Raw genomic sequence first — 57,500 nt, 5'->3', positions numbered from 1 at the left:
ACAAAATTAAGCAAATTGTCGTAGTACTTGGTTACTATTATATAAAATTGTCGTAGTGCTTGGTAACTATTATATGTATAAAAGGAACTTTGTGTGTGTGTGTTTGTGTGGTAGTACGTTCTCTATGGACTCCTAAACGGCTAGACAGATTACAAAAAAATTCAAATGTACTTTGTGCCTGGCAGTGTTCTTAGATAGGTTTTGTATCGAAATTTCAATAAGTATCGGTAATCGATAATCGAAAAAATCCGATGAAAGAAGGAACAGGTGATTTTGATCAAAGTTAACACCTTACACAGTATAACACCACAAGTGCACTTGAAAAGTTTTATTACCGCACAAACAGAAAGGCCTGTCATATAAAATTAACAGTAGGTTCTTTGATATGACAAGGGCGCGTTCGAAATTAATGTTTCTGTTTAGAGCACAACTGAACCATGATACGTGACTTTTGCATTTTAAACTTTAATTTGTTGATCATCTTTCAATCTAAGGCAACGTCGGGTCTCCGTGCTAGTTTATTACTAACGGAGATTTGGTATATGTCTGTCTGAATCCGAAAGTATCTGATTGTTTCTATTAATGTGCTATTGTACTATCGTTCACTGCTCAATTTACGAGAGTTAAGCATCTGCTCTGTTGAGACCTTCCCAGGTATTATCTTCTCCTTTAAGAATGGAGTAATATAGCATATGTTTTGTTGTTGTTGTTGTTGTTATGAGACGGTCACCGCATATATTACTGTCTCTTTTAGGGGTAGTGTAGTATATTTTTGTTAGTGATAATACCATTTTCCCAGGCATAACCTGCTTATTTTGTGGGGAGATATATTATCTGCTCAGTTATGAAATCATTCTCCTAGGCTTTAAGTTCTCTTTGGGAGTACTATAATATGTTTTGTAGTCGCGAAACCATCCTTCCAAGCATTATCTTCAAGTTTAAGACGAAATTGAGTACTATGGTTCGTTTCTACCCTTGCACCCTCCCACCTAAAATAGTTTTTTTCGATAAGGCCATTGTAAATAAGAACCCTAAACATATATATTATTTAATTGGAATTCATTATTGAGATGAGTATTATTTATTAATTTTTATTTATTGCGGACTATTATTCTCATCTTTTCTTAGTTGTTTCATGACGTTTCGGCTAACTATTCCTCTGGCCTTCGTCAGGTGGTAATCACGACGGATAGGAATTTACACACACGCACACACACTATAAGAGAGAGAGAGAGAGAGAGAGAGAGAGAGAGGGAGAGAGAGAGTGTGTGAGAGAGAGAGAGAGAGAGAGAGAGAGAGAGAGGGGGAAATTCTTATCCGTCGCGGTTACTACCTAACGAAGGCCAGAGGAATAGTTGGCCGAAACGTCGTGAAACAACCAAGAAAAGATGAGAATAATAGTCCGCAATAAATAAAACAAAAATTATGCTTACAAGTTTAAAAGTTCTGAAATGGCGTCTCTTCAAGCTAAAATTACGAATCATCATCGATGTATATAAAAACAAATGATGCGTTTGTATTACTGTACACACAGATTCGAAAAAGTGGTAAAAAAAAAAATATATATATATATATATATATATAACAAAACAATGTTATCAAATATAAGTTACTCTTCTATCTATTTGGAAAAGTTTTCAGTGTTTTTACTCACTTTAAAACGTGTAATCAGTTCGAAAATCATGCAGTGTTTAACAGTGAGCATGCCATTTTTCTTTTCAACTATATCGATAAACACTGCATGATTTTCAAACTGATTACATGTTTTAAAGTGAGTGAAACCACTAAAAACTTTTCCAAATAGGTAGAAGAGTAACTTATCTTGCCTTTGATAACATTTATTTGTTATATATTCGTTTTTTGCCCACTTTTTCGAATCTATGTGTACAGTAATACAAACCCAAAATGATTCCTGATTCCAGACTCGTCTCGAAATAAAGCGCAACAATGTCGCCGACACCCACCTATCGAAGAAAACGTGATAAAGCATGTAATAATATCTGGGAAAATTATGCGGAACAATGAGACGATAAAGAGAAGCGGAACTTCTGAGGATAGTCCTTCCCTCCCGTTAAAGAGAGCCACCCACGCCTTCCAGGCCGAATGTAATGTCACTGACCATTGCTCCTACTGTTGTAGCTGCTTGGGTAGAGCAGTTGGTGGGTGGTGGTGACTAGCGAACAATGCTACGATTTATAGGGCGATCTGTGATTATAAAATACCCAAAAATTCTTTCTTTTATTGAGCAATTAGATCGCAACAACGTATTTTATTGCCCACGTGAGCAAATCTACGACAAGTTTACAGAGACGAATGATGGTGAGTAATATGCCGGACGCAGTAGATTTCCATCCGAATCATTTTTTTTTATCTATCTACTATATATATATATATATATATATATATATATATATATATATATATATATATACAGGGTACCCACAAAGTCTGGCTACATAATGATATATATATATACACATAGATATATATATACACACATATATCCACACACACATATATACATATATATATACATACATATATATATATATCTACACACATATATATATCTACACACATATATATATCTACACATATATATATCTACACATATATATATATCTACACACATATATATACACACATATATATATACACATATATATATATACATACACACACACATATATATACACACACACATATATATATACACACACATATATATATATACACACATATGTATGTGTGTGTGCCTGCGTGCGTGTGCATGTGTACATGTATGTATATGTATGCGTGTGTGATTGTGTGTGAGTGTGTGCTATACATGGGGAAAGAAAGTTTTTAAAAAGAACCCTAAAAAACCATAAAAACCTTCACCAAATGGACCAAAAGCCCCTCTTTGAATCTAACTTTGATCGGACACTTTGAACACTTACAGTTGGAGACAGAATGTCTGAGACCACACATCACTCTGAAAAACACATTTAGTATAAGCGGAGGTAAAAATAACTCTACAAACTCCCATTTTAAAGAAAAACTTTTTACGAAAACATCTGAAGAGAGCACACCCTAAGCTCGAAACGCGTTATAAAAATATTCTAAAATAAAAATATGATGAAAACCTTTTAAAAAAACCCACAATTGTTGATGGCTACACTCTTTTAAATATATATATATATATATATATATATATATATATATATATATATATATATATATATATATATATAAAGGAGTCACCCCTTATCAAGGCATGTAAGCTACTCGAAGAAAGCGTTAATGGGTGTTAGTGATCAATGGGACAATATCGTAGTAATCGTTAATAGTAGAAATTTGATAAATTGGATTACGGCTCATTGAGAATTTATTTACGTTGGACTTGAAAACGACTGGAAAGCAGGGAAACGAAAGAGGATTCCACAGGCATACAGTTAAAAAAAAAAAAACTTTGCTCAGGGAATTTACGTTTTGGTTTAAGCACAGATAAATAGTGGGAGAAATTAATAATGATTGTTTCAGCTAAACGAGTACTTTTTTTTGCGAAAGTTTGGCAACGGGAGGCATAGATTAGAGCTCAGACGAGCACTTGTTATGAAAATAATGATAGCGCAGAGAGAGAGAGAGAGACTAGCAACATCTCTTTTATGGGAAAGCAGTTCCAGGGAAGAGAAAAGGGCATCTCTTTCTACGAAACATGTTTCCTTGTAAATATTCTAATTTATAGACTTCCGGTTCATTGACTGTCATGGCTCTTGTTAGCTGCGACGTTGTTTGGCTGTGGAATTTATTATATATACAATCTCTCACATTCTGAAAATCATTATATATATATATATATATATATATATATATATATAAGTATGTATGTATGTATGTATGTGTAAATTTTATCATACAACATGGAAAGGCATGTGCGATACCTTGCCCTCATCAGCTGCCAACCAGGGTGATAACAGTTTCGCTAGCTCAAGGCGGTACTGCTACTCCTGATGTTACCAAGTAGCTTTTGCAACCGGGTATGGTATTAGTAGTAGTAGTAGTAACAAAAAAAATGTTAACGTCTGTTCATATTAAAGTTTTTTCGTTCTCGTTAAAATCCAGCTTGATCCATATTGGGCTGTGTTTTTAAGACGATCAGTCGCAACTTTTAGATTACGGCCCATGATTCCTATTTTTGTAAGAAACAAGATGACTGAGTGTCCTAGAAACCTCAATAAGAATCACACGACATCTCCAACCTTTTTCCACACAGTCGGCACGCAGTGTCTCATATTTTTTCTTCAGTTCGTGCGCCTCCTCCTGGTTTTACTCCTAGGGGATTGCCAATTCTAGGAAGAGGACACTTTTCATTGAATCGGACAATGCTACAATGTCTCGCCGCTTTTCTGTTTGGTTTATATGGACTAGAAATTGTAGCGATGTCTTGAGATTCAAAGAAATTTTCCAGTCATTGGCTTCATCTCGCAGTTTCACATAAGAAGTTTTCTCGCTACTTACAGTGCATTCAGCTTCTTTGCGTGATTGAATTATGGGTTCCTTGACTGTAACAGATTGCTGGTTTGCTGTCTTACACTGTCTTTTCAACAATTCCATACTTATTTCCAACATCTTGTTATGTCGCCATGTGTACGTTTGAAATGATTATGGGCATGTAGATAGCAAAATACCCGGATCATGTTTACACGAAAAAATACAAATCTGAATCAGTATATCTGCATAGTTTTAGGTTAGTCGCATTTGGAAGAAGATCTTATATAGAGCGAAGAAGAAATGATATTGCCAGTGGTTTTATTGCTGTCAAGGTTTTCCACAATATCTTAATTAGTTTGATGTCATTCCAATTTGTCCAAGCATATTGTTTGGCCTGAATGTGACAAATGGCTGTTCTTCCTCAAACATCTATATATATATATATATATATATATATATATATATATATATATATATATATATATATATATATATATATATATATATACTTCAGAATAGTTTTTATTTAACAATCTGTTGTTATGGAAACGTGAGATTGTAAGGTTTACAAAATATTACTGGCAGTAATATTCTATAAGTTATCCCATCTAAACAAGAATTGCTCGATATGCAAGATAGAGCAAATAAATTAAACTGTAATTCAATGAATTTCCAAAATCTCTCATTGAAATGAATTTCATATCAAAGAATTTTTATTATTCTAAGCAAGACATAGAATGATTTAGAAAGTTAATCTCCTTAACCTATAGGGTTTCGATGTCTACTATCTCATCAGAGGAGAGAAAATATTAGCAAATATTTATAAGGGATGCACCCTATTTGCTAAAGTCAGTGAGACATGGAAAGTTAAAGTCAAAATAATAAATTTATCAAAAGTCCTGATCTAAAAAAAACTTTCATATTCTTTATCTGCAAATCCTCCTACTACAGGACTATCTGTATATATCTGTATATATGTATATATACTTATCTGTATATATATGCATATATATGTGTATATATATGTGTGTATATATATATGTGTATGTATATTTAGATGTGTGTATATATATGTGTAAATATATGTGTATACGTGTATACATGTATGTGTAAATATACGTTTGTGTATATATATGTGCATAGATATGTGTGTGGTGATATATTTATGTGTGAATATATACATATGTGTGTATATATATATGTATATATATATGTACACATATATATATACGTATATATACATATATATACGTATATACATATATACATAATATATAGATACACACATATATATATATATAAGACACAGTTAAAATCCGATGAAAATCCTGATAGATATTATTAGAGGTAACACTTTCAGGGTGATCCTAGCCAAAAAGGAAAAGCTCAATATGTAAGAATAGAGCAATATATAAATTTAGTTGTTAAAATTAAATTTTGAAAATCAAAATATAGACACATATCTTCGAGTTAAGAATTTATTGTTTGACAAGAGGAATATATAGAAAGGGTTATATTAATTTCCTTAATCCATGGATTTTCAATAATGGTTCATTTCTTCTGATGATAAATTTAACAACTAAATTTATATACATATATATGTGCATATACATATATACATATATATATATATACATATATATATATATATATATACATATACATATAAATTTAAATTTAACAACTAAATTTATATATATATATATATAAATTTATATATATATATATATATATATATATATATATATATATATATATATATATATATATATATATATCCTTAGCCGTGGTAAAGGCAGTTTATCTAAGAAAAGGAAAACTGACAAAAAAAGCGAGGTCTCTCTTATGATAAGATAACCGAATAATTACTATGATCAGTTTAGAACTAATGGGACAGCTAGGTCTTCTGGTCAGTGTGGAGGTAACTTACCAAAAAGAACGTAAACTTTGACTAAAAAACTTAAGAGTCTTCTGTAGACCAATCCTCTCATTTTATATGCCTTTATAGGTTTTGTACCCCATTAAATATCCATGGATTGCATTTAGTACAATTATAATTCAACTGTAAATATAAAGAAAGTCACGCAATGTTTCTTTTTTTTTTTCTGTGTATTCTTTGATACATGAGAGTAGAATATCTGAATATTTTTTGGAGAGTAGTTACACTCAAAACCAAGTAGACAACAACCGTAAGTTTGTATGAATCCATTGACACCCGCTTCATTAATATTTTTTATTATAACTTTTTTTCTAACCGAAAAGATAAAGAAAAACTTTCACAGATCTGTAACTTTACGGTGTCAGCAACCTTTTCGACTTTTTCCTAACAATCAAACTTTTCAAACAACGAAGGAAAAATTGTTTCATCTTTTTCTGATGTGTTCGTGACACAAAACGTCATCCATCGTAAAAGTTTGTTCTCTTTTTTTTCCCCACATACAACACCGATTGCTTTGTGGAAGCATCCATCCTAATAGTGTATCGCCTATTTCTGGTACGCGCTTTCAACGACAATACTAATCACTTTGGAATTCCGATTAGGTTTACTAAAACAATACACATAAGAAAACGATTTCTACACGTAAATAGAACATACTAAACATTCCCATAGTTTTTTTTTATTAACTTCATTCAAAAATAAAATCAAAGTTTCCTACCGGATAACGTAAATGTATGAAGTGTTCAATGTTTGGCGCCATTTCCCCGGAAATTGTCTGCGGATAGAAACTATTTTCATTATAGGCAATAAACAAACATGGCTATTTTAAAGTTGATTGTTTCAAATTAAGGCCAATAAACTTTTATATAAGTCATGTATTATACACTAGTACACAGTTGGTCACGTAATTGTTTAACTTTTGACAGGTTATACGAAGAGCGTCTCAAAAGTAATGCCTCCTATTTTTTAATCCGCCCGAATGAATCAGAGAGGATTGCAAATTATATTATCATTATGATGATTGCACTTATGAATTCATGACCTGAAAATTTAATCTCTCTGTTGCAGATATTGACGGTGTGAGATTCTAAGAAAGCAATCCCTGTCAGGGACGTGCATCAAAAGCAGGGATGTGTCACTGGATTCCGCCATTCAGAAAAAATTGAGTCCATCAAAATTCACCGGTGCCTGTTGAACGTTTATGAAGCTGATGCAGGCAGTTGATGTCAGTACAGAAGGAGATAGGTTCGTTGGTTTCAGAGCGGCGACAAAAATGGGAATGATAAAGTGCGCTCCCGGCATTTACCACCGAGGCATCGTTTGCAAAAGGGAATTGAGAATGGCGCACAAAATATCTCTTATTTTTAACGTACCACTCCCGCCTTCATAGCTCTTCAACTTTTCTGTTCTTGAGTTAAAAAATTGGAGACCTTTCTTTTGGAATGACCCTCATATAATACGTTAGCCTGTACTCCTTCGCCCCTTGAGGCCTAATGAGAATCATGTTTACTATTGCTCCTAGCCCTGAACCTCATATTATTATTTTAATCTTATTTTTTTTAATTTTAAAAATATAATAAGGCGTGCTTATGGAGCGGCGCGATAGGAGATTCTAAGACATTATTGTAAAACTTCTAGTACGAAATTGAATTTCTCGTATAAGATATACGTCAGAAGTTCTGTTTAATCTTGATATAGGTCTTTGTTTTCAATTGCATTACAGGTAAACGGTAATTGGAATTAATAATTAGATCATAATAAACCGAGATTGCACCGGAGTAAACTTTTAATTGTGGTAGAAAATTAAATTTCTTGAAAAATTTAACCTTTATTAAAACCAATTTGAATTTTCTGTTAACATTAATTTCGTTAACAATTGAATAAACAACCGCAAGCACTATTATAGCTTGGGTTCCGGGTGTTTGGAAGTGTGTGTTGAGCAAAAAAAAAAAAAAAAAAAAAAAAGTGGTAGTAGGAAGGCAGGCTCGAACCCGTACCGCAAACGAGGAAAAGAACGTGAAAAAACGTGACGTCTTTGCTGTTACGACCACCGTCAAACCGGAAGTGACGTAGGTTTAAATTAAGACTAGACAATCGAAAAGAGGGGATGACTTTCGAAAATATCGGCGAAAAAAGCAACCCCTCCTGGTAGAAAAGTATCCAGTTGAGGGTGAAGAAATTAATGTTTTTAGCAAATTTTTCGGTATTTGTCGTATGAAGGGTCAAGCTTCAAAACGATACTAATCTTGTGAAAATCTGTCGTCTCTGTCGAAAGTTTAGGCAGATATACATACATACATACATACATACATACATACATGCATTTATATATTGGTAGCTCACATTTTCGACCCAAACCGATTAAAAAGCTTGCTTTATATGTAAAATTTCAAATGTTTAGACCAGAAATTGTGTGAGTAATTTGGTAGAGACCGCAGAGGTCAAATTCTTTTTTAACGTTGACGTTTATTATGACCCCTTAACATTTATTCTTTTGAAATCAAATCAAGTTATTAAGTTAGATCCGTGTCCAAGGAACCTATATCTAAAATTTCAAGTGTTTAGATCCAAAATTGTCGGAGGAGTTTGGTAGAGTTCTCAAAGGTCAAATCTTAGAACTTTGACCCCTTAACAGCAAAATTTCTGGCCGAAGACGGATTACAAAGATTTTCCCAAATCTCAATGCCGTGTATATCAAATTTCGAGTATGTAGACTGAAAATTGAGTTATTTGATAGGAAAATGTAGACAGACAAACATACACTTTCGCTTTTATAGATATATAGATAATACTAGCAAGATGACCCGATTGAATGATGATCAGCAACTATTTCACACTCTCATATTTTTTATTGTCATCGAAATGCCGTCGTTCGACCTTTATCTAGAAAATTCCATTTTTTTTTTTAATTTTCACACTCTTGCACCGATGTTCCCCGGTTAAAACCCAAATATAAAGTTTTGCATGGGTTCGAATACCCTATATATTAAGTTTTATGTCTGTAGACCAAAATCTGACAGAGGAGTTTCATAGACAAACTTTTTAAACAACTATGTATACGCATACGTAAATATATATAAAAAGAGGTTTGTGTTTACTATGAGCTTTTTACGCAAATATTACGAAAGTATAAATCATGTAGAATATCTGCATGAATATAATTACACGTAATAGTTAACTAAAGATGATCATCCCATAAGAAAATCGAAAAAACTAATAGGAAATTAATTAAAATAAATGGTTAAAAGAATATGCAAATTAGCTAGATCTTTTGCAGATGAATGCAATTCCACGATCCACCTGTAATATAAATCTCACCTCTCTGTTTAAATGTATGTATGTATGTCTAAAACTTTCGACAGATTATCGTAGTAACGTATACTAATGATGAAAGATAGTCTTTTTGAGATACGTAGAAATTAATTAGTATTCAGAGTTTGAAGGAGACATATCGTGATGGCTCCTAGTAGAGGGGGTCAGAAAATGGCGATAGTAAGAATCAGCATTAAAACTTTCCAAAAAGGAAGGGGAAACACTCTGGAATAAAAAAAAAAATTACCGAAAATAAAACCAAAGGCTCCGTCGTGTCCTGAAAAGAATTACAGTTACAGCATTTCCGTCAAACAAGGCTCAGACATATTCACGACTGGCCGTATGTTGAAACCTCAAATAAGTTTTATTTGTCCGTTGTGTAGTTAAGGTATTTAAATTCCGTCACGAACTGCATTTAAATGTACATACACACACAACGAACTTTAGATTAGCAATCACAACGCTAGACGGTAATAGATACACGTATATACGTACGTATATACACCCGCATACAATCACACTAGTAGACGATCATAGAACTCATAAATATATACACGATTCACCTCTCCCCTCACCACACAACACTAGTATTTATAAAAATGTTGGTGCTTATAGATAGAAATAAACAGGTGAATATATAGCAATTTCAAAACAACAAGGAAAAGAAACACTTTTTTATATATTTATGTATCAAGTTAAATTATGTATCTGCACCAAACATCAGGGAAAATTATCGAGTAGGTTTTTACACTTTCCTCAAGCTCCTAAGCTTAACATTCACAAACAACATGAACTGGAACAAATATTTCTACAAAACCACTATTCGTCCATGGAGTATTGTTGTCACATCTGGGTCGGTGCATCGACCACTAGTTTATCGCTCCTAGATAGGGTTAAAAAAAGAGTCGCCAATCTAATAGGTGCCGCACTGTCGTCCAAACTCAAACCTCTGCCTCATCACCGAAATGTGTCATCCCTGTGCCTGTTTTACAAGTACTTTAATGGTAAGTGCTGGGACGAAATCAAAGGACTAATAGCTCCTCGACGTAAATACACCCGACAAACTCGACAAACAGCAAAATCCCACCCACTCACTGTTGAGATCCTTAAATACCGTAAAACCTTCTACTCAAATAGTTTCTTCTCTCGAATTGATAGATTTTGAAATTTCCCCCCCACCCCAGGATCCTGTTTCCCTGATTGTACTGACATGCAGAAGTTCAAATGTAATGTGACTAGACATCCCACTCCCCGACTCTCTGCATAGTATCCTTTTAAATATGGTCCCAAATAGTAGCTTCTTACGACTTAGTGCCACTGTGCATTGTTTTCGGGTGAAGAAACAGTTAAATAATAATAATAATAATAATAATAATAATAATAATAATAATAATAATAAAATATAAGTCAGTTTTATCGTACATTTCCGATTCAGCAATTAGCACAAACGCAAAAAGGATAAAAGGGAGATAAGTCAATAAAATGATGTCTTGCAAATCAATGGAGAATCGGAAATACATGATGAAACTTTCACGAAAAATACTCGTCTAGCCAAAAATACTATCAACAATTTCCCCCACTCTTTATTTGTGCCTAAACCTGGACGTAGATTCCATGAACAAAACTTCTTTCTTAGAACTACACACCTGTGGAATTCTCTTCTGTTTGTCTGCTTTCCAGCCGACTACAATCTGATTGTCTTCAAGTCCAACGTAAACAAGTTCTTGATGAACCGTCCCCCTAAGTAATCCAATTTACAAAATTTCCACTACTTATGTTTACTACGCTATAATCACATTGACTAATGTATACCCATTAACCCTTATCCTTGAGTGGCCTCCAGGCCTGGATAAGTGGTGATTCCTGTGTAAAAAAAAAAAAAAAATTTTTTTTAAACTGAATTATAATTCTACTTGATAATTTTCCCTAAATCTTTGGTGTAGATATCTACTTTTGCCTCATACTTAAAAATACTTAAATATATTAAAGAGTTTTCCTAATACGTTATTTTGAATGGTCATATTTTACTTGTGTATTTCGATGTACAATCAACATCTTATTTTACTAGATACAACCTAAGATAATGAATAAACGAAATTGGAGTCTCGCTGAAAAACGAGAACGCACGATTCATAAATCAAAATTACACACCTGGACGAACAATTACTCCATGCCTCAACGCATTAATATCAAATTTGGTTAAGAAATGAAAAGACAGACAACAATAATCACAGTCATAACAGTAAAATTAAGTGCAAACGTGAATTTTCCCGCCAAATGTTAATAATAAAAAATAACAAAAAACTGATTAATTCTCATAAACGAACATATAAATCGTCGGAATGCAAATGCTTAATAGCTGGAATATCAATTCCAAGAAAAGTTCATAAAATTGAGGCTCTGTGAGAATCTCTATAAAAATACGTTAGAGAAATATGTTACTATGCACGTTATCACCGTCCACCCCTTTTTTCCAAAAAATGGTATCGTCCGATCCCTGAAGTAATGTTTTCGATTTTATCTAATGTCGTTGTTGCGTTGAACATGGAGCAAACTAAAATACGTTTTCTTAGCTTTCGGTCTATCCACAAAGTGAAATATTATATTAATTAATATGCTGTTCAAACATGGTAAAATAATATTGCGGGGTCTGCGTTCGCACTGGATTTAAATAGAAAGAAACATGTCACAAAATCTTACAAGACTTTTGGAGATAGATCTCAGTAATCCCTTATAATCTTAACCATGGTGCTTAGATAAAATATGTTTCCGTTTGAACAAACGTGGTACAATAATATCGTGGCGTATGTATTTCTTCCCTTGAATAGCTAGACTTTGGAATTCTCTTCCTGTTACCTTCTTCCCTGACTGTACTGATATGCAGAAGTTTAAATGTAACATAAACAAACATCTTGTTCGTCTTTCCTAGGCATGATCCTAGATAATAGCCCGCCACCTTCAGGTGGCTATATGCCTTGTTAAGGGTTAATATGAGTCAAAGAAAAGGATGTATAATTTTTGATGAAAACGTTTTAGCTGACATGTTTTTATACAATTATATATCTCTCTTACTCTTTCTCTTTCTCATATATATATATATATATATATATATATATATATATATATATATATATATATATATATATATATATACATAAGTGACGTTGTATGCGTGTGTGCAAAACGTCTCTACAAATCTCCTCTCGGAATATTTGGTCTACAGACCTGAAACTTTATATATAGGATATTTAGATTCAGGAGCACTTACGGTTTGGATTTTAGCTTGTAAAAATACCTTCTAAGTTCACAGAATTGTAAAAATGTTGACTTTGACAAAATTAAATCGATTAACTTCTGAGCATGCGTATATATATATATATATATATATATATATATATATATATATATATATATATATATATATATTTAGCTTGAAGTAGCTTAATTTTGAGTCCTTTTTATCCATCTAGCGATAGCTCAGACGGTAAAAACAAAGGATGATGATCTAAATAACAACTATGGCTGGAATGCTAAATGGTTTGGTTTCTAGCTGATGGCACCAAATTCTTTTTTTTTTTTGTTAACTGTTGAAATCATTATTATATATATTGAGTACAATTGCCTCAATTTGTTCTAATTCATGTTTGTGAATATTAACTCTAGGAGTTTAATGGAAGTACTTTCAGGCAGTTTATCATTGGCCATGGCAATCAATGGTTAAGAAGGTTTATTTTAATTATTAAAGGAACTAAGCTTAGTCTTTGCAGTATTGAACGTGACCAAACAGTTACGGCACCATTCCACTACAGACTAACACAAAAGAAAGCTGAAATGGAATTGTTTATGGTGTGGCAATAATGGAGACAAAAGATTGATTACTATATTTTGGAGTTAGTTTTAGGAATGGTGATGACTTTTGCGACAGCTTTACGATAATTGGAAAAGGTTTGCGGAAGTCTCTGATTTGCGACAACTAACGACAGTGAAAGTTGCCGACAGTTGCCAGGTGGACACAGTCGAAGCCAGATCATAGCTTGAGTGAGTTCGGAAAAGCTTTAGTAAATCGAAATGAGAAAATGAATTGATCAACCGATCAACATAGCTTCGACAGAAAACTTAGCGTTTGAACCTTAGCGTGTAGAGGGTCGATAGTGTCACTCACACAGAGCAACTAATATTTACAGAAAGTGTCGGAGTCAGTCTTGTCTTTTATTTCTTTTTATTTGATTTGATTTTTATACTTGTGAACCCATACGCGTTCCCTCGACAGCCACCAATGTGGGAGACGACGACACGGCAGAAGAGAAGAACACAAAAAAACCCAACAAAAACGAAACAAAAAAAAAAACAAAACAATGCTGGGGTTGGCGATCCTTATCGCGCTGGAAGCGCACGTGGTAGCAGAGTGGAAATCTGGAGAGACTTGTCACTCAGATTCCAGGCAACAACGTTTCCTTTTTACGCGAATGTGATCACTTGTCGTAGGACGCCTAGTGAGTAAACAGTAACGCAATGCAAAGCTAAACAACGTATATCTTCCTTTCTACTCTGTTAGTGAAAAGCATTAGAGCAATCGGTAACACCCATCACTACACACACGCACACACGCACACACCTATAGTTGAGTCACAGGTGTTACAATATTGTGGGATTATATAGTTTATACTGATCAGGCCATAAATGCTAACCGCAAAGGCGTATTACTTAAAGACTTGAATACGGCTTTTTTGACTCTTAAACAAGACAAAATCAGTTTAGAAAAAAAAGAGTCCAAAACGATATACAAATAGTAGGACCTTCAAATTAAAATCAGTAGACATTTCAGTCGTAGATTGTCCTTGCAGTTATTGAGGTTTTCGCCATAATTAAAACGAATATGAAACGAGAAGGCCACTGTAATGCACACACTAGAAGGAGCATGTGAATCATTTTCGAGAAAACTAGAGAAGTTGGAATAAAAGGGAAGATTGGCACGGTGCAAAGTACGGCATTGAGTAAAACAGCTGAAATATTAAGAAAAATCCTTCAGCTCGTAAACCAACGCACATAAGCAGAAACAAAAAACGGCGACAGAAGCATACATTTTTGGCATAGGGAATACTCATAAAGACTCAAGGAAAATGAAAAGATCGAGGAAGAACACTATTCAGACCTCGACTAGAATGACAGTACTAAAAGATGAGGTTTATTATTACTCATGTTCTAAGAAAACCAAAGTTCCCATACGAAAAACGTCTGAAAACTTATTTAAGTCACCTCGTATATATATATTTGGCAACAACATCTATGAAAATCTTGTTAAATCCGGCAGAGTTTCGCTTCTTTATTTTTCTGTTTATTTTATGTTCTGCCGAGCATTTCTTTTAGTTTCAGTTGGTAAATTTTGTATTATGCAGCCGATTGATTGTATTGTCAGTCATTTCTCTCTTTCGATCGATGATCATCATCTGGAGGAATTTTTTACAATGATTTTTTTTCTGTTGTTTTATATAGATACTATATTAATTTGCTTTATATAGATACTATATTAATTTGTTTTATTTTATTTTGGTTTTGGTTTATTTGTTGAATTTAATTCACATAGTTAGTAAGAAATGATCAGGAAAGTTGGGGTAAAAAGAAAACTCTGCTGTATTTAACCAAACTTTCCTTGATATCGTGTATAATGCTAATATATATCCTTGCTGTATTTAACCAAACTTTCCTTGATATCGTATATAATGCTAATATATATATATATATATATATATATATATATATATATATATATATATATATATATATATATATATTAGCATTTCAGCCCGGCGTTGCCCGGGTGTTTGGAGGTGTATGTTGTGCAAAAAAAAAGGTAATTTTTTTAAAACTTTGAACCCTATTATGACCCCTTAACATTTAGTGTTTTGGGCTCAAATCAAGTTACTAAGTTAGATTTATGTCCAAAGAACCTATATCTAAAATTTCAAGTGTTTAGACCCAAAATTGTCTGAGGAGTTTGGTAGAGTTCTCAAAGGCCAAATCGTTGAACTTTGACCCCTTAATAGCCAAATTTCTGGCCGAAAACGGATTACAAAGATTTTCCCAAATCTCAGTACCCAGTATATCAAATTTCGAGTTTGTAGACTGAAAATTATACACAGACAGACACACACACAGACACGTTCACTTTTATATATTAAACAAAAATATATACGTATAGATAAATATATATGGAAACAATTTTGTGTTTACTGCACACTTTTTACGCAAATATTATGCAAGTATAAATCTGTAGAATATCTGCATGAATATAATTACACGTAATAGTTAACTAAAGATGATCATCCTATAAGAAAAACGAAAAAAACTAATAGAGAATTAATTAAAATGAATGTTTAAAGAAATATGCAAATTAGCTAGATCTTGTGCTAGTGAATGCAATTCTGCGACCAATATATAACAACATTGTATTTTCTTTTTAAATAAATAGAAAAGAGGGGTTTTAATATGAATATCAACACACACAAAAGAAAAACGAATTTATAGGAGTATAGAAAATTTATATATATATATATATATATATATATAATTATATATATAAAAGTGAAAGTGTCTGTGTACATTTTCCTAAGCAATAACTATGTCAATTTTAACTCTATAGACTCAAAATTTGATATGCAGGGTACTGAGATTTGGAAAAATCTATGTGATTGGTTCTCGACCAGAAATTTGACTGTTTAGGGGTAAAAGTTAAACGATTCGACCTTTGAAAACTCTCCCAAATTCCTCCGACAATTTTAGGTCTAAACACTTGAAATTTTAGATATAGGTTCCTTGGACATGTGTCTAACTTAATAACTTTATTTGAGCCCAAAACAATAAATTTTAAGGGGTTATGATAGGGGTCAATGTGAAAAAAATTGACCGTTTTTTCTTGCTTGGCATACACCTCAAACACCCGGGCAATGCCGGGCTGAAATGCTAGTATATATATATATATATATATATATATATATATATATATATATATAATTATTATTATTATTAAAAATAAGAATTGACATAATTTCGCAGACCAATAATTTTGGCAATTTTCGTTGAAATGACCTCAAATTTTCACAGTTTGTATAGAAACAGTTTAAGATTTTATGCTTGATGTTTGAAATTTCTTCTCAGGTTGAGAAATGCCGTTCACTTCGAAAGAAAAAGTCATTTTGCGTGTTGGAATAGGCTCGAACACAGTCATTCAAGGCCATACAGCGTCCCTTCTTTGCAATATTTGCCAAAGATGCACCAACTAATGAACAAATTTGGAGCTGGCGCCAAAAGTTAAAGAGAAAGGCTGCTTATGCAGGGTAAAAGATCAGGACGGTCATCAACATTGGAAGAGAAGGTCGAGAAAGTTCGTGAAACATGACTGGGCAGTCCCCGGAAGTCTGTAAGAAGAGCAAGTGAGGAAACCCAGATTCCTCGAGCAATAGTTTGGTGTGTTCTGAGGAAACGATTGCAAATAAAACCCTACAGTCTGCAGTTCGTTCAGGTTTGAAAGGAAGATGACAAGCGAAAACGTAAAAAATTCTGTTGATATACTAGCTAGAAAAACATTAAAAAGACGAGTTAAATGAGCGTCTAATCTTTAGTGACGAAGCCACGTTTCATTCAAATGGCAAAGTAAATAAGCATAAGGTTCACATTTGGGGCGAAGAAAATCTCCATGCCATAATTGAACACGAGAGGAACACACTAAAAGTGAATGTGTTCGGTTGTAATCTGCTATTGGGCCAACACCTCAATGAAAATCTGTTATATTATAAACCCTTTTTAAGAATTTAAAACACAACAACCATTCATGTAAGCAACAGTCCGTTCTTTATTTCTCCTGATTTTCTTGCTTATGGTAGATAGATAGATAGATAGATAGAGAGAGAGAGAGAGAGAGAGAGAGAGAGAGAGTGGGGGAGCGACAGAGAGAATTATCGTGGCGTCCACTCGGTTGACAATCAAATCTCCAACTGCAATCTTTTTCCTTCTGTCACTTTTTCCTGCCAATCTTTTCAAAACACCCACATAACCAGATTCCTTTCTCTTACATTTTTTATAACAATAACAAGGTTTGTTTATATTTGTGAGAAATATTGAAACAATTCCCGTTTATCTTGTCAATTTCTGACATTTCATCCGCAGACGCGTGCCACATTTTAATTCATGAACATACATATATGTATATACACCTATACACATATATTCTAGCATGTCAACCCGGCTTAGACCGGGTCATTCATGTAACAAATCCAGCGTGTTCCAATGTGTATAAAATGGAGTGTTTTAGGATTTTTCATCGGGCTGACTCTAATAATCACTTGCGGATTTTGAAGTCAGTCTCTATTCTCCTACGCAGACCGTCTCTCTGTCGACAGAAGGAGTTCGTTAGGTCATTAGACTTGTTTGGATCTACTTGTACATATATTTTATGTTATGTAAATATTTTATTTTGTTCGTATTCCCACCCGTCCTTCCCCTCTCCCTCTGTAAAATTTACACACACACCCAATTAAGGTTGTTCTTGCGAGATACTTTATTTATCTATTTTTCTATGATCAACGATTAACTCCTGATGAGTCTGTTGATGAAAGGGGCCTCTAGCGTTTTGCCAGCTATTTTGTTCAAAGCAATGTATAAGTTTTGTATTGTCAAACAGTTATTTAAATATTTCCGGAATCAGTACTATTATGACCAAATTAAGCACATATATGTATGTATCTATGTATATATCTATAAAACGGAAAATGTCTGTCTCTATTTGTGTCTGTGTACATTTCCCTACCAGATAACTTTGTCAATTTTCGGTTTAGAGACTCGAGATTTGACATAAGGAGTATTGAGATTTGGGAAAACCTTTTAAATCAGTTTTCGGCTAAAAATTTGGCTGACATGAGGTCTAAGTTCAACGATTTGACCTTTGAAAACTCTACCAAACTCCTCCGACAATTTTTTGTCTAAACACTTGAAATTTTAAATGTCAGCTACTTGGACATGGGTCAAACATTTTAATTTGATGTGAGCTCCGAAAACAATAAATGTTAAGGAGGAAAAATCGGGGTCAAAGTTTAAAAAATTGACTTCTGTGTTCTCTACTAATTTGCTCAGCCAATTTCTTGTCTAAGCAAGTGAAATTTTTCATAAACGGTGTTTAGAGATAGGGCAAGCTTTTTAATCGGTTTGGGCCGAAAATTTGAGCTGCCAAGCGGTTAAAGTTAAGATTTGACCTTTGCGGTGTCTAGCAAACTACTCAGCCAATTTTGGGTCTAAACATTTGAAATTTATACATAACGGGCATTCAGACACGCGGCAAGCATTCTAATACGTTTTAATGCAAACATTTGGCTGCCAAAAGGTCAAAGTTGAAAGAGTTGATCTTTGCAGATTCTACCAAATTTCTGAAATTTTAGATGTAGGTAACTTGGACATGGGTAAAACTTTTTATTTTGATTTGAAACCAAAATAATAAATGTTAAGGGGTCAAAATTTATTGTTTTAGGCTCAAATCAAGTTATTAAGTTAGATCCATGTCCAAGGAACCTATAGCTAAAATTTCAAGTGTTTAGACCTAAAATTGTCGGAGGAGTTTGGAAGAGTTCTCAAAGGTCAAATCGTTTAACTTTGACCCCTAAACAGCCAAATTTCTGGTCGAAAACCGATTACAAAGATTTTCCCAAATCTCAATACCCTGTATATCAAATTTCGAGTATGTAGACTGAAAATTGACAGAGTTATTGCGTAGGAAATTGTACACAGACAGATACACACACACACACACACACAGACACTTTCACTTTTATAGATACATAGATGTATATGTGTATATACAGTAGCGTCCAAAACTAAGGGTCAACATTTTAAAACCTAATATTTGTTAGAAATAACAACTGTGAAAAGCTGAAGTTTTGACAACTGGTAGTCGTTATCATCCATAATAACATACTAAAATTTGAATCATTTGCAAAGGATAGAAAACAAATTATACCAATTATTTATTTATTTTCAAAATAGGGAGAAATATTAGGTTTTAAAATGTTGCCCCTTAGTTTTGGACGCTACTTTGTATATATATATATATATATATATATATATATATATATATATATATATATATATATATATATATATAAGTATATCTATCTATATATCTATAAAAGTGAACGTGTCTGTTTGTGTGTGTGTGTGTGTCTGTGTACATTTCCCTACGCAATAACTCTGTCAATTTTTAGTCTACACACTCGAAATTTGATATACAGGGTACTGAGATTTGTGGAAAATTTATGTGATCGGTTTTCGGCACAAAGTTTGGCGATTTAGGGATCCAAGTTCAACGATTTGACCTTTGAGAACTCTACCAAACTGCCCCGAGAATTTTGGGTCTATGCACTTGAAATTTTAGATATAGGTTACTTTGGCATGGATATAACTTAATAACTTGATTTGAGCCCAAAACAATAAATTTTAAGGGGTCATAATAGGGGTCAAATTAAAAAAAATTGACCTCTGCGGTCTCTTCCAAATTACTCAGACAATTTCTAGTCTAAATATTTGAAATTTTACATAAAGGGTATTCAGAGATAGGGCAAGCTTTTTCATCAGTTTGGGTCGAAAATTTTTAGTTACCAATATATAAATGTATGTATGTATGTCTGTTTGCATGTCTGCCTTAAACTTTCAATAGAGGCGACGGATTTTACCATGATCAGTATCGTTTTAAAGTTCGACCTTTCATACGACAAATATCGAAAAATTGGCTAAAAACATTAATATCTTCCCCTTCAACTAGGCACTTTTCTACAGGGCGTGGGGTCACTTTTTTCGGCGATATTTTTTAAAGTTATCCTCTCCTTTAGATTGTCTAGCCTTAATTTTAAAAAATGTCGCTTCCGGTTTGGTGGTGGTCGTAACAGCATAAACGGTAGGTTTTACCCCGATCTTTTCCTCCTTTGCGGTACGGGTTCGAGCCTGCCTTCTTACTATCACTTTTTTTTTTTTTTTGCTCAACATACACATGAAAACACCCGGGCAACGCCGGGCTGAAATGCTAGTATATATATATATATATATATATATATATATATATATATATATATATATATATGTGTGTGTGTGTGTGTGTGTGTGTAATAATATATATAATGGAATCGCCCGATCGTCGAAGACAAGATTCAAGCAAGGCCGGACAGCCAATTGATTTGTAGATTCAGTTTTGAAGACATCTTCGTTACATACCGCACGCACCTCTTCTCCAAATGTTCACCCTTTTTAGTATTGGCCAGCTTCAATTTCGCTTAACTTGTGAAATCTTACGAGAACCGATATGCCAATAAATATCTCAGGCTGTTGGGTGCATTTTGTTTTGTAAGAATATCTTTTTATTTGTATTAGTTAATATGACTTCTTATGCATGCTTTGATTTTGGTCAGAGTGACATTTAAAACACCGCAGCAGCGAGCGACGAGGAAATAAAACCATTAACATACTTATGTTTTTTTTTTTTTTGAGAGCGACTGCTTTCTTTATCTTTGGATTTCTCGTAAAATGTTTAATTATTTTCACAACTGTCAGAAAGTGCTTTAAACCGCTACAAAATAATCCCTACTGATTTTCACTAGACGCTGAACAAACAGTAGTAAGTACATTTCTTTCAAACTGTATTACTACTACTATTAACTACTATAGTTAATAGTAGTAAAAGTAGTGTTACGACAAGGATAGAAATAGCACACTAGTCAATACAACAACAAAACACAGCAGTATTTTTGTGTTTGCTTACACAGCATAAACTTAGGATTTTACATCTATACCCTTTTCTGTAGTACAACAGAGATTATTTTGTTTAAAAGAAAAGAGGTAAACGTTAGTATTACCGACATGAATTATCTTAAGAAATATATACATTTTGGAAATCATTTAAAGCAGTATAATCATTGTTTGGCTACTTATTTGGGGCCTCTCTGCATTAAAAATGATATTTAATAAAAGTTAGAAGCATTTTAATTACGCCATCTTGTTTATTGATATGAAGTCACGTACGTAACCGGACCGGAAGGGAGCAAAGTTTAATCGCATTTAAAACTTTTTGAATTCAAACGATTGAATTAAATGTAGATTCTTCCAGTCCGGTTACATACCTTAATTACAATCAATATTTATAATTAAAATGAATTCAATCTAGGCCGGCATTACGTTAATAGCACTCATACAACGGAAGTGTTACTTTGACACTTGTTCACAGTCACTCATTTCAATGTACCAAGCAATGTAAACTTCGCTAGATTAATGAGATTGTCTAATCTACTGCATATGTGCACGCGCGCGTATGTGTGTTCGATTATTTAGCAAAGTTTTACTTTCTTTCCACCTCAAAACTCTCCTTTAAAATGACGACCTCTATAGGGTTTCCGGTATGCTGAAAACGAACACCACATTTGAATTTTGCGCAGATAAGTAGTTTTCTGGATATTAAAACATTTTTCCAATGTATTACTCAATCAATGTCAGTGGCGTTCGCCATTCTTAACATTGGGGAGGAGGGAGCATTTTGTAACACGCATGCGCATTCAGTTGATAAAAAATGACCAATAAAAATAATGGATTACATTGGATAATAAAGGTCTTAATATTAAGAAAACTACTTTTTTGCGTAAAATTTAAATGTGATATTTATTTTCAGCATACCCGAAAACCTATACAGGTCATTTAAAAGGTAATTGTTCAGGTGGGAAAAAAGTAAAAAAAAAAAAACCCCCAAAAAAAAACCGATTATTTAATAAAATACAATAAAAAGAAAACAATTAAAATTATTTCATTACGAAATTAAGTCATCCAGAATTGATTGTTTATTCGCAAACAAGTCAGTTATTTTAATTTTCTGTTAATAGTTTATGAAAAAAGAAGGCATTGGTTCGTGATATTTCAAAACTTGAAAGGAATTAGAATCATTCCAATTATCGATAAATCAGAAGAACAGGTGACTCGAAGTCCGCAGCAAACAGTGTTAGAAAAGAATAAACTATCGCTTCTGAATTTTTGAGATGAGGATTGGTTATTGGTATTATTTGAATTCATCGAACTACTATTCTCATCTTGAGTGTCATTTTCACAATGTTACGCCAATAGCAATGGCCAAAGACTCTTTATCTGAAAGTACATCTTTTAAACTCCTCGGCCTAACGTTCACAGGAAACATGAGTTGAAACAATTACATTGAGAACATTGCCAGGACCGCTGCAAAGAATGTGGGTTCTCTCTACCGTGCTAGAAAGTATCCTATACCTCTATAAGGCCACCATTCGCCCATGTATGGAGTATTGTTGTCATATTTGGGCTGGTGCATCTGCCATTAGTCTCTCGCTCCTAGACAAGGTTTAAAAGAGTCGCCAATCTGATAGGTCCTGAACTGTCAGCTAAACTTCAGCCTATGTCACATCGACGAAATGTTGCATCCCTCTGCCTGTTCTACAAGTACTTTAACGGTGAATGCTCTGACGAACTGCAAGCACCTATGCTCCCTCGACGTAAACACTCCCGACAAACCCGACAAGTGGCTAAATCCCACCCCTTCACAGTAGAGATCCCTAGATGCAAGAGAGCCTTTCCCCAGAACAGCTAGACTTTGAAATTCCCTTCCGGGTCTCTACTTCCCCGACTGTACTGACATGCAGAAGTTCAAGTGCAACATGAACCGACATCTTGCTGCCCAACTTCCTACACAGTACCCCTGATGCCTATGTCCCTGATAGTAGCCCCCTACAATAAAGTGGTAATGTGCCTTGTTTGGGGTGAAAATGTAAAAAAGATGTAACCTCTGATCTTCTTCAAATTTGTCGAACTCGGGAATTTGGACAGAATTTCAAACGGAACCTTTTATTTACTTAATATAATAATAATAATAATAATAACAACAACAACAACAATAATAATTACGGGGATCGCATGTTCTTGTTCCGTCAACCATGATTGGATGTCTTAAGTGATTCGCAATTGTATTTTTCGATCGCCAACACTGAAGGTTGAAGGTTCAATTCTCTGTGTGGGCGACAGAAAAATACAATTACGAATTATTTAGGACCTCTATCCAGTCATGGCTGACGGAACGAGAGCATGCTACCTTCATGAAGTAAATAAAGGGTTCCGTCGAAAATCCGTCCCAATTCTCGAGTTTCACAGAAACATTCCAGAGTTCGACCTAAAGAAGGTCGGAGGTTATATCGACCGAAACATTGTGAAAATCACACTCAAGGTGAGAACAGTAGTCTGATGAATCCAAATAATACGAAAACAAAAAAATTACATCATATTTAATTATTTTTTGAATAAAATAATAAATGTTATTGTTTCACCGTTTCGAATTTGTTTTTAGTATTATAAAAATATATTACTTGATAAAATATTTACTGATTTTATTCATTTTTCTTGGAAAAAAATAAAATAATTCTTTATCTGACACTGTTTGCTGCGGACTTCGAGTCACCTATTCTTCTGATTCAAAAAATTGTCGAATATTTGCTAAGAGTATTATAGCTAGAAATTAGCTGTAATAATCGTAGCAAATCTTCATATATGAAAAAGATTAAAAGTTGGCTGACATATATTCGGTGGGTTTTTAACAGTATTTTGCATATTATTTTATTTTTAACTCCTTTTCCCAAACTTACCGTCTCAAAGAGAGACTCGAGCGCCATTTTATATTTCCCACTACATAGGTAAACACTGTATGTTTTTCGAACTGAATAAGCATGTTACATTAAATATAAACACTAGAAAATTATCCAGTTAGGTAGAAAAGTAACTACTTATTATAACGAATTCGAAGTCAATAATTTCAGTCATTAAAATAGTCACATTTGACAGTAATACTACCATAAATTTAAATAAATATTAACATGCAAGGGTATATATATATAATTATAATCTTTAAAAAAGGGGAAACGGTTATAGCTAGTTACCGTAAAATAAGGGCTTTATGTCAAACTTCTAGAATAAGTGTGGTATTGTGGTGATTAATCCATAATAATTTCAATGTATAGAACGGATGTCATAATACTTAGTTCGCTGCACCTTAAAGATCCATGCAAAATCCAGCCAAATCAGTTCAATAGTTTCCGAGAAAAGGTGGAACGGACAGAGGCAAAAAGACATTTATATATATACCGTACTTTGGGGTAATTGCGCCAACTAGCTAAAAATGCTCTTTTGGCAACCACACATAAAGAGCACTTTTTTCTAGTTGTGGCGCAATTACCCCCGGATTTGGCGCAGTTACCCCAAAGTACGGTATATATATATATATATATATATATATATATATATATATATATATCTTAAGTGTTTTCAACTGCTTATGAACATTGAATAAACCATTAAACGGTAGTAAACTTTCTAGATTAACTAAGTTTCATATTATTATTGTGATACTTAAGCACTTTTGTTACCGTGCTGAAATAACGTTATTATTTAGAAAGCCATTTTTAACTATTCTCTACTTTCACTTAACAACTTAATATAATTTTCAGAATGTGAGAGATTATATAATTAATTAGTTTCAAAGTCAAATAACGCCACAGCTCACAAAAGCAATGACAGTCAATAAACCGGAAGTCCAAGACTATAATATATATATATATATATATATAACTTAATATAATAATATCGTAAAACTTGGATTTAACTTAAAAATACTATTTAAACCCCCCCCCCCAAAAAAAAAAAAACAAACAATGTGGTAACAAAAGTGCATAAGCACCATTATTGTTATAAATCACTACCTTTAAAAATGTAATGTCTTTTCTCGGTTTCGAAATTCACATCGAAACAATCCATTTTGAGAAACTAATTTTGATATTATTTACACGCACGCATATATATATATATATATATATATATATATATATATATATTAGTAAGGTTGAATAAAAGTAAGCCAACCTTAGCTTTCCTTTTATCAGAATAATATAACAAAAAAATATAACAAATCGAACCAATTTTATGCATAGACAAGGTTTTGTTTTGGATAGCATGTATGTTTACTAGTATCCATGAATACGCCAAGAAAAAGTTCAATAACTTTAAATGATAATCCCATTTGCTTTACCGATTGACGAAGAAAAGTTCGATAGTGCCAAGTTCATTTCTAGATTGATTTGTTGAAATTTTAAGCATTTTTACTTATATATCACCTTGAGGAGAAAATGTATACATCCAAATTCAAGTTCAAGCACGCGCGTGAATAATACGCACTCCTTTGCAATTAAAAAAAATGGTTGAAGTTTGGTATGACTCCTTCCCGGGTCACAGACCGGAAAATAACGATAGAATGTCCTAGAAAAATGACATCATCGTTGTTTCAGATTTTGGAGGATTTCTTTCTTTTTTTTTCTTTTAAGTCTTCTTTCTTTTCTTTTTTCGTAATTTTCTTCAAGGTATTTCATTCATTCTTATCCAGGAAGAAAAAGGTGTTTTTAATCCTTAGCGGTCGACATACACACGAAAAAGAAAGAAAGAAAAATAAAAAACGCAATCAAATATATTCAATTGTTTTTAGTAGGTTTAGTAAATCCGTAGTGATTCTTCTCTCCCTGTAATACTCACTCTCTAGTGTTTCCATTTTGTGCATGTGTGTGTGTGTGTGCATGTGTGTGTAAAAAAAAAAAAAAAAAAAAAAAAATCACATTCCCGGGACGCTATTACTATTTTTTACTACTACGATGGGACGCTGTTGCAAAAATTATGCCCTGCGACGATTTCATACTTTCCTTTTTTTTTTCTTTTGTAGCTTTCCTTCAAAACGATACATACCCCCCCCCCCTCCTCCAAAAAAAAAGAGTCCCAATTCCGCTCCCTTTAGTTTCCTTCCTTGCTTGCTTGAGTATACCACAAAACAAATGGTCATTTTTTTTTTTTTCGATTTTTAGGTAGGAGGACTCATCATAATTTCCGTTTGAAAATCATGGTAGCAGTTGTTATAGAAGTACAAGTAGTTAATTACTTATCAAGTGTTTTGTTACAGGAAGAGGATGGAGAAAGAGAGAGGTGGGGGAGGGAGAAAAATGGAGGTTGGGTGATATCATGGGAGGAGCTACGGAGATGTACTCGGCCGTATGTATATTTGCGTATATGAGTGGACGTGGGGGTCTTAGTGGGATTCTGCTTAATTATAAATAGCCAGTTCGCTCCCAAATACCGGCTAGTTGAGTCTCCAGCTTTCAGAGAATATACAATACAATTTTTTTCTCTCCGGGACAAAATGTGTCACCAGAAAATAATGCTTGTAAGTTTTTTTTGTTTTGTTTTTTTTTCAACTTTTAATTTCTTATTACATCTTGATACCCTGAAACTTTTTTTCATTCATTCATAAATCTGGATCTGACGCGAGAAACCTTTTCCTATAAAAATGGGAGCTTTAAAAAAAATTCTTTCATATTTATTTGTTATTTTTTTATTTATTTATTTTTTTTTAACACATGAATCTAATAATCAATACTTATTTCTGGATTCGAACAAACTATTTTCAGTCAACATAACTGATATTAAATTTGAACGGAAAAGAACGATTGTTAAAAAATGAATTAAAAAAAATTTGGTAAAAGTCGACTGTCATTTATCAAATACGATTTACTTGTATCTTTTATTCTGCTGACGGCAAAACTACACTTTAGCAGCGCATTTAAATTGTGCGATTTTAAAGTCGTTTCTACTTGTACGTTTCTTATCATAAAAACTTAAATATTTGATTATGCCTCCCTCTATAGAAAATACCATCTTATTAAAAATACGTTTTTAATAGTGGACCGATTACATGACGTCATTTATGCCCAGTCTGATAGATTCTAAGAAGGATTGCCCGCTTTGTTGTGATAAATATTAAGCTACAACCTTCAGATCAAACTGATGTTCTTTAAGTATATTACTACTTATGTAAGCATTTAGAAAAAAAAAACAAAAAAAAACAAAAAACAACCAATTGATTTATCAAAAACAGGCCTGACAGACTATGGATACCCACTGAAGAGTGCCTGCGCATGAAATTTTTGTGGCAAGAGTTACGCAATCTCCAGCCACTCTTTCCAACGGCACTGTTTTAGTTAAGCGGAAAGCACATGCAGCGCTTAGTATTCCGAAATGGTCACCCATCTGGTACTGGCCAGGCTCAACGTTGTTTAACTTCGGTAATCTGCTGAGAACCGGTGTATCAACGTGATTGTGCCTTAGAAAAGATAATGGCATTTGAAAAGACCTTTAAGGGTAACCCTAAAATGTACTAATTTGCATTGGTTAGCATAATAAATCTAACCAATTCTGGATGGACATCTTTGAAATTCTGTATTCTTGAAAATATCTCAAACGTTATATACGTCATTCTATTTTAGTAATTGTGAAAAAAATATTTCAACCTGGAATTTTTTTTTTTTTTCGTTCTGACTTATAATTTCAGTGCTTATTTTAAAGATATTTTACATTCTATTTGTAAATCTACCAAAAGTTTTGATTTGCCAAGCGATTTTTTTTAAAAACGTTTTAAAGATCAACACGCTGAACTTTTAATCTCTAATGTAAATACTCTCAACCCACCGGACTAGCAGTAAAATCGCAAAATATTCCATCTTTTCGTTTACTTTCTGATATATATAGTTCAAAATCTTTCGAAATCTTTTATTAGTATAAAATATTCCTCTTCACCATGACAATGAACATCTATATACCAACATACAAATATTCATTTATATAAGGTTTGCTTTACCTTCTTTCTATATTTGACTCTAGTTCAGTCGTGGTTTTGAAAAGCCAGCCTACTAGGGGGAGAAGCTCTACAAAATACCTGAGCAGTTCCGTAGACCCCCTCCCCCTCCTCCAGTAGGGGCGCCTCCCTGGAGATAAATCCTGGGAAGATGAACCTCTGAAGAAAACCATACCTCAGCCCGTCGGCAAAAAACAAAAACAAAGACTGTCGGACTTGGTTCAATATTAGTTCTCAAACTTGGAACGGAAGGGGTGGATAGATTTAAGGATGACATACTGAATATGTATGCTCTATGCAACGGAACCAATTGATTTAAGGCAATTAAAGTCAATGATTTAAAAAAAAAAATTTGACAGTTTTTATTTTCCTCCCTATACGATAGAGGTCTGCTACATTTAAAGCCATTTGAATGTTCCCCAACTATAATCAACACTAATCATTTGAGTTTTTCCTCTTTTAAAAATTTAAATCCTCCATTATTTATCATCAAAATAGTTATAAAGACCTTTTTATATAATATTTTCTAGGCGTTTAATGTTTTTAATCGCTCGACCGAAGAAACCGTGAAAAAATAGAAATGAGTTCAAAACTTAAAATACTAGAGAGAGAGAAAGCCCGTTGGCAACTCGCCGCTTTTTGTTCAGCTGTGTTCTCGTCACCGAATCGAATTTCGTGGACTTTTTCAGCTATTTATATTCCTTTTATCTCATTGGCTGTTTCGACCTAACGTCATCAACGCGTCATCGCAAGAAACCGGTGTTAACAACTAAAAAAAATACTCTGCATTACTAAGAGTGTAACACGATTGCGTTTACGATACTTTATTGAACTTGAACAAACGGAGCTTAGTTGAATTAGTTTAGTCGATCATGTAAAATCAATAGGACGGTGATTTCTTTTTAAAGACATAAAAAGCCGGAGAAAATATAACTAATAATTGACGTGTTTTTATTGTTTATTTTACAGATTTATATGACACTACCGACAACGTGCATATACAAAAATCAACACACGTACCCATAAAACAAAACCTACAATAACAAACATGCCTTTTGGCCAAGATCAAAGTGTAGTATCTGTTCCGGCAGATGCTGCAGGCTATGACTAGCAGGGACCAGATGTGGGGGCAGCCCCACATGCCTGACCTTTAACCAGCTCCCATTTCCCACCTCTCGGGAGCTGGTCCCCTTTTTCCTCTTCCCCCTCCCTTCACTCTTCACATTAAAAATCGGCCTTGTGCCTAATTTGCTCGGTGGGGGAGCTGCACTTCTATTTCTTGTTCTCTTTCAGTGGAGGAGAAATCCTTCACGACTGAGACAATTTTTATTTTTGTACCTTTTCTCCACGTTAAAAAACGACCCTGGTGTCTAACTCTGTCCCGTGGGGAGGCATAGTAAATAGGAACAAACATACCCGCACACTTCGTTAATAACAACAAACAAAAACGTATACCTTATTAGTACCATTGTGATAATTTCCACACTAATAGTGTGTGAGCAAGTAATAACAATTTAATAACTTGTATTCAATTAATTGTACACAATGAATCTTGTACAAAAGAGGTGGATCTGCAGTAAAATTGATAAACCAAACCAACCAATAAGACTTGTGGAGATTAACACCCTTAACTACCCTATCTCCCATAAAGACTTTTTTTTTATTTTTTTATTTATTTATTTTTAAGGCGGTTATGAGTGAAAACCCTGAGAAACTTGGCGAAAAATCGAACTATTTTAGAATTTAGTCTGGGAGCCAATTTCGCATACAAATTAAATGTAAAATTTAAGTCGGTTAACCTACTTTTTAAAATTCATTTTTTTGTATGAAAACTAAATTTTGTTCATTTTATGGATGATGATTACCTTTTAAAACAATTACGCGTGGTTTTTACGACTACGCTACTCCAACTTAGGGTTATTGAACTTTCTTTAGAAAGTTAGAATAATCTAGCGATGAGACATTTTACATTAGTTCGGATACGAAATCTAAAATATTTTTTTTCTTCCTCCCAAATTTTAAGGGTGTTTACCCGTAAGTGATTAAAACAATATTTGGTAAGGGGTGATTTAACTGAGGGTGTTAAGCGAAATATGTGTGTGTGTATTATATATATATATATATATATATATATATATATATATATATATATATATGGTGCTAATGCAGAGTGATCCGCGCTATTTTTTAAATCGTATTTCAACGTTTAATTAGTTTTTTTTTTAAAAACTTTTATTCAATTGTAAGGTTAAAGTACAGAATAGGTACAAAACGCCCTCCCCTCCCCATGTTAAGAATGGCTTTTTAAATAATAACGTTATTTCAGCACGGATCACACTCTGCATGAGTACCATATATATATATATACATATATATATAATCTTTTTTTTTTTTTTTTTTTTTTTTTAAATAATTTCAGGAAGTCAGTTGATCAGAATGTAATCAGAGACTATATGTAAAAGGCAAAAAAAGTAAACATATTATATAACATAATTAGAAGTTTATTTTAATAAATATACTTGCTTTTGTTTATCCAATCCATACATTGCCATTTTGCATGTGTGCTACGTGCATCTAAGTATACAACGATCTTGACAATCTTTGTTAGTACATTCCAGTTTGAGTTTAGCTGTGTGCGTGTGTTCGTCTTCGCAATTATAAAAAGCAGTTTCATCATACGAGCAAGCGCTTCTTCGCTAGTATTTTACTAAATTGTTACCCCAATAAATACAGATAGTTAAGAACTCTATATTTTGTCTAATTTTCAGTTCATTTGTACTCGTTATTGACCTCGTCTGTCTTCGAATGGTACAATGGAAGCGCACAAAAATGTATGTTTTTATTGTGATTTAATAGCTCGAAATGAAACTGAAAAACCATTTTAATTTTTTAAGTAGATAATGGCTGGCGTGTTTACTATCGTGACACTTCGAAATTGAAAACTTTTTTTTTATAAACTACCCCAATCTCTCTCTCTCTCTCTCTCTCTCTCATATATATATATATATATATATATATATATATATATATATAATAAAGCGAGAATGTGAGGACGGTTCTCAACTTGTACTCAACGAATTTTTTATCTACAGACTTGAAATTTTATATATAGGGTATTCAGAAAACTTTATTGATTTCTTTTTTTTTTTTCATCCGTAATAAAAACAAATGGTTGCTAAGGGGGTCAAAAGTGAAAAATTGGTACTTGCGAGTCATCGGATTTTTATGTTTGTCAACTGTTTCACGACTGCTCATGCGCAGTCGTTAAACCTGACAATTTCCTTAGGTCAATAAGTATTTTTGAAAACGCTTTTAAAAATTGTGAAAGGCTGGTCTGGTGGTTATCGTACTTGACTCTGTATCTTTAGGTTTTGTTTCGATCTCAGCTCGAGTACAGTAGAACACAGGATGCGGTGGCCCTAGGATACGGTTTTTCAGGTTACGATGTGGAATACGATGTTTTTCTGACCCCTGGTTACGGTATTTGCCCCGCATTATGGTAAAAGTTTTGTTATTTGATTATATACACGTGTATAATATACTGTACTGTCTCTTACTGATTTTTAATGCCGTATTCTGGGGTTCTACTGTATTTATTTTTGCTCACAAGAAGTGAACTGTTTAGAAAAAGAAAACAATACCCACATGTTCCAGTTTCTTTTTTTTTTAATTTCCTTTTTAAAAGGAATTTAACGTTATGTTTAATACCTACAGTATTCCTGTTGCTAATAAATAAGAAATCTGCATTTATATAAACTATATTTATGCCTATTTTACGACCGGACAACGACGCGCGACCTGCTAGGAGAAAATATTTTCTCTCGAATTATAGGCAAAGATCAAATATAGTCCATTTGTGTTCTTAAATCAGAAAAATATCAATTTTCTTACGCGCACCTGTTTTATTAAAGTGTGCCGTGGTCCTGTTCGAGATGTGGCCGGTTGCAGAAATTTGGAGAGCTGATTTTGTTGATCAAGTCGCTGCTTTTCTAGACTTGGTTAATTTAACAGACTTGTTACTTCGTGTGTTTAAAACGAGTTTCATCGGTTGAAAATATTTTGAGTTCACAAGTTACTGTGAAAACTGACTTTGGAAAAAAAGAGCGAGTATCAACGAAACGAATGATGTTAGAGCAGCCCTGCCATATAAAATCAACAGTAGGGTCTTTGATATAACAGAGGGCGCGTTCGAAATGAATGTTTCTGTTTATAGCACAATTGAAGCATATTTGACTTTTGCATTTTAAACTTGAATTTAAGCCATTATATAAAAATAATTTTTATAAAATTAGCAGGTTCTCTACAGTGCAATGTAAACTAGAATGTATTTTGAACTAAATCACTGCAGTGAGGTTTGTGAAGTTTCCTCCCGGTGCATTGCGATGGATCCCCGACTTAGAACAGGATCAATCGATTTGATTAAAAAATGGCTAATTTCAGACTTCGTTGACGATAAAATATAGGAGGGTGAAACCTTCGTTGATCCTAATTTAATCGCGGGCAACGTCGGATTTTGCTGCTAGTTCACTAATAAGTTCGATAATATAATCCGAGAAACTTTTTATTACAAATGTTTTTCTTTTCGATGGTATAGCTTTTTTTTAACACGTGATCTTTATCATTTTCTTGAAATGCCTCGCTCAACAATATATTCCTTACGTATGGGCAATGCTTTAAAAAGAACCTTTATATATGTTCAAGTAGTATGCGCTGTGCTCTACAAGATTAATGGAACAAGTAACACAGAATGCACTGTTCCTTTACTCAGTCCAGTCAGATGAACAATTAGTATTATGCATTATCTTAAGCAATAGTTAAATAAACACAGAAAATCAACAAGTTAAACATTTATGTTGCCTTATATTTCATGGTATCTCATTTTATAATCTGTTTATAAAACAATGGGTACTCATGCAAAGAGTTATCCGTGCTGAAATGTTATTATTTAAAAAGCCATTAACATGGGGAGGGTGTTTTGTACCTATTCTGTACTTTAATCTTACAATTGAACAAAAAACAAAACTTTAATTAAACGTGGAAATACGATTTTAAAAAAATAGTGCGGATTACTCTCTGCATTAGCACCAAGCAATGTATCCAGAACCTCGTTGGCACGCGCACGCACATTAGTAAATACTTGCATGTGACAAGGAGTAAGAAGCAATCTTAAAAGTTAGTGTCCCAATGATGCTGGCTTAAACAGAGCTGAGAAGGTTACCAAGGTCCTACATGCGACATGAGAAGAAATTGGAATCTTAGGAAGATCGCCACTATTCCAGTAATCGTATGAGTAACTGGAATTTTGAAATATAATTTAAAGAATTACTTGGCAAATATCCCCGGTGGACTAAGTGCAAGAGATTCAAACAATTGCAATTAAAGGGACGTTTCGAATCTTACAAAGATCTTGGAATGTATGAAATAGCGGGTGAATGTCTGGAATTCGGTAGGATGCACCATCTCCAGCTTGAAGAAAATTATAAGAAAATTCAAAAAGTAAATCGTTGAACTTTGATGGAAAGAATGTTTGGATTTTTTTTTTAAACACTAACAAAGAATAAATGAAAGTCAAACTCGTTAGAATATTACTATTGTCTTTTCTAATTTAGACCATCCGTGACCCGATGGACAAGACTTATGTATAAAGTATCCCAAAATACTATTGATCGTTTGTAATTCATCTTGATTTAAACATTTCTTTCTTCATCATTCGTTGTCAGTTGCTCTCCGAACCTATGACTCTCATTCCCCGCTCTCATACCCTCCCCCTCTCTTGATTATTAATATTATTCGCTTCCTCCCATTACTACTCATCATTCTACGTTTATTTTTTTTGTGACGTCATCTATTAACAAGAGAACAAGCAAAACTCCGTTTTCGTAAAAAGAGCGATCTTTGTTTTTATCTTCAACATATGATCCTTTGTATGTATTATCATACATCATAATCACTTTCATTTTCTGCCTGTTTTCACCTGTCTTAATGCTTTATTCTCAACCATGAATACAATTCGTTACATTAGTAACGCCAATGTTTTCATGTTTTTATACTGACCTTATTTCGTATACTTTTTCACTAGTGTCAAATCCTGTAAAACTAGCACAAAGCGATTTTTTTTTTATTAAAATCTCAAACCCTTCGATGTTTTTAAAGCCATCATGACACTCTTTCGCAAATAGTCTAACGATCGCTTTGAGTGTTGAACTACCAATTCCCACAAAAAGTTAGTCCTGCAACTACACTAGACTTTTATATACAGAATAATCTATTTCGATGATTTTTAATGTAGATATCGTAACAATTTCGTTTTTATATATGCAGGGTGTCCGTAAAGTTACTATACAGTCTTATTGTTTTATTGTATTATATTTTATTACAATATCTTACTGTACTGTTAATATATTACAGGGTGTCTGTATAGTAACTTGTAAGACTGTATAGTAGCTTTACGGACACCCTGTATGTATGTATGTATGTATATATATATATATATATATATATATATATATATATATATATATATATATGCCTCATTTCTCAGTATGTGGAACAAAATACACGACTTGTCCAAGTAACATCCTTAGCAACGTAGGCAATACGTTGTTTATCAAGACAACAATGTGACAGCAAGCGATCAATAAAACTGAATACCACGACTAACCACTTGATACTCACAACACGTGGAGTCTACATATATAACTGTGCGATAATCGGTTGAGGTCAAGAGTTCAAGTGTTATTAGAAAAGAATGTAAATTCTCAATTTCTTGACTGTTTTAAAATGGAATAAGCAGTTTGAAATTGTAATTAGTTCTAATCTTTAATTTGCACGCCACCCTGCGTTGCCCGATCGAACATACGCTTACGAATATTTTAATTCGTGCAGATTACGTATTTATTATAGCGACCATTCTCTATCGATTATTATATTGAACCTAATTTATAGTAGTGAAATCAAGTAAAAATGATTAGGGTCCCATCAGCTAGAATCTAAACCAAAACATACAACTCTCTACCATCATTCCTTCGCCTCTGAGCCACCCCCACACACATACATATATATTATTCATCTCTTTTCCGTTTTGTTAGAAGATGGAATCGCCCGTTCGTCGAAGTCAAGATGCGAAAAAGCAAGCAAGGTCCACAGATTTATAATTATTAGGGCTATGGCAACAGCATATTCTTTCCATTGTTTTTACTCTCTAGTATATATCCGACACAGACTCGATCAACCGAGGATCACATCACTCTACATAAATCCATTTAAGATATCAATGGATAAATACATGAGAATCAAAACAAGGAAAAGAATATGCTGTTGTCATAGCCCTAATAATTAAGATTAATGCTACAAAATTTAAAAAGGAACAAAAACAAAAAAACCCGGATATTCTTAGGATGCGTCATTTCAATCTGTACGGTTAACGATGAAAGTTTGGTCTTAAATGGCCGGAAGCAAAAATACTTCTTTTACTCCTATGCACACTAAACAAGGCACAGTGCCATTTTTACGTAAGGTTCTACTACTTAGAACAATATCTACAGAAACATTTTTTTTTTTTTTTTACAGTGATCACCACTTATCAAGGCCCGGAAGCCACTCAGGGATAAGGGTTATTGCAAGTACATTAAGTTAGTGAAGAGATTTGCTGAAGTGTTTACTTAAGGGGGCGGTTCATTAGGAATTTGTTAACATTGGACTTGAAGACATCCATTGTAGAAATTTGAACAGTGGGATGTCTGTTCACATTACACTTGAACTTCTGCATATCAGTACAATCAGGAGATAATTCCAAAGCCTAGTAGTTCGAGGGAAGAAACTATTAGAGTAGAAGGCTTTCCGGCATTTAGGGATCTTTACATTACATTAGATTTTGCTGCTTTTTGTGTGGTTAGCATTTACGTCAAGAGGACACAAGTCGCCACGAGTTCGTCAAAGCACATGCCATTAAAATAATTGTAGAATAAAAGTAATTAACTAGAAATTGTGTGACAAGAATTATATTTCAAACTTAAGCATAACAATCGAACCGATGGCAGAATCTCTTCTAGAGATGTTTGACCGCATTTAAAAACTGAATATTTTAAAATCTGATTTGCGACTTATGATTTCATTGTCAGATATTGTATTGATTATATTCAAAATGGCAGTTAAAGATATTCGTATTTGATTTCTGACGTTTAAGTGTCGGTAGTGAAACCAGACGGAAGTCCCGAAACCACATAATTTCCGGGGAAAGTTTTCAATTTTTTAGCTGGCGAGATTTCAAGAAGGGAGGACGCGCTGTCTGCTAACCCCAAATGAGAGCGAATATGTGGTGAATATCCGTTTGTCTCTTATCACTCGCGTGTATACAAGTTAAAACTGAGGTTTTCTGTGACTGAATTTTTAACTAAAGCTTTTTTTTATATATAAACTAGTGGTGAAAGTTTGGCGAAAAGCGTCTATCTTCACAACAACGATACGAGTATATAATTGTTTAAACGCCCGTCGGTAAGCTAAACTGCAAAGCTATCTCATCACAAAAACTGGAACTGATCATTCTCTCCAATTATTTTTGTAGATTCAAAATGGATTCTTTTATGCATTTCAAGGTATGTCCAAAGTTGGATCAATTTCTAAAGTATTGGATTCATAATTGGAGGTCAACCTTTTTAGTTTTTAAGTAATCCAACCCACGAAAAAAAGTCCGCGTGAAGAGGGTTTTCAAACGTAGCCTTTTCGATTCACTGATGTTGTGTTGATGTTATTCAAATATGGTGGGCATTTTGTAAACCGAGAGGCACCAATGACTTTTCTTTCAATAACAATATCATTGAAATATGATGCGTGCGTTCGGCGAATTAGAATTTCTCTCTCAAATGGAATCCCAAACTAGCAGCAATTTACTGTTATTTAACCTTTGTCTTCACGATGCACGATATTGGATTACAAAGTCGAACCCTTAGCAACACCCGAATTTTAATTTGCTAAAACATAAAAAATAAACTATAATACTAGACAGTGTAGTAGCCTCAGTTGAAGCTCAGTCTACGAATTTTAATAACTAAAAAAAAAAAAAAAAAAAAAAAAAGCGGGTACTCCCGCTTACAAGTACAGGAAGTATGAGTACTTATTTCTCCTATAATACTCTTTGGATATAAACTGTCAGACATACTTGGAGATGATCGATACTAAGACTGAAGGTAACTTTAGATGAATAGATATTCCACTGATGCGATAACAAAATAAAGCCACTCAAACCATTCTGATTTGCACAGGTTTGCACTAAACTAAAAACAAAGCGATATATACTCAAACCTCATACACCTACATACATGTCCGAAGGTGCGGGTGTTAGACATTGACATTTTACTACCAGTTCGTATTTCTGCTTGTGTGAAAAAAAAAACAACACCCAAAAACAAATCTATAAGAGTAGTTTATGACCCCTCAGAAAATAACAGTGGAGTTGGCCAAATAGTTGTGAAGGGTCAAGGAGGATAGAAAGACCGAGGAGAGAAAGCACTAACCATACCTCCACTGGATAAAGTGCAGAGTACAGGGACCTTGGAGATGCTTGTTGTCACCCAAATTCTAGTGAAGACCAACGGTCGCTGCCAGCGAAAATTCAATTGCAAGCGGTTGTTGCAATAACGTAAATTCATTTGCAAATATTATAAAAAAAGGTGGAGACTACTAGAAATCTAAGGAGACTTGTCATCCAGACTCTAGGGGACATCATTGGGTGTTGTCTGTGAGTAACCTCTGCTAATGCCCTGGATGAGAACTTCTGAGTACAAATATTAATAATTCGCAAAATACAACGCATTGATGTAATAGACCACATCGTCGGTAGTGTACAGTATTTGAGTTCATTAGCGGTTTCAGATCTTTCAACACAAATTTCCTTCATTCAGACGAACCTGCTGGTATTATCAAATACCAGCATATGAACAATTATCACGTTCCAAACACGTATATTAAAATCAAGGAAATGTTAAAACTAGTGGTATTAGTATTAATAGTAGTTTTAGTAGTATGAGAAGTAGTAGTCGTAACATGTTAAAAAAAAAATTGACGGTTACTTTGAATTTAGGGAGGTAACTGCTACCCGTGAACAAAAGAAAAATATTTGCGTATTTTATTTATGGCCATTTTAACTTATTCTTTGTATTTGTTATGCGTGTGATGTCAAAAAAAAAAAAAAAAAAAAAAAACGCAGATGGGTGTGCGACATTTATTTATCAGTGGGTGTGCCTTGGTCTCTTCTAATCCGAGTAAAAGAGAGAACAGGTTACACAACGGGATAGGGGATGTCAACTCGTGGGTGGTTGACCCGCTCGACAACTCGCCAATTTGTTGGAAAAAAAAACATTGCTTGCTTGTAAGTCGAAAGGTGGTGGGCTTGGTGTCGCAATTATCGACGCAACTTTGCAATAGAACAAGCGTTTGGGATCCTCCTAAATATTTTGCTTATTTTCACAATCTGGTTTGTTACAGGCTCTCTTGTTACATAACTTGTTTTAGAGGCTGCATACGTTAAAACCCAATAATTATTATAAAGATACAATGTATACGATTAGTTGAACAAAAGTGTATTTTGTTACATGTATAAGACTTCACACCTTTTGCTGGCTAAAGGCTGCATGTTGTTCGACTACTCTCAGCTGCTTCTGCGTAGCGTTATACTCGCCGAGGTTCGCCTACAAACCAGGAGCTGCCGTAGCAACTACAAGCTCGCTTCTGTTGGAGTGAAGTGTAAACCGGCTCTGTCCCAGTATGCGCTTTCTTTCAGGCATCACGTCCTCGCTGGTAGGAAGGAGTTGGTTTATTGCCCGAGACGCTCCTATCAGAAAATATCGATGGGTATATTTGGGGAGCCAGTGTACGTTCAAAGTACTGCTTCTCTTCATCCCTCGACTTTGTCACATCTTCGTGTGGTTGGAAAGTAGTCAATGAACATAGTACCAATTCCACAAGGAATGTTGGCAATTTTCATACCTTTCTATGAATACCTTACTCTAAAACTTTGGAAACCAATGTTCACAACAGAATCAGATGGGTCAAATGTAACAATACATAGTTATTTGTTTATCCTGACGATGATTTTCCCCTCGTTGTTATACTTTGTTTATTTTGATGTTCATATCTATTCTGATAAATTTCTACCATATTTGACAGTAATTTTATCAAATCGCATCGCCATATTAAACCTTATGTTGCAAATAAACTTAAATATGCTGACATTGAGGTTTTAGTTTGGTCGCTAAAAGATATTACTAACATTAAAAGTAACTGAAACTTGACATAAGAAATGAAAATAGGCATTATTATATACCACTACAAAAACAACAAACTATTACTACTAATAATAATAATCTACGTTTGATCAATATAAAAGAAATAAAAAGCTTTATTGACCGGAAACGCACATGTAGGTACACTTCCGCTCAGCTATCAATTATTGATTCAATAAAATATATTAGATCAAAATGAAAAAAATGAAATATCCAAGCACAGAAAATAAAATAAACTTGTTTCAATTTGTTTTGTTTTCCGTGAATTTCCTGCTGTTGCGTCGACTGTTTTGTTTGTTGGCTTTATTACGGATAAATATGACCTTCCAAACTGAACCGGAATTTAAAATCCAGAAAGGAAAATTTCGCTGATGTCATCGACTTGTTTGTTTATTTGAACGATCGACACTTGTTTCGTTGAAGTAGTTTTATGAGTACCCAACGTCAAAGGCGACAAAAGAAAACGTGTTATCTGTCTTTTGAGGACAAATCATATTATTTGAGCATCTAGGCTTGTGTGTCAATCCTTTTTTTTTTTTCTTGCACAACCTATTCAATTCTTATGCAGTTGTTACTGAAGAGCGGGAGGGGAGTCGTGTAACAATCCGTATACACCAAGCAAATACGTTTACACCTTTTCTAAGCGCATACTGGGACATATTATTTGAGCATCTAGGCTTGTGTGTCAATCCTTTTTTTTTTTTCTTGCACAACCTATTCAATTCTTATGCAGTTGTTACTGAAGAGCGGGAGGGGAGTCGTGTAACAATCCGTATACACCAAGCAAATACGTTTACACCTTTTCTATGGAGTCTTCTTAGCAATTTAGGATACCTGTGTGACGTCGTGTGATTATCAACGAGATTTGTCATCCCACAATTAGTTTTAATAATGGCGTTTTTTTTTTCTAATTCTCACGTTGAAAAGTAAAAAAAAAAAAAAAAAAAAAAAAAAATTAAACTAAAATTTACTTCGCACATTCTTTTTTCTTTGCTTTAGCACTTTATCTGAGCCAGAAGCCAGTACGAAAAAAGTAGTCCGAATTATATATATATATATATATAGTCATCCACATACAGTACTGTTTCGCTGTTTCACAGCTCATCAGTGCGGCTAGACAGGCAACTACCTCAAGCCAGGATTGAAACCCGACCGTTTGTACGGCAGTCAAGGCTCCTAACCATTACGCTATTGGCGGCTGCTTGAACGAGTAGTGAGTTTAACGATGTTTTGATATCGTCAAAATATATATATAACATCGAAACAAATTAATTTACTCGTATAACTTTAGTAATTCATGAAAATAAAACTGGAAACAATCAAAGTCGGCATTATTTTTTAAACAAACGTCTTTAATACACATTACTCTCTACTATTTACTAACCCTAACCCTCCCATCTCGGCATCGCTTAAAATCTCGCTTCCACATGTCCAAGCCTGACTCTCGTTTCCTTCCTCGGCCACAGGCGGCCCATTCTCATCCTTGATTTTTACACGTCCATTTTCTTCGACGCGAACTTCTGTTTTCCTTTTTCTTCTCGTGCACACTTTCTAATTTGCAAATGCGCATTTTTCGGCTGCTGCTGCTGCTAATATCTTAGCAAGCCACCCATCCTTCGCTACTGCTGCTATTTTTCCCACGCGCTGATATACACTGTTACATTCGTGATGGAGTGGACATTATTTTGCTATGATATCAAGTAGTTTGATTTCCATGCATGTGAATCCTGTTTATAGATGCAATAACTTTTGAGGTGGAGAAATAAAAATTTCAGATTGACAAATATCGAGCCAAATGTTTTCTATCACCGACTTGTTGTTTACATACCTTGTAACTATGTAGCAATTAATCTTGTAACATTTCACATGTTTATAAAAAGACAATATTAAACTGCGCGATTGAATTTGACGACATCAATGACTTCGTTGGAATGAAATCGCGAAAGATTAAATTTCAAATTCACATTTTTGCACCGGAATTTGCGAAAAACCTTAACATGTAGCAGATTCAACGAAAGACTCACTCTATAGTAATGCCTCCTATTTTTATTCTGCCTGACTAGATCCTAGAGGATTGCAAATTTCATTGTTATGACTAAACTTATGCATTCGTGACTTGAAATTTTCATCTCTATTGACTGTAGAACTCTAAGAAAGCAACTCCTGTAATGGACGTGCGTCAGAAGCAGAAATGCGTCATTAAATTTCTGACAAAAGTTCATTGAGAATAGTGACTGTGCAAAAATAAATTCTGGCCCACAAAAGATCGCTCGCATCTTCATAGTTCTTACTTTTGAGTATGACCAAGCATGCACAGCCATCGTTCATCGCTGACAAGTGTATTCAGAATGGTGATGGCTAGGACAACAGCATATTCTTTTTATTGTTTTTACTCTCGAGTATATATCCGACACAGACGCAATTAATCAACCGAGAACCACATCACTTTACATAAAAACATTAGATATCAATGGATAGATACTTGAGAATACAGAACAAGGAAAAGAATATGCTGTTGTCATAGCTCTAGTGATGGCTATTAACCCCCCCCAAAAAAAAAACTTAATTTTGAGCTAAAGGAAGTCTTATTTTTAAAAGGATCCTCGTATTAGTGACGCGTCACACCGGGGACTACCTTGATATGATTGGCTCTACGATCTACGAATGCTTCATAATTGCTATTATTCGAGAGAACGCCTTGATCCTGCTCTCAGCCTAACAAGTTAGCAGTACATTCAATAAAACTTAATGATGTCCTTATGATGAATTTGGTCGTTTAAAAATATTTTCATTAACTTCATATCGTCTAATGCGGAGTTGTGTATTTATTGCATGAATTTATTTCATTAAAAATATCGAATTGATCTAACTGCACAACTCCTGCTCTCTACCGATCCAAGTTATGACAACGGGACCATTGGCAGGATCCTCAAATTGCATCGCTGGATTGCCATGAATAACAGGGACGTGCCCAGAGTGATGAAAAGTTTCCGGTTACGATCTTTGATGTGGTTTCAAGGGCCACATCACGCCATCTCACATTTTGGAAGTGTATCTGGATGTGCCGAGAAGTGTGGTGATCCCTTGTTGCAATCAGGTGGTGGCTGGTAGACCCTGGGTGTGGCAGCAGGACTCTGCGCCGGTCCACACGTCCAAAGAGACGAAGGAGTCTTACGACTATGTACCCTTTTCTCACTGCCCCCCCCCCCGACTGAATCTGCTGGACTACTTCGTTTGGTCATATGTCGAGAACATCACCAACATGACCTCCCACAACACCAAAGCCAGCCTGATCGCCGCCATCCGCCGAGCTCCCGCCGGCGCTTGTGTAAAAGATATGCTTCTAATTCCGGACCCGTATAGAGGTAGTGATTAAGGCTGAAGGCGAATACAGTGAATAGATGTCGGCTTTACTACATAATTAAGTTACCTGAACTTTTTTTTTTTTTTTTTTTTTTTAGAGCGACAAATTTATCGTTCCACTCGGTATATCTGTATAGTGTCCTTACAAAAAAAAAACAGTATGTGACTTTCTTTTTAGTTTTGGTTACTTTTGCAGATAGCTCCCACTAAACGTAACAATAGTTATGAAATAGTACGAAGATGATGAGTAGGGGGAGGGGCGTAAAAACCTTTTAAAAAAAAAGGGAATCTGATAATGAGCCAGTGTGGGAAGTCCTTTCGACGGGCTCTGGGAATCATTATGTCGCCTTATCAAAGAGATTCCCTGTTTAAGACTCTTGCGTTTTTTTTTTTTTTTTTTTTTTTTTTAAACAAGTCAGAGTGACATGGGCGCCCCCATCCCTGGCCTCAAGGTCACAGGAAGGGAGCAGTATAACGTCACACAGACGAATCTGGGACACTTGTACTTATGAATATGCAATAAGCCATGGAAACCTTGCTTCGTGGAATGTTTTTGCGTCGTACACACTCACACACAGACTTGGACGTATTGTCGTGTGAATAAACATTCCTTATACAACATTTTGACGTTAAACAAAAAAGAAACTGGCCACTCCCGTGTCTTTACTTGCCTTACAAGGAGCGATACGACCACTCACATAGTTTGGTGTTTGATTTTTCACTACTTTACAGCAGCTTTTCTATCCCGTAGCAAATTTTTCTCCACTTATTTAGTAAAGTTTGTATTACTTGGCGCAGGTTTGGAATCCTGTCGGCGGATCTGCATATTTCTCTGATACTTTTTTTCTTTTTTTAAGTATTATAATTTGTTCTTACACACGAAGAAATCTAAGATAGAAATTGTTTTCAAGATTGTAGTAAACATTATTCGGCTATTACAAAAATGGGCTATTTTCGTAAAATAAAAATTACTAAACTGCAATCCATTCGAAATCCAGCGTCATTACGCGACTAGTTCCAACTCTTCAGATGTGTTGATGACGCTGAATTTAGAAAGAAATTGCATCCGAAAGATGTATGCATATATGTAGCCAATATTAGCATAAAGAAAATTGTGTGTGTGTACGCGCACGCGTGCAATTTAGTATCGTAAGAATGCTCAATTGAGTAAGAGTGTATAACAAAAAAAGTGATACCATATAATAGATGGTTCTTCCATCGATAACTTCAGTTTCATAGACACTCTGGAAACTGTCTGCAGGACTACAGATTCCAAATGTAACATTCTTAAGTTAATATGATAGTATGTATTGTGCCAATTGAAATATGAGATTGTTTGTGAATCATTTCCACAATCAAACCTCGCAGCTTGCACAAATCATGAAAGCCACGAACCCTAGATTAGTTTCGCTCTCGTTTGTGCTCATCCGAACATATTCGAAACCCAACTCATCCGAACATATTCGAAACCCAACTCATCCGAACATATTCGAAACCCAACTCATCCGAACATATTCGAAACCCAACTCATCCGAACATATTCGAAACCCAACTCATCCGAACATATTCGAAACCCAACTCATCCGAACATATTCGAAACCCAACTCACTTGGTTTTTAAAGCACCTCTCATCTCGCATGCGAGTGACTCGGATTTAAAATCCTGAGTTCGGATATGTTATAATGAACCCAAAAGAGAGCGAAATTGGTGTCTAGGACATCCGATCTGTGGCTTTCATAGTTTGTGTGAGCTGCTGCGTTGTTTTGATTGTGGAAATAATAATAATAATAATAATATAATAATAATAATAAAAAATATAAATGTATTAGTATTTATCAAAGAACAGAACGCCTAGTCCTACTTGTATTTCATAATGGCAAACTTAAAGAAAAGGGATGACCATGCAGATAAGAAGGCGAGACAACAACAAAGTCATAAAGAATGTATTATCAGAAACGGTTGTAGGCGGCGATTGTAACTGAATGATATGACGCAGCAACATTTCAGCTGGTTATAAGTGTGGGTTTTCTGTTGACTATTATTTGAACTAGGTTGATTGACTAGGGTGTTTCCCCGTTGAACAAGGCTGTTCGTTCAGCTGAGGTTTCTTGATTTTTCTGACCCAGAAAGTCTTTCTAAAATAAAATCAAGTTAGATACACTTGACTTGAACATTCCGAAACCAAGAAAATCAGCCCCGTTGTGCCGCTGTGTTATCTTGATTGAACTACTTCGGAACAAAATCGATATTTTTAGTTCCAAAATTGTAATCTGTCCTATTCGGCAAAGACATCCCTAATCAGTAATTCTATAGAAGATGGCTAGATCGATAGTTCGAGGGGGGGGGAGGGGTGACATTGTGAAGTACAGGTTTTATCATAAAATAGAGAAACTGAAAATTTTTATAGTACTCGACGACCCAAATGATCTATCCATTTACTTCATCCACACAGAACAGCAGCCTACGTTAATAATTTTAATATTAATAATTTTAACGTTAATAATTTTAATATTAATAATTTTAACGTTAATAATTTTAACGTTAATAATTTTAACAAAGCAAAGTAGTCAAATGCTTAGAATATAACTTATATCTATAAGTAACACTCAAGTAGATCTTCGTAAATGCATTACATAAGAGTTTAACACCATCAAAATCTGCAACAGATGAAACATTCAGGTCATGAATGCATGAGTTCAGTCATCATAACGCTGCAATTTGCAATCGTCTTTAATAGATTCAGACGGAATATAAATATAGGATATATTACTTTTGACACGACCCTCGTGATACTTAAAAAAAAAAAAATTATCGTTATATATATGAGAGGTAGGTAAGAGATGATCTGTTTAATGCTGTTCCGATCTCTGAAGATATCGGCAATTGCTGTAAAAATGGATAATACAAAAAAAAAAAAAAAAAAAGTGAAAGCAATGAAAAAAAAAAACCCAAGTGATAAAGACTATGGTAGGAATGCAAAACACATATGCCATTGTTATAGCTAGTTTTAATATTAGACTGGGCTAGTTTAATGGAGAGCTGTTGAAATATAAAGGTTATAACTTACTGTAATTAAATCTAGTTGTACGATGTTATTTAAATAGATCAAATGAATGTCTTTTGTAACTTTATTCTAATTGAACATCCCGTATTCTTTGTGTTTGATAAACAATACTTTGGAACACAATACCACGGGACTGCTCCCCTGCATATTTCAACGTTTCCAAGTTCAATTAAAAATAAAGTATCTGTCAACCATCTCGTAGCATTTCTCAAGCAGCTCACAATCTCGTTAATCCTAATCCATGAATGATTTTTTTTTTCACCTTGGTAAATAGTGTTTACGAAGGCGGCTAGCAATGTAGGATACCGGGATGATGAAAAATACGAGGGGCGTGCAATACGTAATGCCCCTGGCCCACTTCCCATAGCAGTAGAGCAACGAAACTTGGCACAGTTATTAGTCTTTCTCTACATAGGAACCACCCAGAGTTATGCATTTCTCCCATCATTTGATGCAGCTCTTGAGACCGTTTTTGTAGAATACCCCAGGTTGGTCCTCCAACCACGACGTGACTTCAGAAATCAAGGCTGCATCATCTGGGAAACGCTTTCCTTTCAAAAACAACTTCATGGCTGGGAAGAGGTGAAAATCAGAGGGTGCAAGATGAGGAGAGTAGTGAGGATGGGGGAGGATTTCATAACCACACGCCCGTGCTTCTGGGATTGCGTAATTCTTGTCTCGCAATTTCAAGCGCAGCTACCCTTGCAAGGGGTATCCATTGTCTTTCGAGACTGATAGAGACATCGGGATGAAGTGACATGAACATAGACAGCCGCACTCAAATGATTAATTTTCGTAAATTTACTAATTTCTCTAATGATCTGTAACATACGAGCCGCTCAATATGGAACTACTGTGAAATATAACAGATGGTATAATGTCCTTGATAATTTTAAGAGTAAACCTCTTTTTCAAAAGTAAATAAAAGTAGCCCGTAAAAATAGAACCCACATCAGTTTTTTTATATGGTCGTCTTCAAGTCAAACATAAACAAATTCTCGCCCACTTAAGTAATCCAATTTACCAAATTTTAACTATTAACGATTACTACGATACTTTCCCTTTGATTACCATTCACTCATTAACCATTATCCTCTCAAGGCCTCTTGGCCTTGATAAGTGGTGACTCCTTTGTAAGCAGAAAAAAAAAGCTTGAGATTAATGTTCCCCCTAATTTTCGTTTATTGATTGCCAACAGATTTTTATCTTGTGCTTTGTTTTGTTTTCTAGGTCTGGCTTCTCCTATTGTCGCTAACGATTCGCAGTCTCAATGGCGCCGCTTTAATTAGCGAAAAGATGTTTTATGCGGCCGTTAAATACGAACAAGGTCGAGGCGTGAAGTTCTTCGCGGTTTCCAAACCGACCAGCGTCAATGAGGTGGAGCCGAAAATCGAGGATTACTCAGATTCAGAATGCGCATCCACGTTGAACCCGAGTTATGACGAAGCGCGATTCCCGCAAAAAATGTATCACGTACAATGTATAACGAAGACAGAGCAAACATGTCGACAGGCAACTAAAGTTGTGCATATACTCCGACGGAAAGGAAACTGTAAAGACAAATCTGCCTGCGAATATGAATCGGATGTTATGAATATACAGACTGTTTGCCTTAAAGTTCAAAAACCTCAAAAGAACGTATCTCAGGTAAGCCGAATTCTTTTTTTATCTATATACTAGCAGGGGGATGGGGTGCGTAGAATACGCTTAAATATGCTTAAAATTTGTGCAGATTTCGTATATATTACGTCGTGATTTCACGAGTAAAAAAGTATTTGGGTGCCATCAGCTAGAATCGAAACGAAAGCAAAACTGTAGTATTCAAAGCTGGTGGCGTTACCACTGTACCACCGTGACGGTCATATGAACTGATTAAAAATAAACTAAGATGAATGTAGAAAATGTGCAACGATTTTTTTTTTTTTTTTTTCAATTTTGACCCCTTTTTAACCGGCTAAAATCCCATAAAAGAACTGCTCATAAAAATCCAATCATTTGGGGTCCGTAGCGCCGCTTTGCGTCTTTTAGTTTCAGAAGAGATAGTTTGAAAATATGGAGACGGATAGACGAACAGACAGACATGGTGATTTTTATGAATTAGATGTTCTTTTGAAAACAATTTCTTTAACTTTATCCGAATAATACGTGAACGAACTGAAAGTCAAAAAGTAATATAAAATAGATGTTTGAATAAAATCTAACAGAATGATTAAAAACATACAATGATACAAATCAAATGAAATTATTTGAATTATTCGGACGTTAATCTTGTTTCAGCCGATGTAACCGCTGACTTTTTCAGGTGTATCTCGTGGAACTCTAAAATGTCCAGGGAATTTTTGGACAAGGAGTAGCTTTCTCTCGTTCCTTCAGCCATGACCAGGTAGAAATAAAGTAGTTTGTAATTGTATTTTTATTGCATATCCTGAGGATTGAACCTCCAGCAGACAACCACTTAGAACTAATTAGTACTTAGCACGTATATTTGAAAACAATTTTTTCGCGGACAATTCTAATCGGAATTCTGGGAGCCGTAACCCTATTCTTGATGTAGGTATAGTTCATATAAATGTATATGTACATAATATATATTAAATATATTATTTTTCCCCTCCTAGAAAGATTTGGCGTCCCCGAAGAATAGTATTTACTTTGTATTTTTTTTGCAAACATCTGAGAACTATTACATAAGATATGCGTGTTGTATATTAATTATAGCGTTTGTTCAAATTATTTAATAAGTTTTTTTTTTCTTACAGGAATTAGAAGCTTTTGTGAATCATGACCTTTCTATTCAAGAAGATGATATGGAACCGGTACAGACTACAGAATTAAACTGGATTTCCAAATGCCGTTGGGATTGGGTGGCCCATTTGGATGAAAACCGTTTCCCACGCGTTTTCCAGAGGGCCGTGTGTCGCAATACGCACAAAGAATGCAAGACAATCTACAAGGATATTGTCATGTTCCGAAAAGTCAGCCAGCACTGCGTCGGACTTTTCTGCGGCTACGAGCGATACATCAGCCGCGAACCAGTTGCGTGTGTCTCAACCAAGTCGAAATGAAGGTTAACCGGAAGTAGCGGTGTCGTACGCAATGCGAGCGAAGGCGAAGAAAGCACGACGTCTTCAGTTTCGGCAGCACAGAGCGTCATCGCGAATGGCGAGACTAAACTAGTTGCTGCTGCCCCCGCCAACAGGATTTCCGGACACGTCAAAGATGTGATCGCGAGGAGTGCAGCGTTGAAACAGTTGCGCTCACGTATTCTTCTTAACGAACTAAAGAGATCTCAAATCCAAACGCAAAGGGTAGCAGCGTACGATATTTCTACTTCCAACGAGAGAATTTCTGCCAAGAGAAAGAAAAAACGACGGAATCTTGATAAACAATTCCGCCAACACCGAGGAAAAACTCACAGACGAAGAAAAGGAAGAAAACGACACAAAAGGACGAAACGAAAAAGAAAGAGACGACGAAAATATATCAAATGTGATTCGACGAGGAAAGATTTCCGGTGATTTTTTTTTTTTTTTTTTTTTTTTTTTAATCGATTGACACGATTTTTAAAAGCTTTTGTTTGCACCAAGAAACAAAATAAGTGCTCACACGAGAGAGAGTGCGTGCGTGAAAGAGTAAAATACGAGGAACGAATTCCCGTCATGATCTCACCTTGCAATCAGGAAAGAAACTAATAAAATACATGCACGATAGAGCTTATTAAGCTTTATCCAGCTTACAGAACCAGATGAAAACTAACATAACTCGGTTTAGTTATAACTACACTAGAGATTTCTAAGAAAAAAAAAGGTGATCTCCAATAATGGAGGTAACGAATTGGTATAGAGTATTACAAGAACCGAATGTTTATTTTAAAAAAAGGATATTTTTCTTTCCCATGGCACCGCTTATTAAATTTGCTCAGGAAAATGTAAAAAAAGATAAATGACAAAGATTAAAAAAAAAAATAACAAAAAAGCAAGAACCAAAACAAAAACAAACTAATAATAATAAAAAAAAATAAAAATGAAGCGCGTACCACAAAATTATCACCAACAATTTTAAGCTCTTTACATTGTTTCAAATTTGTCTCTTCGGGATTTTGTCTACTTGGGGTCTTAAGCTACACATTGTTTTTAGACCTCTTCTTCAAACAAAGTGTATGCAGACAGTCTTAAAAAAAAAACTCAGAAACGATTATAAAAGCCAATCTAATTTCGTCTCGTGGCTCCTACGGATTGTGAGGCTTTGTGATTATCTTGTCTAAATCCGTCAGTCTTTTATAACCTGCCTTTTATGGATATTTCCAGAGAAAAATAAAGTGAATAATTACGAAAGAATTTTGCAGAGACTTCTTAGACAACAAACACCCTAATTAAATGGAAACCAAGTTTACTTGCTATGTCCAAAGTTTTAAAGCAAGAAAATTTTCATTACACCAAATGTTTCTTTGAACTCTTCAGTGTGCCCAAGAGATGATTTTTGGGATAAATAAGACTTTGAAATTATTCTGAGAACATTTTTTTTCAAAATGCAGTCTTTTAGTTAAAAAAAGACAAAAACTTACCACATTTTCTTTTTTTTCTGCTGTAACTTCGAAACTATATGAAATATAGAATACTTTTATACTTGTAGTCTAGAAACAAAACGACTCGCTTTTAATGTTTTTAAACGAAACCCTCACAAAACCATAGCATTACTCATTTAAATCTCAATATATTTTTTTACATGAGTCGACATATCTCCCCTGATTCCAAAATTCCTATCGACAAAATACAGACTTCCAAATGTAAAAATATCATTTTAAACTAATTTGCATATTTTCTGTATGTAAAATACTTCTAAAACAATAACTATTCTTAAATTATCCGTGTACAAGATTTCAAATGCACTTACAGTGACTTCCGGTTGGGGAGGCAGCGTTTGAAGTGAATGTCACTGTACAATTCCGATGAAATAATTTTTTTATGGGTATATTGTGATATTGTTATTCTGGGGAAAACGTCCCGGAAAAGAAAATAAACAAATGTATCACCTTTTAAGATCCTTACAAGTTTCTAGTAAATAAATAAGGATATAAAGGTGAGACATATTTGTAGGTATTATACCTTTATTATTTGTGATTCCAAGCACAATTTCTATCATGAAATGTGTGCTTATGTATGTTATAAGGAAGAATGGACGAGTATATGATTGTATGAGAATATATGGATGGATGCATACAGATGTGTAAATATTTTCCAATTGTTTGGATTTATTTTGGGGGACGGGTATATATTTTTTCGATTATTTTTAATTCTATAAATTTTTAATTCTTTTTAATTTCTTGTCCGCAATATAATCAGATAATACACCCTGACTTTAATTCAGTTACAAAGACTGTTCATTTGTTGACTTCAAGTCGTCATTAATTATACATGTAGTTTTAACAGTGGAAAAAGTATGTCGTGGATCAAGATGTTTTTGACTAAAAAGAGAACAGGTGCTACTTTGATTCAAATCCATATCTGCTTAACTGAGAAACGTAGGTGCACATACACACACATAGGATATATATATATATATATATATATATATATACCAAGATGCTTATTTGTTATTGAAGCTATTGTTTGCATGGGTAATACTAACACTATTTAGTTCGCGGAGCTGGATATGAATAATGCCACAAGGTAGAAAAAATAAGACTCCTGGATAATTCTAACCTGTACTTCAGAAGAGGGGCCACCTAAACGCTGCATCATTTTGGACCACTTCACTAACGTATCAAAAGTCCAGATAAAGTAAAAATTATACAAAAAATCTAATATCTCAATATTTGCAGCTTTTGTAAAATTTCGAATTTCTATAGACACATGGTTCGTTGTTGATATCGTTTAAGACGACATTAATTCTAGACATACCTCTTTCGAGATACCGGTTCCATTTCTCTGAGAGTCGAATATTCTATTTGTAGTATTTCTTTTTTTTTATTCAGTCCTGTTAAATAATTAATTTGTTTATTAATGACCCGTGCAAACAATGACAAAAACAAAACATTTTAACCCGCACGCACACTACGCTTGAATGTGCCACCACACCCTTATAAACTGAGCAAAAAAAAAAAAGTAACTCTTCAGCTATGGACTGAAATAACTGTTCTGGTTTGTTAGAGGAGAAACAAAATCTTGACCGAGACGGTGTTAGTTTTGTCTCGATCCGGAGCCCTCCCTTTTTGTAGAACTTGATTTACAGCACATTAAACCGACCTTGTGTAACCTCGCTGACAGACAATAAATATGAACATTGGCATAATATATTTCTTAGTCTTTCGTCGAGAAAACGAACGTTTAGTTTGTAATACTGGCCAGAACATACTGTTTTTCTGAGTGACTATATGCATGCGTGTGCGCATGTACACGTAGATTATATCTATAATTTTACCCGATTACTTTGAGAATTATCTCTAGGTCAGAGGATCTTCTTAACGATTACCATATGTTGGAAGGAAATCCATCGAAGCCTTTTCTGAAATCAGTTTCTTATTTATTGTTAAATTAAATTAAACACGATTCTCAAGTTGGTAGTGTCGCAGTATATAACGCTTAAGTTCTCAGCGAGCGAACAGTAGTTTAATTTATGAGACTCAAACTTGACTATCTTAAGGAATGCTTACGGAACCTTTGACACAGGAAATAATAATTTCACTGCTTTTTTTTTTTCTTCCGGAGGTCATTTTGTAGATATGTCGATAATTAAACGTTTAAAGTTAAATAAAATCACACAATAGTTGTAAGGACTTGATTGGAATTAATTTTTAGAGGCTGTAAAAAGCACATTTTTGTTAGAAGCAAGCAGAGCCAATTAGAAAGAAAAAACATTCTATTCTTTTAATTCCGACTTAGGTTTTATAAATTAGTTCTAAAAGAAAAGTGAGATGTCTTCGTGCAAAGTTTGAATCCAGTGACATTTTTATTAACGTACACAGATCTGAGCTGCCCTTTAGATTCATCGGGTCATTAAACAATCTGAACATTTTTCGATTTACACATTCATAATTTCATAACTATATGTAATCATCTATACAGTAACTTCATTTTCAAATAACGCACCTCCTATATTATGATTTTTTGTTTTCGCCATAATTAGCAAACGTTTTGCACTAATTTTTCGATAATTCACCGTGTCTACTATTTGCGATCATTTTCGATGAAGTTAAAACCTGTTTATATGATTTTTTTTTCTACAGTAGATAGTCTGTTGACGTAAGATATGTAGTTGTAGAAAGTTTTATCAATGCATATTTTGTAAATAAATTTTTGACAGATCTGAAATGATTATCATTTTTATAACTACTTAACATTTGTGCTATCGGGGTTTATTAATCCGACAAAGGAGGGATTGGACTTGGTAATTTAATTCTGTTCGTATTTTTCTCAATAACCACGCCTTGTATTTTTTAAAAAACTTTGCACAAACATTAGTCATGGTGAAAGTAAATTTTTGCCAGAACAAAACTTGCGGGATAACTCTGGTTTCCCTCACTCCCTTTGGGAGCAATTTTAGGCCATATAATGCCCCCTAATTGCTCACTCGTGATAGGGGGACTCCGCATTCTCGGCTTGTTTTCAAAATACGCATTTCTAAGATTTTCTAAAATACGTTAATGCAATTTTTTATATTTTGTGATTGATACCAGTTACAAATACACTTCTAATGATAAATAGTACGAGGAAACTGTAGTAAAGTTTTAAAGTAGTTCATTTTTATCATATTCATATATAATTATTAGTAGAGCAACTGATAATACAGCGATACGTTAATGAATAGAAATATCTACATTATTTTTATTGGAGTATGAAATTTCAATGGTGCTGTTATTTATTTTTTTCTTAAATCTAAACATTTTTTTATTAAAAAAAAATGAAACAAATGATGTAAATGCTTTTCATATAACTTATTTTTATTTTTTTTAAATTTCGCGTTTCTGCATTTTTTTCTAATTTTATATGCATAAAAAAACGTAAAAAAAATATCAGATCTTTTAAAAATATTGAAAAATAAAAGCATATTTAACTGACCAAAAAAACAAGCATGTGCACCAGAATTTTACTTATTCAAGTACTTAGACGATTAAAAAAAAAAAAAACGCTCATCTAAAATAAAAGATTATTTTTTTAAAAACAACAAAAAAAAAATTGTTCAAATTTTTTTTTAAAAATTTGCTTTTTTTTTTTTTTTAAATGTATAAACACAATACGCTACGCCATATCTTTCGAATTACTGCATTCTTTCACCATTTCGCCTTCATGTTTGCTCATAATATATTTATCATGGAATTTGTCCCCAAATGAATCTACCAAAATGAACAAAAAACAAAAAAACAAAACCTTTTTGATAGTTAACTTTTTTTTCTTTTTTTTTCTTCGTCTGTATGTATTTACGTGAATGTATGCATGGGATAGTGTAGGAGTCGGATAGGTGTATGAATGTGAGTGTGTTTCTGGTGTCCTAATTGCCGCACCTATTTAAAAAGTACCATTTTTCGATGCAATACATTATAAACAATTAAAAAAAAATACAATGGCTTGTGACTTCACTACTTTGTTGATAATAGTAAGTATTTCAGGTTAGACGCACACGATTCATTCAATCTGACGGCATCGAAAATCTTTAAGCTTTATTCAGTTCGGAATCTTGTCAAATTCTTACTATGCACACATTAAATATAAATTTAAAGCAAAAATGTTACGCAAACTGCCTGAACATCACGGCAAAAAAACAAAACAAAACAAAAACAAAAAACTATGATGGTTTAAAATATTGAATTTTATGAAAAAAAAAACAAAAAAAAAACAACAAAAACATTGCGTCAAACTTCATCCCTTGCCAGAAATTAGATTATTTATTGTTAATTTAAAACTGATGAAAACGATAGACGATTCATCAAAACATTCAATTTTTGTAAAAAAAAAAGAAAGAAACGTGTGTTTGTATAAAGAAAGCAAAGAAAAAAAAGTTGCAAGACACTGCCAAATCCAACTGTCTTTCATCTTGTATTTATTTTGTCTGATAAAATTTCAATGAAACGCGAATAAAATATTTTATATACAAAATGTTGCTTTTCTCTTTTTTTTGTCTTCTGTTATTATTGCATGAAACTTTGTGGAATATTCACACGGAGTTTTCGAAATACTGTTTAAAGTCGACCCATTAAAAACGTGCAAATGTTTATCTGACGACATATTTGGTCGACAATTTTGTATAGTTTACGAAAATAAATTGAATTAAAAATTTAGATGCGACTTTAAACAGATGTCAATCTCTGTGAGGATATGTTAATTTATCCTTGTTTACATTTTGAATTAATAAGTTCTGAATTTGAAACGTGCGGAATACATGTAGAAATACAGGATCTATTCAAAAATATCTGCACAAAATTTAAAGAATTATACAATAATTGCACAATCTATGCACCTATTTTTCCCCCTCTCTGAGATTGATATTAACAGCCTACTTTTAAAAATTATTAAAAGGAACATTTTTAATAGACTCATTTATATGCGAATGGATTACATAAAAGTTAACTAATTTGCATAATCTTGAAAAAAGAGCGTTAATTAATTATTCTTGGGCGCGTGGTACAGTGGGGAAAGAGGTGTGTGGTTACCTTTAATGCCTCTAAGACCAAGCTCCTATCTGTACATAATAAACGCTCTGATCCCCCATCTGGCATCAATTGAAATGGATGGCTCTCGTCTAAGGGAGGCCCCAGGCTTTGATAAGCTCCTGGGTTTGACCTTTACACCAGATCTTAAATGGAACACATACATCAAGTCTGTGGCCAAGGTCGCTGGGAAAATGGTGGGATCCTTCTACCGCTCCAGAAGATATCTCACTACTGATGCAATTCTCTATCTATATAAAAGCCAAATACGTCCAAAGATGGAGTACTGCTGCCACATCTGGGCGGAGGTTGCTAAAAACAGCCTATCCTGCCTTGACAGAGTACAAAATAGACTTCGTGGCTTAGTGGGGGATGCCCTTTTCTCTACCCTGCAACCTCTTTCCCACAGAAGAGACGTAGCGAGCCTGTCATTGTTCTATCGTTATTTCCATGGCAGGTGCTCGTGTGAGCTCCATTCTCTGGTCCCCCTCGCCAATCTTTCTCAAAAAACACCTGACTAGCTGAAACCACCGTCAATAATTTTCCCCACTCCCTATCTGGGCCTAAATCAAAACGTAGATACCATGAACAAAGCTTCTTTCTTAGAACTGCACGCCTGTGGAACTCTGTTCCGTCTGCCTGTTTCCCTCCCGACTTCAACCTGGATGTCTTCAAGTCCAACACAAACAAATTCCTGATGAACCGCCCCCCCCTAAGTAATGACACCTTACCAATTCTCCAATGCTATTGCTACACTATCCCTTTGATTACTGTACACAAATAATCCTTATCCTTGAGTGGCCATTGGGCCTTGATAAGTGGTGAACTCCATGTAAACAAAAAAAAATCATTTTTATGGTTTCTTATTAGATGATTGGTTTCATTTCACTATTACACTGAATTTTATTTATACATAGTTTCTACATAATTGCGTATAATTCAAGATAAAAATTATAGCGAACACATATAACGTGACTTTGTCGCTGTGTGTATGAAACATCTATCGAACTCGTCGCTGAATATTTTGTCTACAGAGCTGAAAGTTGATATAAGATATTGGGACTTGTAGCACACTTTCGATTTGATTTTTACCCACCAAAATTGTTGCTAAGGAGTCAAATTGAAAACAGTTGATCTACTCAGTAGTCGATTAAACCTGTCTGCATGCACAAGCCTACATGTAAAGGTAAAACGTTATTTTATAGTTTTATACTTATAGGCGCGGCTCAGGAATCTGGAGTTGTATGTTTGGTTTCGATTCTAGCCGATGGCACAATTTCTTTTTTTTTTTTTTTTTTTGGAATACCTACTATATATATTGGGTACCATAATAATCGATAAAAAAATGACTTTATAATACGAAATCTCGAATATATTTAAGCTTCTTTTACGACTGGACGGCCTGCTAGTGAAAAATAATTCGTTTAGAACACTGTCAATATAATCCATTTGAGTGGAATAATTTAAATCCCGGTTGATTGATGGCGTCATAAAAATTTGAAAGTAAAATAAAAATCCTTATACAATGTTATTACAAGTATATAAAAAAAAAAAGCTATTCAACTGAATCGACTTTTCGTTGTCAGTCGCGCCTAGACCAAAATGGCGACATTTTTGAGAACATGGGGGTGACAATATTTTTTTTTTTTTTTTTTTTTTTTTGTGCATGC

At 34.1% G+C, this 57,500-nt stretch overlaps 1 protein-coding gene across 1 annotated transcript; it reads left to right on the top strand.

Annotated features, from left to right (window-relative positions):
• Positions 1-26,885: 26,885 nt before the first annotated feature.
• Positions 26,886-49,615, top strand: LOC145277607 (uncharacterized). Its single transcript, XM_080129135.1, has 3 exons — positions 26,886-27,014; positions 47,418-47,834; positions 48,947-49,615. The coding sequence occupies exons 1-3, from the start codon at positions 26,991-26,993 to the stop codon at positions 49,250-49,252; spliced, it is 747 nt and encodes a 248-aa protein (XP_079985261.1). The 5' UTR covers positions 26,886-26,990; the 3' UTR covers positions 49,253-49,615.
• Positions 49,616-57,500: the final 7,885 nt, after the last annotated feature.

This window comes from Euprymna scolopes, chromosome 1 (assembly GCF_053919585.1).
Source record: "Euprymna scolopes isolate OS-2025 chromosome 1, ASM5391958v1, whole genome shotgun sequence".
Taxonomy (NCBI): domain Eukaryota; kingdom Metazoa; phylum Mollusca; class Cephalopoda; order Sepiida; family Sepiolidae; genus Euprymna; species Euprymna scolopes.
This window is presented reverse-complemented; position numbering and strand designations above follow the sequence as displayed.

Coding starts and splice junctions, on each gene's coding strand:
- LOC145277607 (XM_080129135.1), top strand. CDS start 26,991: ATGTGTCACCAGAAAATAATGCTT. Junction 27,015..47,417: donor GTCACCAGAAAATAATGCTT/GTAAGTTTTTTT, acceptor TTTGTTTTCTAG/GTCTGGCTTCTCCTATTGTC. Junction 47,835..48,946: donor CTCAAAAGAACGTATCTCAG/GTAAGCCGAATT, acceptor TTTTTCTTACAG/GAATTAGAAGCTTTTGTGAA.